A 60,948-nucleotide genomic window follows, 5' to 3' on the forward strand; every position below is an offset into this window, starting at 1 on the left:
TTTTTAGTTTAAAAAAATTTTTTAAACTCAAAAAAAATGTATGCAGATACTTCTGCCCTCATGGAGGGGAGAATAACGTGAGTATGGGCTGCACACGGTGACTTTGTTCCAAGGGGTGCAGTACAGGAAGGGTAACGTTACAGCGGAGAAAGCTGACAATCACTGCCCCAGCCAGGAGATCAAAGTCAACATCAGTAGTTATTTGTCATGTTAATAATCTACACTCGTGATAGAATGTAAAGCAAATGGCACTTTACCTGTGATCTGTCTCCTAAAAACCCATAATCCTAATCTAATCATGAGAAAAACATCAGACAAATCCCAAGACAGGAGCATCTGTGATATAGCTGACCAGCACTCCTAAAACCTGAAGATCGTCATAGCAAGGAAAGTCTGAGACACTGTGGCAGCCAAGAGGAGCCGTCATTACGTGATGACTAAATGTCACCTGGTGTCCTGGGTGGGATCCTGAAACAGAAACAGAACACTGGGGAAGAGCCATGGAAATAAATATATGTAAACAAAAGCAAATATGTGTAAATAAATGTAAATAGTATATAAGTAAGTGTAAATTGTATGTAAATAAATGTGATATGGGATCCCAGATGACATCCTGGAACAGAAAAAGGCCATTAGATAAAAACCGTGTGGCTGGGCAAGGTGGCTGACGCCTGTAATCCCAGCATTTTGGGAGGCTGAGGCAGGCGGATCACTTGAGGTCAGGAGTTCGAGACCAGCCTGGCCAACGTGGTGAAACCCTGTCTCTACTAAAAATACAAACATTAGCCAGACGTGGCGTTGGGCGCCTGTAGTCCCAGCTACTCGAGAGGCTGAGGCAGGAGAATTGCTTAAACCCAGGAGGCAGAGGTTGCAGTGAGCTAAGATCACAACACTGCACTCTAGTCTGGGTGGACCGAGCCAGACTCTGTCAAAAATAAATAAATAAATAAATAAATAAAACCTGTGGAAATCCATATAAAGCATACACTTCAGTTAATAACACTGTATCAATATTGATATCAACATTGGTTCACTAACTGAAACAAATAGGCAGTATTAATGTAAGATTTTAATAGTAGGAGAAAGTGTGGGGATACACAGAACTCTGTATGATCTTCCCAATTTTTCTATAAATCTGAAACTGTTCTTAAAAATAAAGCCTGTAGGCCAGGCCCAGTGGCTCACGCCTCTAATCCCAGCACTTTGGGAGGCTGAGGCAGGCGGATCACCTGAGGTCAGGAGTTCGAGACCAGTCTGGCCAACATGGTGAAACCCCGTCTCTACTTAAAATACAAAAAAAATTAGCCAGGCGTGCTGGCAGGTGTCTGTAATCCCAGCTACTCAGGAGGCTGGGGCAGGAGAATTGCTTGAAACTGGGAGGCAGAGGTTGCAGTGAGCCGAGATCGTACCACTGCACTCCAGCCTAGGCAACAGAGCGAGACCTGGTCTCAAAATAATAAATAAACAAAAATTTAAAAAATAAGAGCTGGAAGAAAGAAAGAAGAGGCTGGGAACAGTGGCTTAAGCCTGTAATCCCAGCACTTTGGGAGGCTGAGGCAGGAGGATCTCCTGAGGTCAAGAGTTTCAGACCAGCCTGGCCAGCATGGTGAAACCTCGTCTCTACTAAAAATACAAAAATTAGCCAGGCCTGGTGGCGCTCAACATAGTTCCAGCTACTCAGGAGGCTGAGGCACAAGAATCACTTGAACCTGGGGGGTGAAGGTTGCAGTGAGCCAAGATCATGCCACTGCATTCCAGCCTGGGCAACACAGCAAGACTCCATCTCAAAAAAAAAAGGAAGAAAGGAAGGAAGGAGGAAGGAATGAAGGAAGGAGAAAGAGAAGGAAGGAAAAAGGGAGTGAGGGAGGAGGGAGAAAGCAAGGGAGGGAGAGAGAAAGGAAAGAAGGAAGGAAGGGAAGGAGGGAGGGAGGAAATCAAAGGAAGAAAGGAGGAAAGCTGAGTCCCAGCCTCACCTCCTCCAGGGAGCCTTCCTGGCTTCTGCTTGGGCAGTGAAGGGGCGTTGAAGGAGCCAGCAGGCAGGACTCAGTACTCAACATGGCTTAAGTTCCAGAACCTCTGGTGGAGAATGTCCTGTTCATAGGAGATGCATGCTGAAGTTCTGGACAGTCAATTGTCATGATGTATTCATCTAGCTTTCAAATGGTTCAGGAAAAAGCGAAGTGCATGTATATAGGGAGAGAAGAGACAGACTGCAACCATAGCAATGTTAGCATTTGGTGAACCGGAGCAAAGAGCATCTGAAAGTTCACTGGACTATTCCTGCAACTTTTCCGTAGATTTTTTTTTTTTTTTTTTTTTGAGACGGAGTCTTGCTCTGTTGCCCAGGCTGGAGTGCAGTGGCGTGATCTCGGCTCACTACAACCTCTGCCTCCCAGGTTCAAGCGATTCTCCTGCCTCAGCCCCCCGAGTAGCTAGGATTACAGGCAACTGCCACCACACCTAGCTAATTTTTGTATTTTTAGTAGAGATGGGGTTTCACCATGTTGGCCAGGCTGGTCTTGAACAACTGGTCTCAAGTGATCCGCCCACCTCGGCCTCCCAAAGTGCTGGGATTATAGGCTGAAGCCACCACACTCAGCCTTCTGTAGCTTTTTAAGTTTTTCTTTTTTCTTTTTTTTTTTTTTTTTTTTGATATAGGGTCTCACTCTGTTGCCCAGGCTGGAGTGCAGTGGCGCCATCTTGCCTCACTGCAGCCTCAACCTCCCCACGCTCAGGTGGCCCTCCCACCTCAGCCTCCTAACTGAGACTACAGGCACATGCCACCACACCCAGCTAATTTCTGTATTATTTGTAGAGATGGGGTTTTGCCACGTTGGCCAGGCTGGTCTTGAACTCTTGGGCTCAAGCAATCCACCCACTTTGGCCTCCCAATGTGCTAGGATTACAGGTGTGAGCCACTGTGCCCAGCCAGCCTGGTTTTAAGTTTGCAAAATAAAAACTGGAGAGAAAAATTAAGAAGGGGAGAGTCAGGTGAGTGGGTAGGAAGAACTCACCTTCTAGGTGGAAAACCACGTGTGCAAAGGCCCGGAGGCATGGGAGAGCGGGGGTAGGACCTGGGGCCTGGGAGGTGTGGCTGAAAGAAGGTGAGGGAGGGCAACTGGAGGTGGAGGGGCCGGTGCTATGGTTTATGATTTCCATATTTGTCCACTTGAAATCTCATGTTGAAATTATTTTTTCCCGAGATGGAGTTTTGCTCTTGTTGCCCAGGCTGGAGTGCAATGGCGTGATCTCGGCTCACTGCAACATCCGTCTCCCGGGTTCAAGTGATTCCCCTGCCCCAGCCTCCTGAGTAGCTGGGATTACAGGCATGCGCCACCACACCCAGCTAATTTTTGTATTTTTAGTAGACACAGGGTTTCACCATGTTGGTCAGGCTGGTCTCGAACCCCTGACCTCAGGTGATCCACCCACCTCGGCCTCCCAAAGCGCTGGGATTACAGATTTGAGTCACCTCACCTGGCCCAGTGTTGAAAATTGAGCCCCAGTGTTGGAGTTGGATCTGGTGGGAGGTGTTTGGGTTCTGGGAGCAGATCCCTCATGAACGGCTTGGTGCCATTCTTGCAGAAGGGAGCGAGTTCTCACTCTTAGTTCCTGCAAGAACTGGTTGTTGAAGAAAGCCTGACACCTCCTTTCCCCCACTCCCTGCCAACTCTCTCTACCTTCTTCTGTCATCATGTGATCTGCAAACACCTTTGGAAACTTCCTGAGGTTCTCACCATAAACGGGTGCTGGCTGGGCAAGGTGGCTCACGCCTGTGAATCCAAAGCTTTGAGAGGCCAAGGCTGGGGAGGATTACTTGAGCCCAGAAATTCAAGACCAGCCAGAGCAACATAGTGAGATTCCATCTCAAAAAAAAAAGGACGTTTTTTAATTAGCCAGGTGTACTGGTGCACACCTATAGACCCAGTTACTTGGGAGGCTGAGTTGGGAGGATCACTTGAGCCAAGGAGTTGCAGGCAGCAGTGAGCTAGGATCTCACCACTGCACTCCCACCAGGCAGCAGAGTGAAACCTTGTCTCTCATAAAGAGGCAGATTTCGAGACCAGCCTGGCCAACATAGAGAAACCCCGTCTCTACTAAAAATACAAAAATTAGCTGGGCATGGTGGTGAATACCTGTACTCCCATCACTCAGAAGGCTGAGGCAGGAGAATTGCTTGAACCCAAGAGGTGGAGGTTGCAGTGAGCCCAGATTGCACCACTGCACTCCAGCTGGAGGAACAGAATGAGACTCTGTGTCAGAAAAAAAAAAAAAAAAAAAAAAGCAGCAGATGATGGCACCACGTGTCCTGTACAGCCTGCAGAACCATGAGCCAAATACACCTCTTTCCTTATAAATTTATCCAGCCTTGAGGGGAAGGGGGAGGGATAGCATTGGGAGAAATACTTGATGTAAATGATGAGTTAATGGGTGTAGCATACTAACATGTCACATGTCTACATATCTAACAAACCTGCATGTTGTGCAAATGTACCCTAGAACGTAAAGTATTAAAAAAAAAAAAAAAAAAAACTTATCCAGCCTCAAGTATTCCTTTATAGCAGCACAAAAGGGACTAAGTCATCCAGAGAAGCCAGAATCTTCAGGGTGAGATGCTGAGAAGAGCTTCGGTGCAGGTGTGCCAGCCCAGGGACGGTGTGGGGACGGCAAGGGGACAGAGGCAGTGGATGATCAGCTCAAGGCAGGATGGACCTGCTTCCTTGAACCTGGCTTCCTCATCCAGCCCATCCTTGCCCAGGCCCCAGAGCTACCCAAGGGCTAGGTCATACCAGCGAACACACACACAAGGCTCTCCCTGTCCCCATGTCCCCAGCTCCGTGACCACCAAAGCCACATTTCCCTGCTCTCTCTCCAGCATCTGACCCAGCACCCTATACGTCTGGCTTCCCTGCTTTTGGGGATGTGACATTCCCTGTCCCATCTAACATCACTGTGGATGAGTATGGTACAAAATGACCTTCCCAATTATTTCCCTTCTCTGTGTTCTGGATGGACTGGGGAGAGATCAGACCTTTTTATCTTGGAGGACAAGGCCGGTAACATTTATTTATTTATTTATTTATTTATTTTTATTTTTGAGACGGAGTTTCGCTCTTGATACCCGGGCTGGAGTACAATGGCGCGATCTCGGCTCACTGCAACCTCCGCCTCCCAGGTTCAAGCGATTCTCCTTCCTCAGCCTCTCGAGTAGCTGGGACTACAGGAGCATGCCATCACGCCCAGCCAATTTTGTATTTTTAGTAGAGACGGGGTTTCTCTGTGTTGGTTAGGCTGGTCTCAAACTCCTGACCTCAGGTGATCCGCCCACCTCGGCCTCCCAAAGTGCTGGGATTACAGACGTGAGCTGCTACACCCAGCTCTTTTCTATTTTTTATTTTTTAGAGACAGGGTCTTACTCTGACACCCAGGCTGGAGTACAGTGGTGCGATCATAGTTCACTGCAGCCCTAATCTCCTGGGGCTCAAGTGACCATCCAGCCTTAGCTTCCTGAGTAGCTGGAACCACAGGTGCATGCCACCATGCCCAGCAAAATTTTTTTTTTTTTTTTTTTTTTTTTTTTGGTAGAGGCAGGGTCTTGCTATGTTTCCCAGGCTGGTCTCAAACTCCTGGCATCAAGTGATCCTTCCACCTTGGCCTCCCAAACTGCTGGGATTACAGACATAAGGCACTACACCCAGCTCTTGTTTGTAGTTTCTCTTTATAGTGCTGAAAATGTTCTAAAATTGACCATGATGATGGTTGCACACCTCTGTGAGTATCCTAAAAGCCATTGAAATGTTCATTTTGAAAGGGGGAATTGTATGATATGTGACTTCTATGTCAATAAAGCTGCTTCAAAAATAATAATTAGCACTTCTTGAATGCCTGTCCAATGCCAGGCTGGCCCCACACACAGCCACTGTTAACCCTCAGGACACAGAAGCCTGGTGGATTAAAGTGACTCGCCCAGAGTCACAGGTAGTGGAGTTAGGATTTGAACCCAGCATCATTGGTAAACAGTTATAGCTCAATAAAGCTGCCTCAGCTATTCCGGAGGCTGAGGAGGGAGGATCGCTCCAGCCCAGAAGTTTCTGGGGTTTTTTGTTTTTGTTTTTGAGACAGAGTCTCACTCTGTCACCCAGGCTGGGGTGCAGTGGTGCGATCTCAGCTCACTGCAACCTCCGTCTCCCAGTTTCAAGCAATTCTCCTGCCTCAACCTCCCAAGTAGCTGGGATTACAGGCACATGCCACCACACTCAGCTAATTTTTGTATGTTTAGTAGAGACAAGGTTTCACCATGTTGGCCAGGCTGGTCTTGAACTCCTGACCTCAGGTGATCCACCTGCCTTAGCCTCCCAAAGTGCTGGGATTACAGGCATGAGCCACCGCACCTGGCCCTAGCCCAGAAGCTTGAAGCTGCAGTGAGCCATGACTGTGCCACTGCACTCCAGCCTGGGTGACAGAGTAAGCCCCTGTTTCTTAACAAAAAGAGAAATTCCAAACCCTTTATCCTCATTCCATATATTTCGTATATCCCTAAGTGATTAATCTTTCTCTCATGATGGATTTGCCTATTCTGGACATTTCAAAGTAGGCATGGAATCATAGGTCTATGAAATGTCCAGAATCATGGAATCAATAATCACATATTATAGATGCTTTGTGTCTGGTTTGTTTCACTTAGCATAATGTGTAACCAGGGTGTATAACCATAACAAGCATCAAGTCTACCCAAGTTTGTTTCCAAGACATTACTGAGCCCCAAACTCACTTATGCTAGGGAGGAACTCAGAAACCCATAGGGCAGTTCTCCAAGGGCTTCTGGTCAGGCCATGGACATTCAGGAGGCGGTCAGAGCTGCCTGAGATGACGCAGGGCTGTGATAAGGGTGTGGAGACACAGCAAGGTAGTGGAAATTCAGGGTTCCTAGGTCCAGCATGTCCAAAAAAAAAAAAAAAAAAACCCAGCCTGCTAAAACAAAAATATCAACATTCTCCATAGAATTGTATAAAGATCCAGATTCCTATATCCTAATATTTAAAATATCTTGGAGACACTCCAAAATTACTCAGCATACAAAGAGCCAGGAGAATTTCAACTCACAGGAGAAAAGACTATCAACAGTGGTCAATGCTGAGATGACAAAACATTGGAAATATCAGATCAAGACTTTAAAGCAATTATTATCAAAATGTTGCAAGAAAGGCCAACACTCTTGAAATCAATGGAAATATAGAAAGTCTTTGCAAAGAAGAGAACATGTAAAGAAGAGCCAAACAATTTTTTGTTTTCTTTTGAGACAGGGTCTCCCTCTGTCGCCCAGGCTGGAGTACAGTGGCATGATCATAGTTCACTACAGCCTCGACCTCCCAGGTTCAAGTGATCCTCTCACGTCAGCCTCCAGAGTATCTGAGACTACAGACATGAGCCACCACACTATCAATATTTTATCTTTTTGTAGAAAAGAGGTTTCGCTATGTTGCCCAGGCTGGTCTCAAACTCCTGGTCTCAAGAGATCCTCCCGCCTCGGCCTCCCAAAGTGCTGGGACTACAGGCATGAGCCACTGCACCCAGCCCCCAACAGAAATTTTACATGTCTGTAATTCTAGCACTTTGGGAGGCAAAGGCAGGAAGATCTCTTGAGTCCAGGAGTTCAAGACCTGCCTGGGTGACAAAGCAAGACCCCATATCTACAAAAAAATTAAAAATTAACCAGGCATGGTAGCTTGTGCCTGTGGTCCCAGCTACTCGGGAAGCTGAGATGGGAGGATTGTTTGAGCCCAGAAGGAGGCTGCAGTGAGCCATGATTGCACCACTGCATTCCAGCCTGGGTGACAGAACAAGACCCTGTATAAAAAATAAATAAATAAATAAAAATAAAAAAATTTAAATAAAGTTTAGAACTGAACAATATAATAACCACAATAATAAAACAAGGCCAGGCTGGGCACGGTGGCTCAAGTCTGCAATCCCAGCACTTTGGAGGCCAAGGCAGGTGGATCACCTGAGGTTAGGAGTTCAAGATTAGCCTAGCCAACATAGTGAAACCTCGTCTCTACTAAAAATACAAAAATTAGCCGGGCGTGGTGGTGGGTGCCTGTAATCCCAGCTACTCAGGAGGCTGAAGCAGGAGAATCACTTGAACCAGGGAGGCAGAGGTTGCAGTGAGCTGAGGTCGCACCACTGCACTCCAGCCTGGACGACAGAGTGAGATTCCCTCTAAAATAATAATAATAATAATACAAAACCTTGAACGAGCTCAAAAGCAGAACAAAGAAAATGAAGTCAGTGAACTTGACGTAGATGGGGAAAAAAGCAAAAAACCAAAAAGTCAGTCAAATGGTAGCTAATTGCTATTCTAAGCAATGCACTCAACCACAACTCCCTGTCCAGAAGGAGCAGGGACCTCCAGCAAGTAGGCAGCGTCCCCAGCCGTGGTTCTGGCAAACGCTGTGTGTTCCTGCTCTCCTCAAGGCTGGGCCAGCCCACGGCCGCGGTGACTCTCCCTAGAGTCGCCCTCGCCTGTTTGCTTGTGGGAACTGCAGCGTCCAGGGTGTCCCACACCCGTTGGGAATTTTGAAAATGGCACCTGTGCTAGTGGCAGGTGGAGGGGTAGAGAGGGAGAATTGTAACCGGCTGCCCCAAACACCCCCAAATTGGCTGTTTTAATGGTGAGCCAGAGGTAGGATTTGTAAATTCTTCTTCTTTTTTTTTTAATGAGACGGAGTCTTGCTCTGTCATCCAGGCTGGAGTGCAGTGGCAAGCTCTCAGTTCACTGCAGCCTCTGCCTCCTGGGTGCAAGTGATTCTCCTGCCTCAGCCCCCCAAGTAGCTGGGATTACAGGCACACGCCACCACGCCTGGCTAATTTTTGTATTTTTAGTAGAGATGGGGTTTCACCCTGTTGGCCAGGCTGGTCTCAAATTTCTGACCTCAGGTGATCCCCCTGCCTCAGCCTCCCAAAGTGCTGGGATTATAGGCGGGAGCCACCGTGCCTGTCCATTTGCAAATTCTTTTGACAAGTTGCTCATCATGATGAAAAGTAAAAGCTGCCCAGTGCTCTGTGTATGGCTAAGGCTGTGAGTCTGTCCTTCCCAGGGTCTGGCTAGGCAGTTGATGGCTGCCTGGTTCCTGGACTAGGCACAGTGACCCCTTGGGTGTTTGCAGAGGGCACAGCAAGTGTGGCCAAGGCTCTGGGAGAGGCTGAGGAGGTGACCACCCTGGGGCAGGACTGCCAGGTCCCTGGGAAGGTCAAAAGGCAAGAGGGTAACCCACCCTTGGGAGAGCAGCTATGGCCCCAGGAGTAGGGGAGGGTCCCCAGTGGAGGCAGGTGTCACTGCAGCCCTGGGCTAATGGGCTCTGGAAGGTGGTGGGGTGGGGGGTGGGGGGTGGGGGTGAGAAAGAAGGGGAGGAGGAAGAGAGGCGGGAGCTGTTCTGAGCCCCTGGGGTGATGTGATTGGTATTGCAGCCCCTTCCTCCTCCCCTCCTCATCACCCTCTCAGTCCCAGCCACCCCACCAGGGCCTAGGAGGATGGCAGAAACCCCAGCCACACGTTCATAATGGAATGGACAGCCAGCCAGGCTAAGACAAGCTGGCTAGCCCCCAGACATGCCCTGCCCCCACCCTGAGCCCCTTCCCCTCTCTTAGCCCCCTCCCCAAGCCCCCGCTCATTCCTCCCCACCCAGGACCTCCCACCCCAGGGAGTGAGAGCTCAGGGAAGTGACAGGACAGAAAGGGGCAGGGGACTTTAAGAGGGAGAGGCAGTGGAGGGAGGGGGTGCAGGGGGACTGGGACGGGAAGGGTCTCTAGGAGAAGAGGGGCTTCAGATAGGGGAGGGGGCTCTTGGAGGGGAATGGGGCTCAGGGAAGAAAGGGGAGCTTAGAGAGGGGAGTCTGGTAGTGGAGGGGGCCTGGGTCATAGTCCTGCAGGGGAAGGGGCTCCTGGTGGGCAGAGGGGCTTAAGATATAAACCAGATGTAGCCAGGCGCGGTGGCTAATGCCTGTAATCCCAGCACTTTGGGAGACCAAGGCGGGCAGATCACTTGAGGTCAGGAGTTCGAGACCAGCCTGACCAAAATGGTGAAAACCCGTCTCTGTTTAAAAATACAAAAATTAGCCAGGCATGGTGGTGCATGCCTGTAGTCCCAGCTACTCAGGAGGCTGAGGCAGGAGAATCACTTGAACCTGGGAGGCAGAGGTTGCAGTGAGCCAAGATTATGCCACTGCACTCCAGCCCAGGCGACAGAGCTCGACACTGTCTCAAAAAAAAAAAAAAAAAAAAAATATATATATATATATATATATATATATATATACACCAGATGAGACCAGGAACAGAACAGCCCCCAAGGGTGGGCTCTGGTTCCTGGCCTTAGCTGGAGCTGGGTCCTGGCTGGGCTGGTTTCCCTCTGGGCTGGGCCCCATCTGGGCAGTGCCCTTGGCACACTCCCAGGCAGCCCCCAGGCTTGGTTTCAGCAGATCCGGCTGAAAACAGAAGAAACCAAGCTTGGGCAGGGCCTTTTTATGGCTCCCAGTGAAACCGGGCCCTGGGGACAGGGAAGAAGCTTCTCCAGGGCAGTGGTGGAATGGTGGGGGTGACTCACTCCTCCCTGCCTGGCTCTGTGACATCTCAGAGCCTGGGAATTACCCAAAAGCAGCCAACCCGGACAGGCCGAGAGAAAACAGTTCCACCCCGCCCTGGCCACTCTCACCTCACCTTCCCACTGTCACTCACACAGAGGGACACGCCACACCCGGAAATGAGAACACCAGGAATGAGAAACACACACCCTCTCACACAAGAACGAATCCACCTCAAAAGCCAAACACACCCACCCCATCCCCGGACAGACAGAGGCCACACATGCGCGGCCCTCCGAGCCCCAAACCAAACTCCTCACCTCAAGAGTTCTGCTTCTCAGATGGCTAGTTTAAGAGGCTGCTTAGGGGGCCGGGTACGGTGGCTCACGCCTGTAATCCCAGCACTTTGGGAGGCCAAGGCGAGTGAATCACCTGAGGTCAGGAGTTCGAGACCAGCCTGGCCAACACAGCGAAACCCCGTCTCTACTAAAAATACAAAAATTAGCTGGGCGTGGTGGTGGGTGCCTGTAAGGCTAAGTCGGGAGAATAGCTTGAACCCGGGAGGTGGAGGTTGCAGCGAGCCGAGAAGGCACCACTGCACTCCAGCTGGGGCAACAGAGCAAGACTCCATCTCAAAAAAAAAGAGGCTGCTTAGGGGCTTCAGGGAGCTGGACAGAGAAGGGAAGGAGACTAGGGGCAACAGAGATAGGGAAATGGCAATTGGGGAGGGGCAAATGCCAGTGACCCCACTGCACAGGAAGAAAAACACAAATTGAGTTACGTGTTTTTTTGTTTTTTTGTTTTTTTTTTCTTTTTTAGAGACAGGGTCTCACTATGTTGGCCAGATTGGTCTTGAACTCCTGGCCTCAAGCGATCCTCCCACCTTGGCCTCCCAAAGTGCTAGAATTACAGGCGTGAGCCCCCACAGCTGGACTGTATTTTTCTTTTTTAAAAAACAGGCCGGGTGGCTCACAGCTGTAATCCCAGCATTTTGGGAGGCCGAGGCGGGTGGATCACAAGGTCAGGAGATCGAGACCATCCTGGCTAACACGGTGAAACCCCATCTCTACTAAAAATACAAAAACTGAGCCGGGCGTGGTGGCGGGCGCCTGTAGTTCCAGCTACTCAGGAGGCTGAGGCAGGAGAATGGCATGAACCCGGGAGGCGGAACTTGCAGTGAGCCGAGATTGCACCACTGCACTCCAGCCTGGGCGACAGAGCGAGACTCTGTCTCAAAAAAAAAAAAAAAAAAAACAGGCCGGGTGTGGTGGCTCACACCTGTAATCCCAGCACTTTGGGAGGCCGAGGCAAGTGGATCAACTGAGGTCAGGAGTTCGAGACCAGCCTGGTCAACATGGTGAAACCCCGTCTCTACTAAAAATACAATGATTAGCTGGGTGTGGTGACGGATGCCTGTAATCCCAGCCACTTAGAAGGCTGAGGCAGGAGAATCGCCTGAATCCAGAAGGCAGAGATTGCAGGGACCCGAGACCACATCATTACACTCCAGCCTGGGTGACAAGACCAAAACTCCTCCTCAAAAAAAAAAAATAGAGACAGGGGTCTCGCTATGTTGCCCAGGCTGGTCCTGAACTCCTGGCCTCAAGCAATCCTCCTGCCTCTGCCTCCCAAAGTGCTGAAATTACAGGTGTGAGCCACCGCACCCCACCTCAAATTGAGTTTTAACTCACCAGAGCCAGGCACTGTATGGTCACAGGGACCTAAGGTATGGGTGTTTTCCCACTTGCAGGAAGCTCTAAGAGGAAATTTCCTGTCCACAAGCACCAGCTGCACCCACCCCTCCCTCTTCTGCCTCCTGCCCCCAACACTGTCTCCCCACTTTAGGCTCTGTCTCCGAGAACACACATAAATATCGGCGTCTCAGCCTAGATGTCGGCATAACAAAAGTTAACTGGAAAATCACCCTTCCAGGAAGTCCCTGGAGTCCATGGCCATAGTTGTCAGAACAGCCCAGCACCTGGATACACAGCCGGAGCACCCAAGATTCAAACCTGTTTGGAGCTTCCTGTATATGCAATGACTTCTTTTCTTTGAGACAGTCTCGCTCTGTCTTACCCAGGCTGGAGTGCAGTGGCATGATCTCAGCTTCCTGCAGCCTCCACCTCCCAGATTCAAGCGATTCTCCTGCCTCAGCCTCCCAAATAGCTGGGACTACAGGCATGCGCCACCACACCTGGCTAATGTTTGTATTTTCAGTAGAGACGGGGCTTCACCATGTTGGCTAGGCTGGTCTCGAACTCCTGACCTCAGGTGATCCACCCGCCTCGGCCTCCCAAAGTGCTGGGATTACAGGCATGAGCCACTGCACCTGGCAGCAATGACTTCTTATTTTTCCCCTTCTGGCTGAGGCTTCCTGGGGCAGGGCCTGCCTCCTTCAGAAGGGTCTCCCAAAGGCATGGCCAATTCCCTCCAATCAGACCAAGGCCTCCATATAGAAGATAGCAGAGGTACTAGATATGATTATTTTGATGGAAAGCAACCAAAACTGACAATGTCTAACTTAAGCCAAGGAAAAAAGTGTGGGTGTTGGAGAAACTGGCTACAGAATGGATTTTATATAGTTATATATGAACACATATCTATATGAATGTATACATGTATGAAATAAACTAATGTTAAGAAAAAATATTCAATAATATTTGAGTTGTTTTGTTGTCGTGGGTTTTTTTGTTTGTTTGACGGAGTTTTGCTCTTGTTGCCCAGGCTGGAGTACAATGGCACAATCTCGGCTCACTGCAACCTCCGCCTCCCAGGTTCAAGCAATTCTCCTGCCTCAGCCTCCTGAGTAGCTGGGATTACAGGCACACTCCGCCATGCCCGGCTAATTTTTTTGTATTTTTACAAAAAAATTTTGTAAAATTTTTTTACAAAATTTTGTAGAAGCAGGATTTCACCATGTTGGTCAGGCTGGTCTCAAACTCCTGACCTCATGGTTCGCCTGCCTCTGCCTCCCAAAGTGCTGGGATTACAGGCATGAGCCACCACACCCGGCCTCAATGATACTTGTTAAAGCACAGTAAGGAAGACCTTATTTAGGACTATTGTTTTTGGTTGTGTTTTTTGGTTTATTTTTTGTGTTTGTCTGTTTGTTTTTTGAGACAAGGTCTTGCTCTGTGGCCCAGGTTGGAGTGCAATGGCATGATCTTGGATCACTGCAACCTCCACCTCCTGGGTTCAAGCAATTCTTATGCCTCAGCCTCCCAAGTAGCTGGGATTACAGGCATGTACCACCATGCCTGGCTGATTTTTGTATTTTTAGTAGGGACAGGGTTTCACCATGTTGGCTGGGCTGGTCTCAAACTCCTAACCTCAGATGATCCACCCGCCTTGGCCTCCCAAAGTGCTGGGATTACAGGCGTGAGCCACCATGCTTGGCCTATTTAGGACTATTGCAATCACTATTAGGAACACTTAATGGGGTACTGCAATGGGGTCTTGCACTGGGGAAGAGAAATTGGGCTCAACTCAACACAGCATGGGCAAGTGGGAATTTATACTTAAGAAGTAGATTGGGTGGGGGTCAGCAGATGGAAAATTACTAAGAGGAAGCATCAGGGGTTAGGAGGATTCTGGCTAAATTGACTTAACAAGGTTCTTGTTGAAGACAAGCCAGGGTGATCCAATATCACTCGGGGCATGGTGGAGGCCAAGGAACCTGATCAGATACTGACGATGATCAGATGTCAAGGACGAGGATTTTCACTAAACGGACTTAGCAGGGTTTTTGCTTAAACTAGATTTTACAGGGAAGTGTGCAGATGGGCCTAGCAGAAGATTCAGAAATCTTAGTAAAGTTTGGCCAAGCAAAGAATCTTTGTCAGTCTCCCTTCTTGTTCAAAGGAAAGAGAAATTCTTCTTTCCTTTGAACAATGTAAGTCCGGTTTTTGGTTCAGTCATCAAGTAAAATAAATTATCTTGATAAAATACAAAATCTTTATTTTCTAGGCCAATTACTTAAAAATTACTTCACATTCTCAGACAAATAGTTCAAGAAAAATTTGCCATTTTTACAAAGAAGACCAAATTCTACTTTTGCATCAATGTACTACCAGAACTAATTTTTTTTTTTTTTTTTTTTTTTTTTTTTGGTGAGACAGAGATTTACTCTTGTTGCCCAGGCTGGAGTGCAATGGCACGATCTCAGCTCATTGCATCCTCCACATCCTCCGCCTCCCAGGTTCAAGTGATTCTCCTGCCTCAGCCTCCCAAGTAGCTGGGATTACAGGCATGTGCCACCACGCCCGGCTAATTTTGTATATTTTTAGTAGAGACGGGGTTTCACCGTGTTGCCCAGGCTGATCTCAAACTCCTGACCTCAGGTGATCTGCCCGCCTCTGCCTCCCAAAGTGCTGGGATTACAGGCGTGAGCCACTGCACCCGGCCTACCAGAACTAATTTTTAATCAAATTTCATAAATAAGTCTAACCAATCTTAGCTGGTTCATTAAGGACCAGCGAAATCATCTGTTGGGACTTGTTAGTGGAGATCTCCTAGACAGTGTAAGTGTAAGCAAGCAGGTTTTTAATAAGGGAAGTTCAGTTTCTATGAAAATAAAAGAAAAACAAGGTTAATAGTGGGAACAAACTGTAAACTCAGTTTCTAAATCCAAAGGGCAGCCGGTCCAGAAGATTTCTAGATGCTGGGCCTGAACCATCTTCAGCAAGCAGTAGAAAATGACAGATTTCCCTGGTTTGCTGTTTGGCTATCATGAAGGCTGGCCATACATAAACTGTTGTGGCAGCTTCTCTGAAGTTTATGTCAAGTTGTCAGCTTCAGCTTGCAGGACTTCAGGAAAAGAGCAGTTTTAATTTCAGTGATTCCAAAACAGAAAGGTGGGAGAAAATTGGAAATATTAGTCTGAAGAGTTGTAGCCAGATGATGGAGAAAATAAACAGAATTCAAGAGCTAGTTCAGATTGTAGGTAGATAAGAAAAAAAAACAAACTCATGAGTAGCTTCTGAATTCTGGAGGAATTAGGTAGGGAGAAAAAGTAAATGTTTCCATTTTTGTCTAATAAAGTTTGCCAAGTTGCTGTAAGCTATAGATAGTTTAAAAGGGGGGGGGGGGGAACACACCTTTTAAATTATTTATTTATTTATTTATTTTATTTTTATTTTTTTTGAGACACAGTTTCATTCTTGTTGCCCAGGCTGGAGTGCAATGGTGTGATCTCAGCTGACTGCAACCTCTGTCTCCCGGGTTCAAGCAATTCTCATGCCTCAGCCTCCCGAGTAGCTGGGATTACAGGCGCACACCACCACATCCAGATAATTTTGTATTTTTACTAGAGATGAGGTTTCACCATGTTGGCCAGGCTCGTTTCAAACTCCTGACTTCAGGTGATCCACCCGCCTCGGCCTCCCAAAGTGCTGGGATTATGGGCATGAGCCAATTCACCCAGGCAAAAAAAAAAAACTTTTTTAAACGTGGAAAATAGGCCGGACACAGTGGCTCACGCCTGTAATCCCAGCACTTTGGGAAGCCAAGGCAGGCGGATCACAAGGTCAAAAGATCAAGACCATCCTGGCCAACATGGTGAAACCCCGTCTCTACTAAAAATACAAAAATTAGCTGTACGCAGTGGAGCTTGTCTAGTCCCAGCTACTTGGGAGGCTGAGAGAGGAGAATCGTTTGAACCCAGGAGGCAGAGTTTGCAGTGAGCTGAGACTGCACCACTGCACTCCAGCCTGGCAACAGAACAAGACTGTGTCTCAAAAAAAAAAGAAAATCTGGAAAATAAAACATTCAAAAAAACCAGCAATGTTTCAAATAAAAACACATGGGTGGTGAGGGAGAAGTGTTAGAAAGAAAAATAAAGAAAATAAAAATAATTTTCTTTTTTTGAGACGGAGTCTTGCTCTTGTCGTCCAGACTGGAGTGCAATGGGGCGATCTTGGCTCACTGCAACCTCTGCCTCCCGGGTTCAAGTGATTCTCCTGCCTCAGCTTCCCAGTAGCTGGGATTACAGGTGCCCACCACCACGCCTGGCTAATTTTTTTTTGTATTTTTAGTAGGGACGGGATTTCACCATGTTGGCCAGGCTGGTCTCAAACTTCTGACCTCTGGTGATCCGCCCGCCTCAGCCTCCCAAAATGCTGGGATTACAGATGTGAGCCGAGCCACTGGCACCCAGCAAAAATAACTTTTTTTAACTTGAAAATTATCTTCATCGGTTTATATTCATGTAGTTAATACATGAATCCATATGATACTACAATCCATGTCGTTCATATTTGTTCTGCTTGATCTTGAGATCACAGTTTCATGAGCCCATCATTTTCACTGGCGTTCTGGTAAGTCTAACGAAGTCCAATGGTATTATCTTAAAGATATCAGAAACCTGTATTCCAGGGTAATTGACACAGTCTTTTTATTAATTTCCTTGACAAAGAAGCAACTTTGAACTGCAGCTAAGTGTTGCAAATGCTTTTACAGAATAATTTAAGTAAAATAACTGTCTATGGATGATAAAGATGTAAAATGGCATGGTTAAAGATCTGATGAGAGTTCATTATAATAGTGATACAATTAAGAAAATTTGATTTCTGTGGCACACAACCTTTTAACATAATAATCAAAATGATGACTGATGACATACTACATTTCTAGGAATTTTCTATAGTTTCTGGAGCATATATTAATAACATGTCTATACAAATTTAACTTAAACAAGGTTAAACATTATTTCTCATTTCACAATGCTTCCTATATAATTTAACATATGAAATAAGCGTAATTATTTTAATATCTTTCTTTTACTAGGTGAGAGACATACCTTTTGAGATATCCTGGGGCCCAACTGGAAAATACCAAAATTAACTTAAAGTTAAAAAGACTTAATTTAGAATATGATTTTGGGAAGTTTATAAAAAATGTCAAAAGGGTTAAAGCACTTAATTAAACATAATCTCAGTTATCTAATCAAAGTGATGATAATTTTTTTTTTTTTTTGAGACAGAGTTTCGTTCCTGCTGCCCAGGCTAGAGTACAGTGGTGCAATCTCAGCTCACTGTAACCTCCGCCTCCTGGGTTCAAGTAATTCTGCTGCCTCAGCCTCCCAAGTAGCTGGGATTACAGGCACGCACCATCACGCCAGGCTAATTTTTGTATTTTTAGTAGAAACAGGGTTTCACCATATTGGTGACAATAAAATATTTTAAAGGCAAATATAGCAGATTACATAGTTGTGAAGAAAAACTTAGGTTTTTTGACATTGAGAAGACTTAGTTTTCTTAAGTAACCAAAGACGTGATAAAAGACAACATCAAGCACAAGAAATTTCCTTGATAAGACATAAAATTTTTATTTTCTAGGCCAATTACCTAAAGGAACAAAAAAACCCTTCACATTCTCAGACCAATAGTTCAAGGAAACTTTGTAATTTTTAGAAAGACGACCAAATTCTACTCTCGCATCAATGTACTACTAGAACTAATTTTTAATAAAACTTCACAAATAAATCTAGCCAATCTTAGCCAGCTTTGACCACACATGACAAGATTTCTTTTCCACAGCTGAGTCTAAATTTTTAATGAATATCAATTACTCAGTTTTACTTAACACAACTTTAAGGTTGCAAGTTGTCACAAAAAGAGGAGACATCTTTTAAAGCATAATTATTTTTTAAAAGTTCATTTACAAACTTTTATTCTACTACATTCACCTAATTTATTTATTCTCAGCAATTATGTTTTAATTGCTCATAAAAAATTTCATGAAACATTAAACAAAGGTAGGCACTATTTTAAAGTATTTTTCCTGTTAATAAATCAGCTAAGTATCAAAAACATCACAAAAGCAATGAACTAAAAAGTTAAACAAGGTTCTTTTTTTTTTTTTTTACTTTTATGTCTGACATGCACAAAGCAATTAAGCAATTCATTTTTCTTGTACATTCTGTTCTTAGGTTAGATTTATAGCTTTATGGCCTTAAACGTCTAGCAAATACAACACAAACGTATCTTACCAGCATACTCAGGAAAAACTGTATGTCTGTATTTAATGATAACAGTTCTGAAGACATTCCTATTTTTGTTTTACCAACAATTTTAAAGCTAGCTTTTATTTACTAAAGACTATCCTAGATCATGTGAACTTAAAAAAAATTGTTCAGTTTTTTATTTTTCGGATAATTTTATGAATACTTAATTTGTTTGAGTGTGCATTTATCCCTAAGACAATTTGCTATTTTAGTTTTGTATTAGCATTGAAGTTAGAAAAATATCATGTATACATAACAAACAAACATGCATACATACATACATATACACATGCATAAACATACAGACAGATGTAAACAGATCTTACAGCTTTTCATCTTAAAAATTTGAATCATGAGGCAGAAAACCAGGATAATACAAATTCACTGGTTTATCTCCACTTTATATTTTATCCAATTATGTTTCTGATGAAAATGGGACAAATTAAGGTTACCAACCCAGTAAGGACTAAAAATTTTTACCAATATCTGTGAAGGCAGCTTTTAAGATTTTTTTCATTTGTCCAGTTTTCTTTTTCTTTGTTTTGCTTTTTTTATTTTTCATTTTTGCGACAAGGTCTCACTCTCTTACTGAGGCTGGAGTGCAGTGGTGCAATCGCAGCTCACTGCAGCCTCGACCTCCCAGACTCAAGTAATCTTCCAACCTCAGCCTCCCAAGTAGCTGGAACCACAGGTGTGTGCCTTCAAACCTGGCTATATTTTAAGTTTGTTATAGACAGGGGGTCTCGCTATGTTGCCCAGACTCATCTAAAACTCTTCAGCTCAAGGAACTCTCCTGCTTCAGCCTCCCAAAGTGCTGGGATTACAGGCATGAGCTACCACACCCAGTCTCAGTTTTCAAACAGTTCTCTTTTTGTTGTTGTTGTTACTCTCTTTTCAGCTTCAGGTGCTTGCTTGCGGAATGAGGTGCTGAGTTCCTTGAGAGCCCCCAGTCAAGGGTAGAGGATCTAAGGTACAAGAGACTGAGGGGCTGGAGTGGAGAGGAAAAGGGCCTGGCAGTGGGGTACACAGTTGGCAGAGGATAGAGTCAGCAGGGGTTCGAGAAGAGAGCTTTCAGGTGACAGAAAAGTTTCCCGTGGGAGAAGCAGGATCCAATAGAGAGAACAGAGAGAATAGGGAGGCCTCACCAAGAGCCAGGAAGAAGGACTTCCAGCCCAGAAAGTACCTTTCAAAAGAAGCCTGGGACTCTAACCCAGCTTCAGCAAATACACCCATTATTTAAGAATCAAAGTCTGTGCCAGTGGAGGCTCATGCCTGTAATTCCAGCACTTTGGGAGGCCGAGGCGGGTGGATCACAAGGTCAGGAGTTCAAGACCAGCCTGGCCAACATGGTGAAACCCCCGTCTCTACTAAAAATACAAAAGTTAGCTGGGCAGGGCGGCGCATGCCTGTAGTCCCAGCTACTCGGGAGGCTGAGGCAGGAGAATCACTTGAACCCGGGAGGCGGAGGTTGCAGTGAGCCGAGATCGCACCACCGCACTCCAGCCTGGGTGACAGAGCAAGACTCCATTTCAAAAAAAAAAATAAAAAAAGTCTGTGCCAGGCATAGTGGCTCATGCCTATAATCCTAGCACTTTGGGAGGCCAAGGTGGGAGGATCACCTGAGCCTAGGAGTTCAAGACCAGCCTGGACAACACAGTGAGACCCCCGTCTCTACAAAAAATAAAAAATTAGCCAGGCACGGTGGTGTGCCTGTAGTCCCAGCTACTCAGGAGGCTGAGGTGGGAGGATTGCTTGAGCCCTGGAGTTTGAGGCTGCAGTGAGCTATGATTGCACCACCGCACTCCAGCCTGGGTGATAGAGTGAGACTCTGTCTCAAACCAAGAAAAAACAACAACAACAAAAGAATCAAAGTCTGTCCTCGCCTGCTTCAACGGATATTTGGAGCAATGGTTCGGGAGTCTGACTTCCTGATGAGTCAGTCAGGAAGGAAGACAAAGACTTCAAAGGCACTCACTTACTGTCCTAGGGAGAAGCTAGGTCCAGGGATGAATCTGGTCCTATCTGAGCTGCAGCACCATAACTGTTAAAATGTTATTCAATAACACATGTTAAAGCATGTCAAGGACTTTCTTCAGGACTATTGCAATCGGTATAGGAACTACTGCACCAGGGTCTTGCAGTGGGGAAGAGAGATTGGGCTCAACTCCGAATACAGCATGGGCAAGTGGGAATTTATAGCCCAGGAGCAGACTGGGAGTAGGTGGATGGAAAATTACTAAGAGAAAATATCAGGCATGAAGGGAATTCTAGCTAAACCAACCTAGCAGGATTGTTGCTGAAGACAGGCCAGGGTAGTCAGACATCACGTGGGGTATCATGGAGGGTGAGGAATTGATCAGATACTAAGGATGATCAGATATTGAGGATGGAGCGTTCTTGCTGAACTGACCCAGCAGAGCTCTTGCCAAAACCGAGTTTTACAAGAAAGTACATGGCTGGGCTTAGGAGAAGAATCAGAAACCTGACTAAAGTTTGGACAAGCAAAGAATCTTTTGTCATTAAACATCTAAATGTGAAGAAAATAACTGTAAAACACTTAGAAGAAACTATAGGAGAATACCTCCATTTCTTGGATCTAGAGAAGTATTTCTTAAGTAAGACACAAAAGATACATGAAAAAGAAAAAATTGATGGAGATGGACATATTAAAAACTTGCATGATGCTGGGCGCGGTGGCTCACTCCTGTAATCCCAGCATTTTGGGAGGCCAAGGTGGGCGGATCACGAGGTCAGGAGTTGGAGACCAGCCTGGCCAACACGGTGAAACCCCGTCTCTACTAAAAATACAAAAAATTAGCCAGGTGTGGTGGCACGCACCTGTAGTCCCAGCTACTCGGGAGGCTTAGGCAGGAGAGCTGCTTGAACCCGGCAGGTGGAGGTTGCAGTGAGCCAAGATCATGCCACTGCACTCCAGCCTGGGTGACAGAGCGAGACTCCATTAAAAACAACAACAACAACAACAAAAACTTGCATGACAATACATATAATTTTTAAAGTTTTAAAATAAGCTAAATGCAACCCATATAGCCAACAGATGTCTAATAATCAGAGTATATAAAGAACTCAGCTGGGCATGGTGGCTCACGCCTGTAATCCTAGCACTTTGGGAGGCCAAGGAAGGTGGATCACCTGAGGTCGGGAGTTCGAGACCAGCCTGGTCAACATTAAAAAAATACAGAAATTAGCTGGGCATGGTCGTGGATGCCTGTGAGGCTGAGGCAGGAGAATCACTTGAACCTGGGAGGTGGAGGTTGCAGTAAGCCTAGAAAGCGCCATTGCACTCTAGCCTGGCAACAAGAGCAAAACTCCACCTCAAAAAAAAAAAAAAATTGCAAAACCATACATACAATTTTTAAAGTTTTAAAATAAGCTAAAATGCCAACAAATGTGTAGTAATCAGAATATATAAAAAACTCAGCCGGGCGCGGTGGCTCACACCTGTAATCCCAGCACTTTGGGTTTTGGGATTTTTTTTGGTTATAGAAATGTTCTAGGTCTTGATTTGGGTGGTGGTTACATGCGTATTCACAAATGTAAAAATTTTATCAAGCTGTACCTTTAAGATTTGTGTATTTTACGGGTGTGGTGGTGCATGCCTGTAGTCCCAGCTACCTGGGAGGCTGAGGCAGGAGAATCATTTGAACCTGGGAGGCGGAGGTTGCAGTGAGCTGTGATTGCACCACTGCACTCCAGCCTAGGTGACAGAATGAGACTCCGTCTCGGGAAAAATAAAATAAAATAAAATAAAATAAAATTGTGGATTTTAAGGACCTTACCAAATATATTTTATGTCTCAAAAAGGAAAATTCATGGCAAAAAAAAAAAATCATAGAACAAAATGGCCAAAGATAAGCTATCATCTGGGAGAAAATATGTGTAACCCTTATAATCAACAAATGATTAGTACTCAGAATGTACAAAGAAATTCTACAAATTGCTCAACATCACTCATCATCAGAGAAATGCAAATCAAAACCAAAGTAAGATACTGTCTCACACCAGTCAGGGAGCTATTACTAAAAAGTCAAAAAATAACAGATTTTGGCAAGGTTGGGGAGAAAAGGAAACACTCATACAGTGTTGGTGGTAGTGTAAATTAGTCCAGCTACTGTGAAAAGCAATGTGGACATTTCTCAAAGAACTGAAAATACAGCTACCATTCCACCTAGCAAGCCCATTACTGGGTATATACCCAAAGGTATATAAATGTTTTACCAAAAAGACACATGTGGCCGGGCACTGTGACTCACGCCTGTAATCCCAACAATTTGGGAGGCCGAGGTGGGCAGATCACTTGAGGTCAGGAGTTCGAGACCAGCCTGGCCAACACAGTGAAACCCCGTCTCTACTAAAAATACAAAAAATCAGCTGGGCGTGGTAACATGCGCCTGTAATCCCAGCTACTTGGGAAGCTGAGGCAGGAGAATCACTTGAACCCAAAAGGCAGAGGCTGCAGTGAGCCGAGATCTCGCCATTATACTCCAGCCTGGGCAACAGAGCAAGAGTACATCTCAAAAAAGCAAAAGAAGACACTTGCATTTGCATGTTTATTACAGCACTAGTCACAGAAGCAAAGACATGGAATCAATCTAGGTGCCCATCAATGGTGGACTGGATAAAGAAAATGTGGTTCATATACACCATGGAATACTACACAGCCATGAAAAAGAATGAAACCATGTCCTTTGCAGCAACATGGATGCAGCTGGAGGCCATCATCCTAAGTGAATTAACACAGAAACAGAAAAACAAATATTAGGTAAGGGGTACAACAGGGACTTCAGCAGAAAGTTAAGATTGTTAATCTGAGAATACCAGATTCTCAGAATGCCACATGTTCTCACTTACAAGAGGGAGTTAAACATTGAGTACATGTGGACATAAATACAAGGATGACAGACACTGGGGACTACTGGGATTGGGGTTGGAGAGACAGAGCAAGGGTTGAAAAATCACTACTTTCACTGTTTGAATGATGGGTTCAAAGCCCAAACCTCAGCATCACACAATATATCCGTGTAACAAACCTGCATATGTACTCCCTGAATCCAAAATGAAAAAAAAAGAAAGAAATTATACAAATCAATGAGAAAAGGACAAACAACCCAATAGGAAACCACCCAAACTTGACGGGAGCAGTGGCTCATGCCTGTAATCTCAGCACTTTAGGAAGGGTGGGAAGATCCCCTGAGGCCAGGAGTTCAAGACCAGCCTGGCCAACACGGCGAAACCCCATCTCTGCTAAAAATACAAAAAATTAGCTGGATGTGGTGACATGCACCTGTAATCCCAGCTACTCGGGAGGCTGAGGCAAGAGAATCGCTTGAACCCAGGAGGTGGAGGTTGCAGTGAGCCGAGATCCTGCCATTGCACTCCAGCCTGGGTGACAGAGTGAGATTCCATCTCATAAACAAATAAATAAATAGCCCACAGAAGAAAACATTGAAATGAATAAACATAGAAACAATACTCAATGCCACTAGTAATCAGAGAAATGTAAGTTAAAATGAGATGTCACTGGACACCCGCAGAATGATACGCAAAAAAACAACCTCTCTGACATGCCGAGGGAGTGTCGATGGGTACAGCCATTTTAGAGAACCATTTGGCAATATCTGGGAAGGTGGGAGGTGTGTTTACCTGATGACCAGCAATTTTACTTCTAGGAGAACACATGCGCACCTGGAGGTATTCGCAAGGACGTGCATCACACCTTATTTGTCGCAGCAAAACCACTGGAAACTGTCTAGATGCTTATCAAGAGGCAAATCAGCTGGGCACAGTGGCTCATGCCTGTAATCCCAGCACTTCGGGAAACAAGCGGGTGGATCGCCTGAGGTCAGGAATTTGAGACCAGCCTGGCCAACATGGTGAAACCCTGTCTCTACTAAAAAAAAAAAAAAAAAGATAACACAAAAATTAGCCTGGTGTGGTGGTCCATGCCTGTAGACCCAGGTATTCAGGAGGCTGAGGCAGAAGAATCGCTTGAACCCGGGAGGCAGAGGTTGCAATGAGCTGAGATCACACTGCTGCACTCCAGCCTGGGTGACAGAGCAAGACTCCATCTCACAACAACAACAACAAAAAAGAACTGGCACTGTTTTGCTGCCAGTGGGCTCTGGCATCAGCCACAGTGAGAGGAAGCCCTGCATGGCCTCCCCCGCTGCTACTATGGCCACTGTAGTCACAGCCCATAGAGCAGGCACTGGGCTGGCTAGGGAAGAAGGCAGCTGCTTGACACCCACAGGGCTGTTCAAGGAGATTCTCTTTTCCACTGGAGCTCAGGGTGCACCCAGGCAAGGGAGCGTGGCCTTTGTCAGTGATAAGGCCGGAGCCAGAAATGGTTGAGTAACCTCTGATAGGGCTCTATCTTAAATCAACTTCTCTCTCCTTGGGCCTTGAAAGCTGCTTTGTTTAACTTTGTGCTGTTAGGATGAAGCATATGATAAGGCCCACACGTTTAAATAAACTTATAAGTCAACAGTGTCTATTACCCTGAGAAGGAGGCTTAAGAGAGAGATGAGAACATATGACCCCACAGAGCCTGGGGATGGAGGTCTCTTAGCCCCCTCTCACCTGCAGTACCCCTGTCCCCACCCCCACTCCAATCCAAACTGAGGTTCCCTTGGATTTCTTTCTTTTTTGAAAAAAAAAATAGTTTTTGTAGAGATGGGGTCTTGCTATGTTGCCCATGCTGGTCTCAAACTCCTGGTCTCAAACGATCCTCCTGCCTTGGCCTCCCAAAGTGCTGGGATTACAGGCGTGAGCCACCATACCCAGCCAGGATTCCTTTCTTTTCCTTTTCTCATCTTATTTGCTAATGAGGGACCCAGAGCCAAAACACCAAACTGCAAAGGCCCAGCAAATGATCTCAAACCCAGATGGTTACAGGAACTGAACGGGTAACTGAAATGTGTACAATGAGCCAGGTAAAAGGCAATGGGTGTGACACTGTGACATGGTAAACAACATAGATTTGGTCTCTGCCCCCAGTTCTTGAGCCAGAGCTCCTAATACCCTCATTGATAGGGGTGCTGGGAGAATCTTTAGTTCTAATATTTGGTCTCTGCCCCCGCGGTTCCTGACACAGAAGCTCCTAAATCCCTGGGAATTTTCTGAGTGGTAGGATCATCTTTTGTTCTGATGAGGTGACTCTTGGTGGATTCCTGGATAGCCTCGGGATGTGGGCTGGTTGCCATGGGAACCAACGCTGTGATTGGAGAGTTGGACCACTCAGCCCCACCCCTCAGCTTCTGGGGAGAGGAGAGAGGCTGAAGGCTGAGCTGATTGCCATTGGCCAGTGTTGCAATCAATCATGCCTATGTAACGAAGCCTCCGTAGCCCCCACCCCATTCCCACAAAGGACAGGGTTCTGGGAGTTTCTCGGTTGCAAAACCTGTGGAACTGCTTGGAGGATGGCATACCAGAAAGAGCTGGGAACCTCCTCACCCTGCCCACACTTCGCCATATGCACCTCTTCCATCTGGCTGTTCATCTTTCTTCTCTATCCTTTGTAATACTCTTTTTTTTTTTTTTTTTTTTTTTTTAATGGAGTCTCGCTGTGTTGCTCTGGCTGGAAAGCAGTAGGAGTGGCACGATCGTGGCTCACTGCAGCCTAAATCGCCTGGGCTCAAGCGATCCTCTTACCTCAGCCTCTCCAGTAGCTGAGACTACAGGTGTGTGCCACCATGCACTGGAATGGTGTGTTTTCTGTTTGTAGAAAACAAATAGTTTTTAATTTGTAGAGAGGAGGTCTGGCTATGTTGTTCAGGCTGGTCTCAAACTCCTTGGCTCAAGCGATCATCCCAACTCAATCTTCCCAACTCAATCTTCCAAAGTACTGGGATTACAGGCATGAGCCACTGTGCCCAGTCTGTAATATCTCTTTTATAATAAATGGGTAAATGTAAGTAAAGTGTTTCCCTGAGTTCTGTGAGTCACTCTAACAAATTACTTGAAACCAAGGCGGGGGTCATGGGAACCCCAGATTTATGGGGATCAGAAATGCAGGTCACAACCTGGGATGTGCAAGTGTCACAGAAGTGGGCGTGGTCTTGTTACAGGAAAGGGGCCCCAATCCAGAACCCAAGAGAGGGTTCTCGGATCTCACACAAGAAAGAATTCAGGGCAAGTCCGCAGTGCAAAGTGAAAGCAAGTTTATTAAGAAAGTAAAGGAATAGGCCGGGCGCGATGGCTCACGCCTGTAATCCCAGCACTTTGGGAGGCCGAGGCGGGCGGATCGCGAGGTCAGGAAATCCAGACCATCCTGGCTAACACAGTGAAACCCCGTCTCTACTAAAAATACAAAAAAATAGCCGGGCGTGGTGGCGGGCACCTGTAGTCTTAGCTACTCGGGAGGCTGAGGCAGGAGAATGGCGTGAACCTGGGAGGAGGAGCTTGCAGTGAGCCGAGATCGCGCCACTACACTCCAGCCTGGGCGACTGAGCAAGACTCTGCCTCAAAAAAAAAAAAAAAGAAAAAAGGAAGTAAAGGAATAAAAGAATGGCTACTCCATAGACAGAGCAGCCCCAAGGGCTGCTGGTTGCCCATTTTTGTGGTTATTTCTTGATGATATGCTAAACAAGGGGTGGATTATTCATGCCTCCCCTTTATAGACCATATAGGGGAACTTCCTGACGTTGCCATGGCATTTGTAAACTGTCATGGCACTGATGGGAGCGTGGCAGTGAAGACGACCAGAGGTCACTCTTGTCACCGTCTTGGTTTTGGTGAGGTTTAGCCAGCTCCTTCACTGCAACCTGTTTTATCAGCAAGATCTTTATGACCTGTATCTTGTGCTGACCTCCCATCTCCTCTGGTGACATAGAATTCCTGTCTGGGAACGCTGCATGGTAGGTCTCAGCCTCATTTTACCCTGCTCCTGTTTAAGATGGAGCTCTGGTTCACACGCCTCCAACATTTTCCCCCCTCCCTTTTATAAGAGAACCCTTAATTCTAAGGGTTGCAGAGGGACGAAGATCCATCCTCTATAACTTCTTCCGGCTGAATAGGGGCGATATTTCTGCCTACCTATGAGGGTCTCTTGTATTCAGAGTAGAGAGGAGCTCAGTCAGAAAGCACCAGTATGGTAAGGTCCATTCATAACTCTTGAGTTTTGACAAAAGGTTATATCTGGAAGATTAAATAGTGTTTAATTTGAAGCTGGGTGTGGTGGCTCATGCCTGTAATCCCAGCACTTTGGGAGTCTGAGGCTGGTGGATCACCTGAGGTCAGGAGTTCGAGACCAGCCTGACCAACATGGTGAAACCCCATGTCTACTAAAATTACAAAAATTAGCCAGACGTAGTGGCAAGCGCCTGTAATCCGAGCTACTCGAGAGGCTGAGGCAGGAGAATTGCTAGAACCCGGGAGACAGAGGTTACAGTGAGCTGAGATCGTGCCATTGCACTGCAGCCTGGGGGACAAGAGCGAGACTCTGACTCGAAAAAAAAAAAAGTGTTTAATTTAAGAAAACATTCAGTAAGCTTGTCCTGTATTCCTACACAAAGAGTATAACAGCAATACATTCCACAAGAGTAAAGCAAAACAAGTAAAGTTATTCCAAGTAAAGGAAATTAGAAGGCTTTTCATGAAGTGGGCAACTGTTGGAACTAAGCTGATATGGGGTTGTGAGCTAATTCTAATTTGCCCAAAATTAGAATACTGATCCAGATGTTTATATTACCCACCCCTCTTTTCTTTTTCTGAGCAACACTGAGATCACTGGTTGGTTCACAGGAATAGGCAGGGTTAGCCTAAATTGCAGAAACAAACTTAAAAACAACTAATGAGACTCGAATTTAATAACAAGTGTACCATAGTTCTTGAAGCATAATATTTCTCTCTCCAGTTTTCCATTTTTACTAAAGACAAATCATGGTAAGACTGATTTGCTTTATTATACTTGGCCTGATTATTTGTATAAAGTGCAGCAAGAATAATTATTTTTCACATAGGGTCTTTTAAAATTGGCTTTGATGGAACTCTGTTCCATAGAAGAAATTTTAGATAAGACTTTTTTAAAGCCCAGCACAGCCATGGGTTTGTACTCTCAAATACGTAAGAGTGGGGTACTTTTCTTTCTTCTTGAGGTCCCAAGACAACTTGCAGCTTCTGGACCTATTAGAAAGTGACATTCTTTACTTACCACAGGTCAGTAGCCCTGTACAGGGACTGTTATAGGCAAGGTATGAGGCCGGTTCCCCATGGGGCTTTTATTGGCTTTATAAGTCAAGTTTAATTTCTTAAAGGGGCTGGGCATGGTGGCTCACGCCTGTAATCCCAGCACTTTGGGAGGCCAAGGCAGGCGGATCACTAGGTCAGGAGATGGAGACCATCCTGGCTAACACTGTGAAACCCCATCTCTACTAAAAATACAAAAAATTAGCCGGGTGTGGTGGCAGGCACCTGTAGTCCCAGCTACTTGGGAGGCTGAGGCAGGAGAATGGCATGAACCCGGGAGGCGGAGCTTGCAGTGAGCCAAGATCATGCCACTGCACTCCAGCCTGGGTGACAGAGCAAGACTCCATCTCAAAATAATAATAATAATAATAATAATAATTCCTTAAAGGAAAACACACCATTCCAGTCAAAGCCTTGGTTTAATAACCAATTGTTTCAACTGTGTCCTGTTACAAAAGAAAACAGATTCTTATTGCACTTATGCAATAACTATATTGCCATAAGTTGAGAATACTCACAACTAGTTTTTAAATTTTGGAGAAATTAGGTAGAGAGATACAAATACATTCCAAATTTTGTTTATAGCAGTATACTTTACTCAATTGTTACAAGCTGTAAGTAGCTTAAAAGAAAACTTTCCTTGACTCTGAAAAACAAAACAAAAGATCAGCAACATTTTAAGCAAAGTTAAAAAGATTACTTCAGTTTTCTATTGGTTCAGTTAATTCAGTTAACTTCTGTTTGATATGTATGAACATTCCAGCTCTTCATGAGCGTTTTGAAAGTTGGTTCCTCTATTTTAATGTTACAATTTCCAAAGTTATTAGAAACCTGCATTTAAGAACACCTGCTACAGTTCTATAGTTCATTATAAACCACCTTCTAAAGAGGATTAAAATAAGACAACAATTGTCTGTGGATGATAAAAAGTCTTAGGACAGCCACTATTAAAGCCACAAATGATAAGGAAATTTGGTTACTTCTGTGGCACACAAAATTTTACATAACAATTATAATTATTAATAACATACACTGTAATATTAGAATTATAGGAGTTTCCCATAACTTTGGAACATACACCAATAACACATTTATGCAAATATAGTCCAAATAAAGCAAAACACTATTTTATATTTGACAATGTTTCCTGTATGATTTTTGTACCAAATTAGCCAAATTTCACCTTTATATTAATGTACTATTAATGTTAAACCCAATTTTTAATAAAACCTTATGGACATATTTACCCAATTTTAATGTTTGGGTTTGTTGTTGTTGTTTTGAGACAGAGTCTTGCTCTGTCACCCAGGCTGGAGTGCGGTGGTGTGATCTCAGCTCACTGCAACCTCTGTCCCCCAGGTTGAAGAGCTTCCCCTGCCTCAGCTTCCCAAGTAGCTGGGACTACAGGCGCCCGCCAGCATGCCTGGCTAATTTTTTGTATTTTTAGTAGAGATGGGGTTTCACCATGTTGGCCAGGCTGATCTCCATCCCCCAACCTCAGTGATCTGCCCACCTCGGCTTCCCAAAGTGCTGGGATTACAGGCATAAGCCCCCTCACCTGGCCCAATTTTAATGTTTAACTATAAGGTAAGATTCTTATGAACCTTTTATAACCCTTTACATTTTTTTGTGAAAGAGCAGATGAGTGCTCTAAGAAAACCCTGCTGTGCTTCTATTCCAATGTTTAGTTTCTGGAAAAACTGAATAATACCCTTTTAACTTTAGCCAATATGTTACACACAAAATCTGTTACAATTAATTTTTATAAATCTTCCAAAACTTGTTTAAACCTTTAGATTTTTTCTTACTTAAAACAATCCTTTAACACTTTAGGCAGAAAAAAAATGCACATTCCCATGCCTTCTTATGATCTTATTTTTTTTTACCAAAAACACATTTTACTTTTCTTACACACCTTGCATGTAAAACTGTTTCTTCAGTAGTCTTTTTGTTTTCTGTTTTATTTTGTTTTGAGACAGAGTCTGGCTCTGTTGCCCAGGCTGGAGTGCAATGGCACAATCTCGGCTCACTGCAACATCTGCCTCCCAGGTTCAAGGGGATTCTCCTGCCTCAGCCTCCTGAGTAGCTGGGATTACAGGCATGCATCACCACACCCAGCTAATTTTTGTATGTTTAGTAGAGACAGGGTTTTGTCATGTGGCCAGGCTGGTCTTGAACTCCTGACCTCAGGTGATCTGCCCGCCCTGGCCTCCCAAAGTGCTGGGATTACAGGCGTGAGCCGCCACACCCAGCCTCGTCAGTAGTCTTAATTACATGTTACAATGTTAACTCTTATCAACTTTTATTTTTGGTGAAAACCTTGGCAAGTAAGGGATTTTAATTATGTACTGGGTGTGGAGGCTGCCTGGGACACACCAGGCAGAAGTGCAGATAAGGGCTGACTCTCCAGCATAGCTAGGGGGTGTGGCTAACTCCACATGTCCCCAGGCCTTACCTAGAATCTAATGGCTTTAAGGTAGGTAAATTAAACAATTTTCAAAAGTTAAAGAAACAGTTTGAGGCCAGGTGTGGCGGCTCACGCCTGTAATCCCAGCACTTTTGAGAGGCCGAGGCAGGCGGATCATCTGAGAAGTCTGAGATCAGCCTGGCCAACATGGCGAAATCCCTTATCTTCAAAAAGTAAAAAAAGTAAATAAATAAATTAGCCAAGCACAGTGGCATGTGCCTGTAATCCCAGCTACTCAGGAAGCTGAGGTGGGAGGATTGCTTGAGCCCGGGCCGTCCAGGTTGCACTGAGCTGAGATCAAGCCACCGCACTCCAGCCTGGGTGACAGAGTGAGATCGTGTCTGAAAAAATAAAATAAAATAAATAGAAAATAAAGGAGATTCTGACATATGCTACAACATGGATTAATTTTGAGGACATTATGCTAAGCAAAATGAGCTAGTCAGAAAAAAAGACACTGTATGATTTCACTTATTGAGTTATTTAGAGTAGTCAAAATCCTAGAGGCAGAGGCCAGGCATGGTGACTCATGCCTGTTATCCCAGTATTTTGGGAGGATCGCTTCAGCCCAGGAGTTCCAGACCAGCCTGAGCAACATAGCAAGACCCCATCTCTATTAAAAAATTTTTTAAAGATTAAAACAAGAGTAAAACAAAAAAAATTATTTTAATCGTGGAGATAGAGAGTGGAATGGTGTTAACAGACTAATGCCCTCAAATAAAATTAAAAAAAAAAAGTGGAATGGTAGCTGCCAGGGACTAAGGGGCAGAGATAACGGGGCTTCATTGTTTAGTAGAAATAGAGTTTCAGTTTTACAAGATGAAAAAAGTTATAGAAATGGATGTTGGGGATGATTGTACAACATTACGAATATATTAATTCCACTGAATTGTACATCTAAAATTAGTTAAGATGGTAAATTTTATGTTATGTTTTTGTTGTTGTTATTGTTAAGACAGAGTTTCGCTCATGTCACCCAGGCTGAAGTGCAATGACGCCATCTCGGCTCGGCTCACTGCAACCTCCACCTCCTGAGTGAGAGCGATTCTCCTGCCTCAGCCTCCCAAGTAGCTGGAATTACAGGCATGCACCACCATGCCTGGCTGATTTTTGTGTTTTTGTAGAGACGGAGTTTCACCATGTTGGCTAGGCTCTGTAGAAACCTGAAACCTGTACTCCTGAGCTCAGGTTATCCACCAGCCTCGGCCTCCCAAAGTGTTGGGATTACAGGAGTAAGCCACCATGTTCGGCCTCATCAATAGTAATTTAATTGTACATTTAAAAATAACTAAAAGTGCCAGGCGCGGTGGCTCACATTTGCAATCCCAGCATTTTGGGAGGGCAGGGCTGGTGGATCACTTGAGGTCAGGAGTTCGAGACCAGCCTGGCCAACATGGTGAAGCCCTGTCTCTACTAAAAACACAAAAATTAGCCAGGCGTAATGGTGGTGCCTGTAATCTCAGCTACTCAGGAGGCTGAGGCAGGAGAATCGCTTGAATCGGGAGGTGGAGGTTGCAGTGAGCCAACATCGCACCACTGCACTCCAGCCTGGGCAACAGAGCAAGACTCCATCTCAAAAAAAAAAAAAAAAAAAAAAGGCCAGGCATGGTGGCTCATGCCTGTAATCCCAGCACTTTGGGAGGCCGAGGCGGGCAGATCACGAGGTCAGGAGATCAAGACCATCCTGGCTAACACGGTGAAACCCCGTCTCTACTGAAAATGCAAAAAGTTAGCCAGGCGTGATGGTGGGCGCCCGTAGTCTCAGCTACTTGGGAGGCTGAGACAGGATAATGGCGTGAACCCAGGAGGCGGAGGTTGCAGTGAGCCGAGATCGCACCACTGCACTCCAGCCTGGGTGACAGAGCAAGACTCTGTCTCAAAAAATAAATAAATAAATAAAAATAAAGGCTATAATTGGATTGTTTGTTACACAAAGGATAAACGCTTGAGGTGGATCCCTCTTTTATTTTGATGTGATTATTACACATTGAAGCCTGTACCAAAATATCTCACATACCTCATAAATATATACACTTACTATATACCCACAAAATTAAAAATAAAACAAAATTGTTAGTGTAAATGGTCTCAGTATGTCAATTAAAAGAGATTGAGGCCAAGTGCAGTGGCTCATGCCTGTAATCCCAGGACTTTGGGAGGCCAAGGCAGGCAGATCACCTGATGTCAGGAGTTTGAGACCAGCATGGCCAACGTGGTAAACCCTGTCTCTACTAAAAATACAAAAGTTAATTGGGCAGCTACTCAGGAGGCTGAGGCAGGAGAATCACTTGAACCCGGGAGACAGAGGTTGCAGTGAGCCAGGATCATACCACTGCACTCCAGCCTGGGTGACAGAGTGAGACCCTGTCTCAAAAATATATAAATAAATAAATAAATAAATAAATAAATGAGTTTGAAAGAGTGAATTAAAAACAGATCCCAACTATATTCTGTCCGCAAGAAATTCACTTCAAATGTAACAATATAGGTAGGTTAACTGGAAAAAGAAATAGTTTGCAAACATTAATCCAAGGAAAGTGGGAGTAGCTATATTAGTATAAGATAAAGTAGGCTTTAGAGCAAAGAAAATTATCAGAGACAGAGAGGGACATAATATAATGATTACAAAGCCAATCTACCAAGAAAACATAGCAATCTTTGTGTGTTTACATCAAACAACAGAGCTGAAAATACGTGAAGCAAAAATTGACATAACTGAAAAGACACATAGAAAAAACCACAATTAGAGCTGGAGACTTCAACACTTTTTTTTTCTTTCTCTCTTGTTTTGTTTTGTTTTTGTTTTTGAGATGGAGTTTTGCTCTTGTTGCCCAGGCTGGAGTGCAATGGCCTGATCTTGGCTCACTGCAACCTCCGCCTCCCAGGTTCCAGCGATTCTCCTGCCTCAGCCTCCAGAGTAGCTGGGATTATAGGCATGTGCCACCACGCCCAGCTAATTTTGTAGTTTTAGTAGAGACAGGGTTGCGCCATGTTGGCCAGGCTGGTCTCAAACTCCCCATCTCAGGTGATCTGTCTGCCTTGGCCTCCCAAAGTGCTAGGATTACAGGTGTCAGCCACCGTGCCCGACCTCAACACTTTTTTCAACAGTTGATAGAACAACTAGACAGAATAGAGCAAAGGTATAGAACTCAATACTGTCAACCAATAGGATCTAATCGACCTTTATAGAACATTCCACCCAACAACAGCAGAATACACATCCTTTTCAAGAGCCCATGGAACATATACCAAGATAGAGCACATCTTGGGCCAAAAAACACATTTCAACAAATGTAAAATAATTGAAATCACATAGAGTGTATTCTGTCACACACTGAAACCTAACTAGAAATCAGTAACGGAAAAAGAGGGCCGGGCGTGGTGGCTCACGCCTGTAATCCCAGCACTTTGGGAGGCCGAGGTGGGCGGATCACGAGGTCAGGAGATCAAGACCATCCTGGCTAACACAGTGAAACCCTGTTTCTACTAAACAAAATACAAAAAATTAGCTGGGCGTGGTGGCGGGCACCTGTAGTCCCAGCTACTCGGGAGGCTGAGGCAGGAGAATGGGGTGAACCCGGGAGGCAGAGCTTGCAGTGAGCCGAGATCACGCCACTGCACTCCAGCCTGGGCGACAGAGCGAGACTCCATCCCAAAAAAAAAAAAAAAAAAGAAAAATAACAGGAAGATCTGCAAACTCTTGTGAACCAAATAACATACTTCTAAATAATCCATAGCTCAAGAGGAAATCATAGGTTTCCTCTTGTGTATTTTCAAAAAATACACTTAAGTAAATGAAAATTAAAATACAACATATCCAAATGGTGGCACACACATAAAGCAATGCTGATAAGGAAATTTATAGCATTAGATGCATACATCAGAAAAGAGGGAAAGTCCCAAATCAATAATCTAATCTGTCACATCAAGAACCTAGAAAAAAAGCCAGGTGTGGTGATGCATGCCTGTAGTCCCAGTCACTTGGGAGGCTGAGGCAGAAGTTCAAGGCAAAAGTTGCCTGAGCGTTTGGCCGGACTCAGTGGCTCATGCCTAAAATCCATTGCCAACATGATGAAACCCCCGTCTCTACTAAAAATACAAAAAATTAGCTGGGCATGGTGGCATACGCCTGTAATCCCACCTACTCAGGAGGTTGAGGCAGGAGAATCACTTGATCCCAGGAGGTGGAGGTTGCAGTGAGCCAAGATCACACCACTGCACTCCAGCCTGGGTAACAAGATCAAAACTCTGTCTCAAAAAAAAAAAAAAAGAAGAAGAAGAAGTTGCCCGAGCCCAGAAGTCCAAGGCTGTAATAAGCTATGATCACATCTTTGTACTCTAGCTTGGGTGACAGAGCAAGACAAGACTCCATCTTTATAAAAAATCTAAATAAAGAATAGAAGAACCTAGAAAACAAGAGTCAAATAAATACAAAGCAAGTAGAAGGAAGGAAATATAAAGATAAGAGCAAAAACTAGTGAAATTGAAAACAGAAATTTTTTTGCATAGAAAAATATCAATGAAAAAAAGTAACTCTGAAAAAAATCAGTAAAATTGACAAACTTCTAGCAAGACCAACAGAAAAAAGAAGACACAATTTATCAATAGAAATGAAACATGGGGCTGGGCGTGGTGGCTCACATCTGTAATCCCAGCACTTTGGGAGGCTGAGGCGGGCAGATCATCTGAGGTCAAGAGTTCAGGACAAGCCTAACTAACATGGTGAAACCCTGTCTCTACTAAAAATACGAAAATTAGCCGGGCATAGTGGCAGGCGCCTGTAATCCCAGCTACTCGGGAGGCTGAGGCAGGAGAATCGCTTGAACCTGGAGGCGGAGGTTGCAGTGAGCCGAGATCACGCCATTGCACTCCAGCCTGGGCAACAGAGCGAGACTCCGTCTCAAAAAAACAAAAAATGAAACACAGGCTATTACGACAGATCCTACAGACATGTAAAGGATAATAAGAGAACACTATAAACAACTCTATGAATAAGGGAACGCATAAATTCAACAACTTAGTTAAAATAGCCCAGTTCCCCCAAAAAACACAAACTACAACAACCCATCCATTATGAAATAGATAATTTGAATGGCCTTATATCTATTGAGGAAATTAAATTTGCAATTTTAAAACTCTCAGAAAAGAACCAACAGGCCTAATTTTCTTTGGAAAATGCTACCAAACGTTTAAAGAAGAACTAATACCATTTCACATAGTTAGGATGCTTGTCCCCACTCAAATCTCGTGTTGAGATGTAATCCCCAGTGTTGGAGGTGGGGCCTGAAGGGAGGTGTATGGATCATGGAGATGGATTCCTCATCAATGGCTTGGGCCATCCTTTTGGTAATGAATGAGTTCTTGCTCTGGGTTCACATCAGATCTGGTCATTTAAAAGTGTGTGGCAGCTGGGCACAGTGGCTCATACCCGTAATCTCAGCACTTTGGGAGGCTGAGGTGGGTGGATCACTTGAGATCAGGAGTTTGAGACCAGCTTGGGCAACATGGTGAAACCCTGTCTCTACTAATAACACAAAAATTAGCTGGGTGTGGTGGTGCACACATGTAATCCCAGCTACTTAGGAGGTGAGGCAGGAGAATCTCTTGAACCCAGGAGGTAGAGGTTGTAGTGAGCCAAGATCATGCCATTGCACTCCAGCCTGGGCGACAAGACCAAAACTCAAAAAAAAAAAAAAAGTGTGTGACATAGGCCTGCACTCTCTCTCTTTTTCCTGCTTTTGCCATGTGACGTGATTGGTCCCTCTTTGCCTTCGCTATGATTGGAAGCTTCCTGAGGCCTCCCCAGAAGTCAAGCAGATGTCAGCACCATGCTTCCTGTAAAGCCTGCTGAACCATGAACCAAATAAACCTCTTTTCTTATAAATTACCCAGTCTCAAGTATATCTTTACAGCAATGCAAGAATGGCCTAATACACCATTTCTATGCAGTCTCTTCCAGAACACAGAAGAAAGGAGAACATTTCCCAGTTCATTTTATTTAGTATTACCCTGATATCAAAATTAGACAAAGACAGTACAAAAAAAAAAAAAAACTTCAGACTAATACTCTCTCTCATGAATATAGGCTCAGAAATCCTTAACAAAATGTTTTCAAATAGAATTCAGCAATACACAAAAGGAAGTACGCACCATGACCAAGTGAGTTTGCTCCAGGCATACAAGGCTGGCTCAATATCCAAAAGTCAATGCGATTAACAAGCTAAAGAAGAAAAATCACATCATTTCAATTGACATAGAAAAGCATTTGACAAATTTCAACCTCATTCGTTATTTTTTGTTTAATCTCTCCAAAAAGTAAGAGTAGAGGCCAAGCATGGTGGCTCATGCCTATAATCCCAGGACTTTGGGAGGCTGAGGCAGGCAGATCATTTGAGGCCAGGAGTTCAAGACCAGCCTGGCCTCCCAAAGTGCTGGGATTACAGGTGTGAGCCACTGCACTTTGCCTCAATCTCTTTTAATTGGCGTATTGTGACCATTTACACTAACAATTTTGTTTTATTTTTAATTTTTAATTAAATATTTAATTTTTAATTTTTAATTTTTGTGGGTACATAGTGTATATATTTATGAGGTATGTGGGATATTTTGGTACAGGCTTTGATGTGTAATAACCACATCAAAGTAAAGGAGGGATCCACCTCAAGCATTTATCCTTTGTGTTACAAACAATCCAATAAGACGGAGTCTTGCTCTGTCGCCCAGGGTGGAGCGCAGTGGTGCAATCTCAGCTCACTGCAACCTCTGCCTCCCGGGTTCACACCATTCTCCTGCCTCAGCCTCCCGAGTAGCTGAGACTACAGGTGCCCACCACCACGCCTGGCTAATTTTTTGCATTTTTAGTAGAGATGGAGTTTCACCGTGTTAGCCAGGATGGTCTCGATCTCCTGCCATCTCGGCTCACTGCAACCTCCACCTCCCGAGTGGGGTTGAGTTAGGGGGGAAGTAGATATGGCTATAAAAGAGGAACAGGAGGGATCCTTACGGAGAAGGAAAATTCTATATCTTACTATTGTCAATATCCTGACAATACAATTACCTGGCTGGTAATATCATACTACAATTTTCCAAGATGTTATTATCATTGGGGAAAACCAGGTAAAGGTTACAGGATCTGTTTCTTTTTTTTTTAACAATTGCTGGTAAATTTACAAATCTCTCAAAATTAAGAATTTAATTAAAACACAAAAGAGAATAGGTGTGTTTTATCTCAGTTCAGAACTTTTTTTTATTTTTAAGAAAACAGAGAGTGGGTGCAGTGATTCATGCCTGTAATCCCAACACTTTGGGAGGCCAAAGTGGGCAGGAGTTCAAGACCAGCCTGCCCAACATGACAAAACCCTATCTCTACTAAAAATACAAAAATTAGGCAGGCGTGGTGGTACATGCCTGTAGTCCCAGCTACTCGGGAGGCTGAGGTAGGAGAATCTCTTGAACCCGGGAGGCAGAGGTTGCAGTGAGCCGAGATCGCGCCACTACACTCCAGCCTGGGCGACAGAGACTCTGTCTAAAAAAAAAAAGAGAGAGAGAGAGAAAAGGAAGGAAGGAAGGAGGGAGGGAGGGAGGGAGGGAGGGAAAAAAAGAGAGAATAGTTGTGGAATGCCAGTAGTAAGTGAAGTATGCATACCCCACCTAGAGGCATTCTATTTCAGATTTGAGAAAAACTTTGTACTGGCAGATAAAAAACTTTACTGCAGATAAAATTCTGCCCCTGGGCTGCAGTTTGCAACCTCTGGCCAAGACCTGGGAACATAGTTCAGAGCAAATGAAACTGACAAGAAGGTTTAAAACATATATTTAGTTTTGTTTTTGTTTTGTTTGTTTTGTTTTTTGGGTCTCGCTCTGTCGCCCATCCTGGAGTGCAATGGCGAGATCTCAGTTCACTACAACCTCTGCCTCCCAGGTTCTAATGATCCTCCTGCCTCAGCCTCCCTAGTAGCTGGAACTACAGGTGTGGACCACCACGCCCAGCTAATTTTTGTAGTTATAGTAGAGACGGAGTTTCACCATGTTGGCCAGACTGGGCTCGAACTCCTGACCTCAGGTAATCTGCTCTCTTTGGCCTCTCAAAGTGCTGGAATTACAGGCGTGAGTCACCGAGCCCGGCCTAAAACATATTTGGTGACGTGCATTATTGTTACTGTTCATGTCTCATCCCCACACACCCAGACACACCACACACAAATACTGCACACCCACCGATACACACACAGGCACACAATCAGCCACAAATGTCATGCTCAGTTACCTGGATTTGATCACATGCTGCACACACACCTACAGTCATGCACACTCACACGCACACACAAATACACATACAGCACCACCACACTGACACCCACACTCTACGGCCAGATAAGGGGTGATGTTTCTTCAGGATCTCAGTATGCATGCACGGACTTCCAGTGCCCCTTTCTCCATGGGCTTTGCACAGTGAGTCCCCCAGCCAGAGCAATGGAGGACCCAAAGCCCCACAGACAGTAGGCTCCTCTCCTCCACGGTTCTGCACACAATTTCATCTCTCTTTTTTTTTCTTTTTTTTTTTTTCAGACGGAGTTTCTCTCTTGTTGCCCAGGCTGGAGTGCAATGGCTCGATGTTGGCTCACTGCAGCCTCCACCTCCCGGGTTCAAGCAATTCTCCTGCCTTAGCCTCCAGAGTAGCTGGGATTACAGGCGCCCACCACACCCGGCTAAGTTTTTGTATTTTTAGTAGAGACGGGGTTTTGTCATGTTGGTCAGGCTGGTCTCAAACTCCTGAACTCAGATGATCCGCCCACCTCGGCCTCCCAAAGTGCTGGGATTACAGGCGTGAGCCGCCACACCCGGCCAATCCTCATCTCTTCTGATGCTAGAGATTGCAGGATCCTGATCCTCGTAGATATTGCCGACTGGGGAGAGGAGACGGACAGGCTGGTACAGGAGGAAGAGAATGCAGTAGTTGCAGTAAGGGAGAGGCATGGTGCGCTGGGGACTTTCTTGGGGGATGGATACCAGGTGGGAGACAGAGAACAGGCTAATCTCCCAGCTGTGGGTGCAGCTCTCTCAATTCCTCTTTTTCTAGCCCTTTGCTTCCTGGAATCTCTCTTACACACACACACCCTTCTGTGCAAACACACCTCGTCACCTCCCCAGCTCCTGCTCAGTCTCCTACAGGAAGCCCTCCTGGACCAGAGCAGGTGCAGAGCTCCCCTTCCCCGTGGACACTCAGCATTTACTGCAGGGCTCCACACCTGGAGCAGCTAATCCCACTGCCGGGTCATGCTGTTGCTTCTGGACAGGAGGTTCAGGAGTGGAGGAGGGGCGTCCATTATGCCTGGAGACTCCAAGCCTCACTCCCACTCCACCCCTTCATACCATTTCCCATTAAAAAGCAGCCGGGCACTGTGGCCATGCCTGTAATCCCAGCACTTTGGGAGGCTGAGGCAGGCAGAATCATCTGAGGTCAGGAGTTCAAGACCAGCCTGGCCAACATGGTGAAACCCTGTCTCTACTAAAAATACAAACAAATTAGCTGGGTGTGGTGGTGGCCGCCTGTAATCCCAGCTACTCAGGAGGCTGAGGCAGGAGAATAGCTTGAACCAGGGAGGCGGAGGTTGCAGTGGGCGGAGATCGCACCATTGCACTCCAGCCTGGGCAACAAGAGCAAAACTCCGTCTCAAAAAAAAAAAAAAAAAAAAGCACCAGCAGGCTGGGCATGGTGGCTCACACCTATACTCCCAGCGCTTTGGGAGGCTAAGGCAGGAGGATCTTTTGAGTCCAGGAGTTCAAGACCAGCCTGGGCAACATAGCAAAATCTCCATCTCCACAAAACATAAAAATAATTATGTGGGCGTGGTGGCACTCACCTGTAGTCCTAGCTATTCAAGAGGCTGAGGTGGGAGGATTGCTTGAGCCCAGGAGGTTGAACCTGCAGTGATGAGCTATGATCATGCCACTGCATTCCAGCCTGGGCAACAGAGCAAGACTGTGTCTCGGAAAAAAAATGAAGAAGAAGAAGAAAAGATGCCTGCATTGCACTCTCTAGGCACCCACACACTCAGGTGACACACTCAGACATACACTGCAGGTCCAAACACCACACTGGTTTTTATTTTAACAGATTTATTGAAACACCATTTCCATACCATACAACTCACCAATTCAAATGGTAATCCATTTGAAAAGTGGACCCTCCAGGTGGTGTGGCTGGGCTTAGACTGGGGGCTGAGGCCCAGAGTGGCCCCCACTGCACTGCCAGTTGTGCCTGGATCGGGCGCTGCAAGCTCTACTCCTGCTGGCTTTGAGGCTGGTGAAAGTCACGTCGCCTCTCTTAGCCTCAGTTTCCTCCTCTATAAAATGAGGGAAATGCTGCCTGCATGACACACTTCCAGGGTTATGGTGAGAATAGAGGCGATGGTTAAGTGTGCTATAAAGCAGAAAACAAGCTGGCCAGGCATGCGCGGTGGCTGATGCCTGTAATTCCAGCACTTTGGGAGGCCGAGGTGGGTGGATCACTTGAGGTCAGGAGTTCGAGACCAGCCTGACCAATATAGTGAAAAATACAAAAATTAGCTGGGCATGGTGGCGTGCTCCTGTAGTCCCAGCTACTCAGGAGGCTGAGACAGGAGAATTGCTTGAACCCAGGAAGCAGAAGTTGCAGTGAGCAGAGATCATGCCACTGCACTCCAGCCTGGGGGACAGAGCGAGACTCCATCTCAAAAAAAAAAAAAATTGTACAAGTCAATGATTTTTAGTATATTCACAGAGTTATACAACCATCATTACCACAATCAATTGTAGAACATTTTCACCACCTGCAGAAAGAAACCCTGTACCTATTTTCTCCCAACATCCTCACCCCAGCCCCTGACAACCACTGCTATAATCTTTGTCTTGGTAGATTTCCCTATTCAGAATTTTTTTTTTTTTTTTTTGACAGAGTCTGTCTCCTTTGCCAGGCTGGAGTGCAGTGGCGCGATAGCTCACTGCAACCTCCACTTCCTGGGTTCAAGTGATTCTCCTGCCTCAGCCTCCCAAGTAGCTGGGACTACAGGCACATGCCACCAAGCCCGGCTAATTTTTGTATTTTTAGTAGAGACGGGGTTTCACCATGTTGGCCAGGATGATTTCAATTTATTGACCTTGTGATTCGCCCACCTCAGCCTCCCAAAGTGCTGGGATTACAGGTATGAGCCACCACACACAGCCCTGAATATGTTTTAATAAATGGAATCAGGGCCAGGCACGGTAGCTCACGCCTGTAATCCCAGCAGTTTGGGAGGCTGAGGTGGGCGGATTACCTGAGGTCAGGAGTTCGAGACCAGCCTGGCCAATATGGTGAACCCCATCTCTACTAAAACTATGGAAATTAGCCGGGCGTGGTGGCACATGCCTGTAATCCCAGCTAATCGGGAGGCTGAAGCAGGAGAATCACTTGAGTCCAGGAGGTGGAGGTTGCAGTGAGCTGAGATGGTGCCACTGCACTCCAGGCTGGCCAACAGAGTGATACTCTGTCTCAAAAAATAAATAAATAAATAAATAAATGAAATCATACAATAGATGGTCCTGCCTCTTTCACTTACTGCAATGTTTTCAAGGTTCATTCATGTTGCAACATGTATCAGTACTTTGTTCCTTTTTAATGGCTGCATAATATTCCTTTGTATGGCTAGACCACATTTTATTTACCCATTCATCAGTTGATGAACATTTAGGATGTTTCCACTTTTTGGCTATTATGCTTAATGTTGCTACAAACATTCAGGTACAAGTTTTTTTTTTTGTCTGACCTGCTCATACGCTTTTGTGACTCTTGGGTATTCCTGGAGGAAAATTGCTGAGTCATACAGTAACATGAGCCAGCAATGTAATCTTCTGAAGGACCACCAGATTGTTTTCCACAGCAGATGCCCCACTTACATTGCCACCAGCAATGTATCGGGGTGTCAATTTCTCCACATCCTCATCAACATTTGTTATTTGATTACTGCCTCCCTAGTGGGTGCAAAGTGGTATCTCTTTGTGGCTTTGATTTGCATTTATCTAATGACCAATGATGTTGAGCATCTTTTCATGTATTTATTGGACTTTTTTTTTTTTTTTTTTTTTTGAGACACAGTCTCGCTCCCTTGCCCAGATTGGAGTGCAGTAACACAGTCATAGCTCACTGAAGCCTCAAACTCCTGGGCTCAAGCAATTCTCCCATCTCAGCCTCCCAAGTAGCTGGGACTACAGGTGTGCACCACCATCCCTGGCTAATTTCTTTTTTTTTTTAAGTAGAGACAAGGTCTCGCTATGTTGCCCAAGCTGGTCTTAAACTCCTGGCCTCAAGCGATCCTCCTGCCTTGGCCTCACAAAGTGCCGAGATCACAGCCATGAGATACCGCCCCCTAGTCACATTTATTGGCCATTTTTATAACTTCTTTCTCTATTCTAAATGTCCGCTCAGTTTCTTTGGCCATTTTTTAATTGGTTTATTTGTCTTTTTATTATTGAATTGTAGGAATCATGGTAGGTATTGAGCAAAAAGCTGATTGGAGCTGTGTTTGCCCAGAGGCAAAGTCTTATTTGCAAAGTCCCTGAAGTTTGGCCTCTGGGCATGAAGCTCTGTCCTGCTGGCTTCATCTCAGTGCAGCCCTGCCCAGCAGGTCCACCTCCCCCAGGCTCAGGGACAAGCCCCAAACCCAACCAACTCAGGATAACTCTTGTCTCACAAATGGGGAAACTGAGGCTCAAGGTGGTGAAAGGACTAGCTCAAGTGCTCGTGACCCAGGAGAGCAAAGCCAGGCTCAAGTTCAGATCTACCCTTTCTCTGTGCAATTTCTCTGCACGTATACACGCCCTGCCTGGCTGTTTTCTGCTTTATAGCACACTTAACATCGCCTCTATTCTCACCATAACCCTGGAAGTGAGTCAGGCAGACAGCATTTCCCTCATTTTATAGAGGAGGAAACTGAGGCTAAGAGAGGCGACGTGACTTTCACCAGCCTCAAAGCCAGCAGGAGTACAGCTTGCAGTGCCCGATCCAGGCACAACTGGCAGTGCAGTGGGGGCCACTCTGGGCCTCAGCCCCCAGTCTAAGCCCAGCCACACCACCTGGAGGGTCTACTTTTCTTCTGGCCCAGAGCCACCCCCACTCACCAGGAAACTGTAGCAGCCAGTAGTCTACTGGAGGACTTGGGCTATATGAACTTCCTCTAGAACAGCTCCACCCAGCACCAGCTGGGCCCTCTGGACTGGCACTCCCAGATCTGCCCAGGCCCTGCCCAATAGGCACAGCCCAAGACCTTTGCTCCTGAAAGAAGTAGGACCCTGGTTTCCATGAGCCCCTGATTCTGTTTCTTACTCTTCTTCTTTTTTTTTTATTTTTTTGAGATGGAGTTTCGCCCTGTCGCCCAGGCTGGAGTGCAGTGGTACGATCTCAGCTCACTGCAACCACTGCCTCCTGGGTTCAAGTGATTCTCATGCCACAGCCTCTCGAGTAGCTGGCACTACAGGTGCATGCCACCACACCCGGCTAATTTTTGTATTTTTAGTAGAGATGGGGTTTCACCATGCTGGCCAGGCTGGTCTCGAACTCCTGACCTCAGGTGATCCACCTGCCTCAGCCTCCCAAAGTGCTGGGATTACAGGTGTGAGCCACCGCACCCAGCCATGTTTCTTGCTCTTCTATCACTCCAAGGCTTAGGCATTTACAGAAGAGGGCACAGGCTGCATGTCTGTGATTTGAGATATGGAGGCAACCCCGAAAAACCCCAAGGACCAGCTCAACGGGGTCTCTCTTCTCTCTGGAAGAGCCCTTGACTCCTATAAGATGACCAAGCCCCCTTGACTCAGCACAGCAGTATCCCTTTATCAGTCATTTATGCCAGTAGGAAAGCCTGGATAGGCAAGGTTGAAGGAACATGAGAAAGTCTTCCCTTCATTCAAGTCACTAAATCGACTCTCTGTTGAGTACCCAACAGCATTCTAGGCAATAGGAATGCAGCAGTGAATAAAAACAGCAAAATTCTTGCCTGTTCTGGGACATTACAGATGTCCCAATGGAGTTGACATACTGGAACAGAAAGAAAGAAACAATTTAAAAATTGGCTGGGCGCCATGGCTCACACCTGTAATCCCAGCACTTTGGGAGGCCAAGGCGGGCAGATCATGAGGTCAGGAGTTTGAGACCACCTGGCCAATATGGTGAAACCCCATCTCTACTAAAAATACAAAAATTAGCTGGGCATGGTGGCACGCACCCGTAGTCCCAGCTACTTGGGAGGCTGAGGCAGGAGAATTGCTTGAACCAGGGAGGTGGAGGTTGCAGTGAGCCGAGATTGCACCACTGCACTCCAGCCTGGTCAACAGAGCAAGATTCCGTTTAAAAAAAAAAAAAAATAGGCTGGGTGCTGCGGCTCACACCTGTAATCCTAGCACTTCGGGATGCCAAGGTAGGGGGATTGCTTGAGACCAGGAGTTCAAGACCAGCCTGGGCAACACAGTGAGACCCCATCTCTACAAAAAAAAATGAAACAATTAGGTGGGCTTGGTGGTATATGCCTGTAGTCCCAGCTACTTGGGAGGCTAAAGCTGGAGGATTGCTTAAGCCCAAGAATTCAAGGCTGCAGTGAGCTATGATAGTACCACTGCACTCCAGCCTGGGTGACAGAGCAAGACACTGTCTCTAAAATAAATAAATAAATGAATAAGTTATTGAACGTTCCCAGCACAAAGAAATAAAAGTTTGAGATGATGAATACGCCAATTACCCTGATCTGATTACTATACATTCTATGTTTTAAAACATCACTGTGTTTGTCACGCGTAGTTACAATCATTGCCAATCAAAAAATTTTTTAAGTACAATGAAACATAAATAAGAAAAATATAGAATATTGTCCGATGGTGTTAAATGCTAAGCAGAATATAAAGTATTAAAGGGAGGCAGACCATTGTGGAGTAAGAAACTGCAATTTTATTTTATTTATTTAATTTTGAGACAGAGTCTCGCTTTGTCGGCCAGGCTGGAGTGCAGGGGTGTGATCTCAGCTCACTGCAACCTCCACCTCCTGGGTTCAAGCAATTCTCTTGCCTCAGCCTCCCGAGTAGCTGGGATTACAGGCGTGTACCACCACGCCTGGCTAATTTTTGTATTTTTAGTAGAGACGGGATTTCGCCACATCGGCCAGGCTGGTCTGGAACTCCTGACCTCAAGTGATCCACCCACCTCAGCCTCCCAAAGTGCTGGGATTACAGGCATGAGCCAGCCAGAAGCTGCAGTTTTAAATAGGGTGGTCCGGGAAAGACTCACTGAGAGCAAAAAGCTGAAGGCAGTTAGGAGTAAGCCATGTGGATGTCTGCAGGCATGTTCCACGTACAGGGGATAGCAAGTGCAGGGACCCTGAGGCAGAGGCATGTGGTATGCAAGGGCTGCTCTGAGGGGAAGAGAGAGGATGGGGTCAGGAACAGCCCAGGCTGAACCTCCAAGGCCAAATCTGAAGGGCTCTGAGCTTGGTGAAGAAGTGGAAACGATTGTCCAGGTGTGACAGCTAGGGCTTTGTGGGTAGCATTTCTGACTTCCCAACTTTTTTTTTTTTTTTTTTTTTTTTTTTTAAGACAAGGTCTGCTCTGATGCCCAGGCTGGAGTGCAGTGGTGTGATCATAGCTCACTGCAGCCTCGAACTCCTGGGCTCAAGTAATTTCCTGCCTGAGCCTCCAGAGTAGTTGGGACTACAGGAACACGCCACCACACCTGGCAAGTTTTTTAATTTTTTATAGAGACGGGGTCTCACTATGTTGCCCAGGCTGGTGTCGAACTCCTGGTCTCAAGCAATCCTCCCTTCTCAGCCTCCCAAAGTGCGGGGATTACAGGAGTCAGCCACCACGGTGCTCGGTCCTGCCCGATTTCCCACTTTTGCGGAGATCGAACCTCTTTCACCACCATTTCATTAAGGTGGACCTCAGCCCTGACTCAGGCTCAAAGGGAGGGAGGACAGGGCTCGGAGAGGGGAGGGGAGGGGACTCAATGGGAGGAGGGGGGACTTCTGGGAGGGGAGAGCAGCTTAGCTAAAGGCATGCAGGCTCACGGCCAACGATGGGAACTGGAGGGAGAGCTGGAGAGGAATTTGAGCTTAGTTAGGCTTAAGGGCATCTTTTGGGTACCTTTGCAGGCAGTCCCTGGCTTCTGGGCCCAGCAACTCCTGGGCTGGACAACCCCACCGCCCGGACTCAGGCTAAGCCTGTGCGACGTGTGTGCGGGAGGTGCCGAGCAGCAGGTGCGCGGCTCCTGCAAACAGCGGCGGCCACGCCCACCCTGGTTCTCCCCACCCCGCCGTTCCGGGGTAATTGGCAGCGCCCCCATCCCCACGCGGCACGTGCCAAAAGCGCCCAAAGTGGTGAGGAGAGAGAAGCCGTGTCAAATTCTTTGGGATTTGCACCCCAAGCCCCTGACGCATCCCGTCCTCGGTTTTGCCCCGGAGAATTCATTCCCGAGCAGAGAGGGACAAGGACCGAGGGGCGGGGGCTGGGGCAGGTCCCGCCCTTCCTTGGCAACCCCCCTACCCCGGCGTTGTGGGCCGCGCAGGGCCAAGTCCTTCCTCCCAGGACGCTCGGTGAAGGTGGGAGGCAGGGGCCACGTCACTGTCCTCAGGCCCTGGAGAGCGCGGCTCCGCCCCTCCCGCCCCCACCGGAGCGCTGGGCACTTAGCTAAGACGCACAGGCCCCAGCCCAGGGCCAGCCCAGTCGCCGCCGCCCGCCCACAAAGCCACAGGCAGGTGCAGGCGCAGCCGCGGCGAGAGCTTGTGGAGCGGAGCCGTTAGCGCGCGCCGTCGGTGAGTCAGCCGGTCCGTCCGTCCGTCCGTCGGGGCGCCGCAGCTCCCGCCAGGCCCAGCGGCCCCGGCCCCTCGTCTCCCCGCACCCAGAGCCACCCGGTGGAGCGGGCCTTGCCGCGGCAGCCATGTCCATGGGCCTGGAGATCACGGGCACCGCGCTGGCCGTGCTGGGCTGGCTGGGCACCATCGTGTGCTGCGCGCTGCCCATGTGGCGCGTGTCGGCCTTCATCGGCAGCAACATCATCACGTCGCAGAACATCTGGGAGGGCCTGTGGATGAACTGCGTCGTGCAGAGCACCGGCCAGATGCAGTGCAAGGTGTACGACTCGCTGCTGGCACTGCCGCAGGACCTGCAGGCGGCCCGCGCTCTCATCGTGGTGGCCATCCTGCTGGCCGCCTTCGGGCTGCTAGTGGCGCTGGTGGGCGCCCAGTGCACCAACTGCGTGCAGGACGACACGGCCAAGGCCAAGATCACCATCGTGGCGGGCGTGCTTTTCCTTCTCGCCGCCCTGCTCACCCTCGTGCCGGTGTCCTGGTCGGCCAACACCATTATCCGGGACTTCTACAACCCCGTGGTGCCCGAGGCGCAGAAGCGCGAGATGGGCGCGGGCCTGTACGTGGGCTGGGCGGCCGCGGCGCTGCAGCTGCTGGGGGGCGCGCTGCTCTGCTGCTCGTGTCCCCCACGCGAGAAGAAGTACACAGCCACCAAGGTCGTCTACTCCGCGCCGCGCTCCACAGGCCCGGGAGCCAGCATGGGCACAGCCTACGACCGCAAGGACTACGTCTAAGGGACAGACGCAGGGAGACCCCACCATCACCACCACCACCACCGCGAGCTGGAGCGCGCACCAGGCCATCCAGCGTGCAGCCTTGCCTCGGAGGCCAGCCCACCCCCAGAAGCCAGGAAGCCCCCGCGCTGGACTGGGGCGGCCTCCCCAGCAGCCACCGCTTTGCGAGCCGGGGAGTCGACTTCGGGGCCCAGGGACCAAACTGCATGGACTGTGAAACCTCACCCTTCTGGAGCACGGGGCCTGGGTGCCTGCCAATACTTGACCGCCCCATCGAGCCCCATCGGGCCGCTGCCCCCATGCTCGCGCTGGGCAGGGACCGGCAGCCCTGGAAGGGGCACTTGATATTTTTCAATAAAAGCCTTTCGTTTTGCACTCGCTGGAGTCTCCTTGTTCCGAGCGCCTCCACCTCCCTGCAGAGCTCCCCCTCGGGGCGGCCTTGGCTGGATCTCGCTCTCCCGGATGGAGCTTAGAGGGAAGGTGGGGTTGTAAGCTGAGCTTGGTGATGGCGGGGTGGTCATTCGCCCACTCCCTGGAGATTCGGAAGACAGCCTATGAGGCCAAAGCCAAGGCCCAATCTAGGAAGCAGGCATGAGCACTTCCCGCACGCCGTGGCTGGGGATGGGAGGGGAAGGTGGCAGAGATGTGCCCCTGGGTCTGTGCTGGGAGCCCGGACCCCGCACAATACCCGACACATTTGGAATCTCCCGTGTGCCCTCTGAAAGAGCGCCTTCCGTACTGCAATTTCCTATTGGAAAAAAGAAAACAAAAAGACCTATTGTTTGGATAAAACACGCCACCAAAAGTAAAACCGGGCCAAATCTTCTCACCTGGGGGAGAGACGAGAAAAGGGGTCCCATCTCCTTCCTGGGATCCTCAAGGGAGGGAAAGAGGGAGGACTTAGAAGGGGCATCTCAGAGGGACTTGAGTTAGGATCTCGCTGGCTCAGTCCTAGAGGACGAGGTGGGAGGCTCGCTTGAGCCCAGAAGTTCGAGACCTACCTGGGCTACATAGCAAGACCCCATCTCTACCAAAAAAAAAAAAAAAAAATTAGCTGGGTATGATGGCATACACCTGTGGTCTCAGCTACTCGGGAGGCTGAAGCAGGAGGATGGCTTGAGCCCAGGAGGTCAAGGCTACCGTGAGCTATGATTGTGCCACTGCACTCCAGCTGGGGCAACAGAGTGAGACCCTGTCTCAAAAACACAACAACAAAACACACGCACACACACACGCACACACACACACCCCAGAGGAGTGGTTGAGGTGAACAGTGTGGAGAGGCACTGGTGCCTTGGAGAAAACACAGGAGATTCAGGCAGGAAAAGGGGCCTGAACCCAGGCACAGGGTGACTTGGTGGGGGCAAGAGATTCAAATGACTGGATGGAACAAAAAGGGAGACAGGAAATGTCAATGAAGCCCAGGACTCCAGCAAGCAAAGGCCAAGTCATGGAGAGTCTGTATGTGGAATTACGAACTTTGAACCTTACTCTGGGTGTAGGGAGTCATGAAAGGCGAAGTACCTGGTCAGATACTTTTAACCTCTCCAGCAGCCCCTGTGGAACTGGGATTCAAGGAGAAAGATAAAGGAGGGGAACCACCTAACAGGTTATGCCGCCATCTTGGAGTGAAATCATGGTGGCCAGAAATTAGACAGGGGCAGGGAGTGGGGGCAGAACCTGATGGGGGCTGTTAAAGTGGGCAGGACCCGGGAGCCATTTGGATGTGCAGGGTGAGAGAGGCGAGAATCTAGAAAAGAGGGCTGGAATCTGGGAGTTTCCACCTTAGGTCACTGATTGGATAGTGGTACCATTTACCAAAATAGGAGACAGGAAGATGATGGGTTCCATTTTGAATGTATAGAGTTTGGTGAGGCCAGGGCGTGGTGGCTCACGCCTGTAATCCCAGCACTTTGGGAGGCCAAGGCTGGAGGGTATCTTGAGGCTAGGAGTCCGAGACCAGCCTGGGTAGCATAGTGAGACCCCATCTCTACAAAAAATTTAAAAATTAGCTAGGTGTGGTGGTATATGCCTGTAATCCCAGCTACATGGGAGGCTGAGGTGGGAGGTTTACTTGAGCCCAGGAGATTGAGGCTGCAGCGAGTAGAGACTGCACCACCGCAATCCAGCCTGGGTGACAGAGGGAGATCTTGTCTCAAAAAATAAATAAATAAAAATAAAATAAATGTAGAGTTTGGCAAGTCTGGAGAACGTCCTGGCAGAGACGTCCAGGAAGTAGGATGACGTCTAGAGATCTCGTAAACCTGGAAGTCGTTAGCATAGGGATGGCAACCGAAACCAGGGTAGGGGAAGAAGTCAGTCTAGAAACTCACAGAACAAAAAGAGTTTCAAGGAGGTGGGTGTGGGCAACAGTGTCTGAGGCTGCAGGAGTGGTCAGGCAAGATGACACCTGAGAAATAGTTATAGAATTCACAGTAGCCAGGTGGTCATTGGTGACCTTAGCGAGAGGTGTGGAAATGGAAACACTAGATGGAAAAGGGAGTGGGAGGCGAGAGTTGAAACCAGGAGCTGTAGACAATGCGTGCAAGAGATTTGCATAGAAAGGGAATTGTGGCTGGGAGCAGTGGCTCACGTTTGTAACCCCAGCACTTTGGGAAGCCGAGGCGTGGCAGGGGTTGGGGAGAGGGGGATAGCTTGAACCCAGGAGTTCAAGACAAGCCTGGCCAACATGGTGAAACCCCAGCTCTACTAAAAATACAAAAATTAGCCGGGCATGGTGGTGGGCACTGTAGTCCCAGCACTTTGGGAGGATCACTTGAGGTCAGGAGTTCAAGACCAGCCTGGCAAACATGGTGAAACCCCATCTCTACCAAAAATATTAAAAATTAGCCGGGTGTGGTGGCGCACGCCTGTAATCCCAGCTACTCGGGAGGCTGAGCCAGGGAAATCACTTGAACCCGGGAGGCAGAGGTTGCAGCAAGCCGAGATCGCACCACTGCACTCTAGCCTGGGTGACAGAGAGAGACTATGTCTTTAAAAAAAAAAAAAAAAAGTAGGGGGTATTGTGGCTGGGGGCAGTGGTTCACGCTTGTAATCCCCACACTTTGGGAGGCCAGACAGGAGGATCACCTGATGTTAGGAGTTCAAGACCAGCCTGGCCAACATGATGAACTGGTTGCAGTGAGCTGAGATCTCACCGCTGCACTCCAGCCTCGGCAGCAGAGCGAGACTCTGTCTCAAAAAAAAGAAAAGAAAGGGACTTGTAGGTCAAGCCAGCAACTTGACATGTAACAAGGGTTGCACATGTATTTGGGCAATGGGGAGACTTGAAATTTTTTGTTTTTTTAGACAGAGTCTCACTCCGTCCCCCAGGCTGGAGTGCAGTGGTGTGATCTCGGCTCACTGCAACCTCCACCTCCTGGGTTCAAGCAATTCTCCTGCCTCAGCCTCCCAAGTAGCTGGGATTATAGGCACGTGCCACCACACCTGGCTCATTTTTTGTATTTGTAGTAGAGACGGGGTTTCACCACGTTGGCCAGGCTGGCATCAAACTCCTGATCTCAGGTGATCTGCCTGCCTTGGCCTCCCAAAGTGCTGGGATTATAGTACAGGTGTGAGCCACTGCGCATGGCCTTTTTTTTTTTTTTTGAGACAGAGTGCAGGCTGGAGTGCAATGGCGTGGTCTCGGCTCACTGCAACCTCTGCCTCCCAGGTTCAAGCAATTCTCCTGCCTCAGCCTCCCAAGTAGCTGGAATTACAGGCATATGCCACCACGCCTGACTAATTTTGTATTTTTAGTAGAGACAGGGTTTCTCCATGTTGGTCAGGCTGGTCTCGAACTCCCGACCTCAGGTGATCCGCCTGCCTCGGCCTCCCAAAGTGCTGGGATTACATGCATGAGCCACCACACCTGGCTAATTTTTTGTATTTTTTGTAGAGACGGGGTCTCACCATGTCACCCCAGGCCCCTTTCAAATCCCTGGGCTCAAGTGATCCTCCAGCTTCAGCCTCTGAAAGTACTGGGATAACAGGCATAAGCCACTGCGCACAGCCTAGATTTCATGGTAGAACGTTCCACTTAACTCCAGAAAAATTCCCCTCCAGATAAGAAACACCGATGTGTAGTCACCCCTAATGACCCAAGGAAGAGGAAGTGGGTTACTATTAATAGCAAGGAAGGCTGGGTGCGGTGGCTCATGCATGTAATCCCAACACTTTGAGATGGCAATGCAGGTGGATCACCTGAGGTCAGGAGTTCAAGACCAGCCTGGCCAACATGGTGAAAGCCCGTCTCTACTAAAAATACAAAAAATTGGCTGGGCACGGTGGCTCACGCTTGTAATTCCAGCACTTTGGGAGGCGGAGGCAGGCAGATCACGAGGTCAGGAGATCAAGACCATCCTGGCTAACACAGTGAAACCCCGTCTCTACTAAAAATACAAAAAGTTAGCCAGGTGTGGTGGCAGGTGCCTGTAGTCTCAGCTACTCGGGAGGTTGAGGCAGGAGAATGGCGTGAACCCGGGAGGCGGAGCTTGCAGTGAGCCGAGATCGCACCACTGTACTCCAGCCCGGGCGACAGAGCAAGACTCCATCTCAAAAAAAAAAAAAAAATTAGCCGGGTGTGGTGGCTGGCACCTATAATCTCAGCTACTCCAGAGGCTGAGGCAAGAGAATCGCTTGAACCCAGGAGGCAGAGGTTGCAGTGAGTCAAGATTGAACCACTGCACTCAAGCCTGGGCGACAAGAGAGAAACTCTGGCTCAAAAAAAAAAAGGCCAGGCATGTAGTGGCTCACGCCTATACTCCCAGCACTTTGGGAGGGCGAGGCGGGTGGATCACAAAGTCAGGAGATCAAGACCATCCTGGCTAACATGGTGAAACCACGTCTCTACTAAAAATACAAAAACAAAAAATTAGCCGAGCGTGGTGGCGGGCGCCTGTAGTCCCAGCTACTAGGGAGGCTGAGACAGGAGAATGGCGTGAACCCGGGAGGTGGAGCTTGCAGTGAGCCGAGATCGCGCCACTGCACTCCAGCCTGGGTGACAGAGTAAGACTCCATCTCAAAAAAAAAAAAAAAAATTTACCTTTGCTTTATAATAGTAAGTGTAGCTTTGCTTGGTCAGTCTCTGTAAGATTCTAGGAAAGGACTGGGTGTATGGATTACTCTCTCCCCAGCAGATTTACCTTTGGGAACTGCTCTTCTAGTCTCTGTGGAGGGAGGCAGGGAGAGTGAAACTGATTATGCAGGCACCAGGGATGATTGATGTAGATGGGTCCTGGAGAGAGTTTGAGAAAGGGGGTGCAGGCAGCCTGGGCAACATAGCAAGACCTCAACCCTACAAAAAAATTAAAAATTACCCGGGCGTGGTGGTGCATGCTTGTAGTCCCAGCTACTAGGGAGGCTGAAGCAAGAGGATTGCTTGAGCCAAGGAGTTTGAGGCTGCAGTGCGCAATGATGGTACCACTGCACTTCAGCCTGGGTGACACAGCAAGACAAAGAAAGGAAAGGGGAGGGGAGGGGAGAGGAGGGGACGGCCGGGTACGGTGGCTCACGCCTGTAATCCCAGCACTTTGGGAGGCCGAGGCGGGCAGATCACCTGAGGTCAGGAGTTCGAGACCAGCCTGGCCAACATGGTGAAACCCCGTCCTACTAAAAATACAAAAATTAGCCGGGCGTGGTGGCAGACTCCTGTAATCCCAGCTACTTGGGAGGCTGAGGCAGGAGAATTGCTTGAACCTGGGAGGCAGAGGTTGCAGTGAGCCGAGACCACGCCATTGCACTCCAGCCTGGCAACAAGAACAAAATTCCATCTCAAAAAGAAAAAGGAGAAAGACAGAAGGATGGGAGAGAGAGAGGAGAGAGAAGGGGAGAGAGAGGAGAGGGCGGGGCGGTCGAGAGAGAAGAGAGTGAAAGTGAGAGAGGAAGGAAGGAAAGGAAAAGAAAAAGAGAGAGAAAAAGAAAGATGGGGAGGGAGAGAAAGAGAAAGAAAGAAAGAAAGAAAGAAAGAAGAGAAAGAGAGGAAGGGAGAAAGGAAAGGAGAAAGGGAGGGAGGAAAAGAGAGAGAAAGAGGAAAGAAAGGAAGAAAGAGAGAGAGAAAGAAAGAAAGGGAAAGAAAGAAAGGGAGGAAAGAAAAAAGAAAAAGAAAGGAAGGAAGGAAAGAAAGAAAGAAAGAAAGAAGAGAAAGAGAGGAAGGGAGAAAGGAAAGGAGAAAGGGAGGGAGGAAAAGAGAGAGAAAGAGGAAAGAAAGGAAGAAAGAGAGAGAGAAAGAAAGAAAGGGAAAGAAAGAAAGGGAGGAAAGAAAAAAGAAAAAGAAAGGAAGGAAAGAAAGAAAGAAGAGAAAGAGAGGAAGGGAGAAAGGAAAGGAGAAAGGGAGGGAGGAAAAGAGAGAGAAAGAGGAAAGAAAGGAAGAAAGAGAGAGAGAAAGAAAGAAAGGGAGGAAAGAAAAAAGAAAAAGAAAGGAAGGAAGGAAAGAAAGAAAGAAAGAAAGAAAAGAAAAGAAAGAAAGAAGGAAAGAAAGGGAGGGAGGGAGGAAGAGGGAGAGATAGAGGGAGGGAGGGTAGAAGTGAGGGAAAGAGAGGGAAAGAAAGACAGAGAGGGAGGGAGGGAATGAAGATGAAAGGATGGGACTGGAAAAGGGGTGGGGCTCAGCAAGGGGAAGGGCTCCAAGAGGGAAGGGGGCTTAGAGATGGGATGGGGCTCAGTGAAGAGGCTGGGCTTAGTGAGAGGAAAGGATGGGAGAATGAGGTCACCTTAGACAATGAAGGGGCTTAGCGATAGGAGATGAAGCGGAGGGAACCGAGAGGAGGTTTCTCTGGGCCTGTCTGGGATGGGATTTGCAGGCACAGGCAGAGGACCAAGGGGTTGCATCTGCCTCCACCCCCAGCAGTCCCTGGCCAGGAGAGCCAGGGAGCTGCGGAGGCAGGGGCAGGGTTATTCATTTACCATCAGCTTCAAGAGAGCAGCCTGGATGCCATCCCTCCTGGCTACACTGTGAGGCCCGGGTCTCGCCTGCCTCCTTAGCCCACCCCAGCACCCCCAAGCCAGGGGGATGTGGCAGAGAAGGGAGGCAGATCCAATCCCCGATGGCAGGGCTCCCAGGCCTCAGAGTCTCCCCCGGTCTCTCCCAACACCTGGGCACCCCTGGGGCCTCCTGGGGGAGGGATGGGGGAAGGGAGGTGTCCTACTCCATCCTACAGCCTTCCCCATGTGCACACGCATCTGTGTCTGGCTTCAGGTCCATCCTAACTTCTTTTTTTAATCCTTTCTGGAGTCTAAGGCCTAAGCGGAGATGGTGGAGCTGGTAACACACAGACCACAGCTGAGCAGGGTCCCAGGTAAGGGGTTCCAGGAAATCTTCCAACAACCAGAGAAGAGAAAGGCATTTGGCATCAGGAAACACACCCCAGGGGGGAGTCAGGAAACCTGATCACTCTAGGTCCAGCCTGGCCACTGCTTTCCTGTGTGGCTCCAAGAAAATCCCTTCCCCTTCCAGGTCTGGTTTTTTTTTTGTTTGTTTGTTTTTTTGAGACAGAATCTCACTCTGTTGCTCAGGCTGGAGTGCTGTGGCGCAATCTCAGCTCACTGCAACCTCCGTCTCCCAGGTCCAAGCGATTCTCGTGCCTCAGCCTCCCAAGTAGCTGGAATTACAGGCATGCACCACCATACCTGGCTAATTTTTTGTATTTTTAGTATAGATGGAGTTTCACCACGTTGGCCAGGCTGGTCTCGAATTCCTGACCTCAAGTGATCCTCCCACCTCAGCCTCCCAAAGTGCTGGGATTACAGGTGTGAGCCACTGCACCCAACCTCCCATCATTTCTTTTTTGTTGTTGTTGCTGTTGTTTTTGAGACAGGGTCTCACTCCATTGCCCAGGCTGGAGCACAATGACATGATTATGGCTCACTACAGCCTCTACCTCCTGGGCTCTGGCATTCGTCCCACCTCAGCCTTCCAAATGGCTGGGACCACAGGCGGGTGCCACCACACCTGGCTAATTTTTTTTTTTTTTTTCAATAGAGATGAGGTCTCGCAATGTTGCCCAAGCTGGTCTTAAACTCCTGGCCTCAAGTGATCCTCCCGCCTCTGCCTCCCAAACTGCTGGGATTACAGGCATGAGCCACCACACCCAGCAGTTTCCCCATCATTTCAACAAAGAGGCTGAAACTGGCTGATCCATGAGAGCCCCTCTAACTTGTCTTTTCCGTCCCCATCTTTATCCTTATCCCCTGAAGAGGAAAATTGGCCAAAACCAAACTGACCAGGTAAACAGTGGAGTTTACTCCTTTGAACCTCAGTTTCCTCATCTACAAAATGGGTATGATAATAACACTGGGCTGTGTTGAGGCTTAACTGGGCCATCCTTTGGGTTCCCATGTAGCCTTGTCACGGCACCTACTATGCCACTGTATATTGTTGTTTTGTTTCTTTTTTGTTTTTTAGACAGAGTCTCGCTCTGTCGCCCAGGCTGGAGTACAGTGGCTCGATCTCGGCTCACTGCAACCTCCAGCTCCAGGGTTCAAGTGATTCTTCTGCCTCAGCCTCCTGAGTAGCTGGGACTACAGGTACATGCCACCACGCCTGGCTAATTTTTGTATTTTTAGTAGAGACGGGGTTTCACCATATTGGCCAGGCTGGTCTCAAACTCCTGACCTTGTGATCCGCCCACCTCAGCCTCCCAAAGTGCTGGGATTACAGGCATGAGCCACCGTGCTTGGCCCTTTCTTTTCTTTTCCTTTCTTTTTTTTGGGGGCGGGGGACAGAGTCTCACTCTGCAACCTCCACCTCCCAGGTTCAAGCGATTCTCCTGCCTTAGCCTCCCAAGTAGCTGGGATTACAGGTGTGAACCACCGTGCCCAGATAATAATTTGTGTTTTTAGTAGAGATGGGATTTCACTATGTTGGCCAGGCTGGTCTCAAACTCCTGGCCTCAAGTGATCTGCCCGCCTCAGCCTCCCAAAGTGCTGGGATTACAGGTGTGAGCCATCAAGCCTGGCCAATTGTTGTTTTGTTTCTTGTTAGACTTCTCTACCAGAAAGTCATCTCCCAAGGTCATGGACAGTGTCTTGAGCTGTTTCTCTGTCTGTAGCACCCAGAGAGGGCTGGCACAAGGAGGCTGGTCAGAAATATCTGTGGAATGAAGACATGCCTGTCTGCACAAAAAGCACATGGCATAGTGCTATGTATACAGTAGGAGTTCAATTAATGTGAGTTTGTATTGTTAAGATTTTGGGCCGGACGTGGTGGCTCACAGCCAGGTGCAGTGGCTTACAACTGTAACCTCAGCTACTTGGGAGACTGAGGCAGGAGAATTTCTTGAACCCAGAAAGCGGAGGTTGCAGTGAGCCGAGATCGCACCACTGCACTCCACCCTGGATGAGGTAGCGAGACTCCATCTCAGAAAAAAAAAAAAAAAGATTTTGGTGTATTCCGTCAGGTAGGGGCCTGGGAACATGAGAGTGTTGGGTGGATCGTGAGAAAGTCCCTGGGATTTTCTGTTTTGTTTTTGTTTTTGTTTTTATTTATTTTTTAGACGGAGTCTTGCTCTGTCGCCCAGGCTGGAGTGCAGTGACGCGATCTCGGCTCACTGCAAGCTCCGCCTCCCAGGTTCACACCATTCTCCTGCCTCAGCCTCCCGAGTAGCTGGTTCTACAGGCGTCCACCACCACGCCTGGCTAATTGTTTGTATTTTTTTTAGTAGAGATGGAGTTTCACCATGTTAGCCAGGATGGTCTCGATCTCCTGACCTCATGATCCACCCACCTTGGCCTCCCAAAGTGCTGGGATTACAGGCATGAGCCACTGCGCCCGGCCTTTTTTTTTCTTTTTTCGAGACAGAATCTCGCTCTGTCTCCCAGACTGGAGAGCAATGGCGCGATCTCCACTCACTGCAAACTCTGCCTCCTGGGTTCAAGCGATTCTCCTGCCTCAGCCCCCCAAGTAGCTGGGATTACAGGCGCCTGTCACTGCACCCAGCTAATTTTTGTATTTTTAGTAGGGACAGGGTTTCACCATGTTTGCCAGGATGGTCTTGAACTCCTGACCTCAGGTGATCTGCCCACCTCGGCCTCCCAAAGTGCTGGGATTACAGGCGTGAGCCACCGTGCCTGGCTGTCCCTGGGATTTTCAAACTCCACAGCCCTGGAGCGCGCTGCCAGGCCCTGGGGTGATGCCACATGAGAGAGATTGCCACGGGTGGGAGATGGCTAGGTCGTGAGAAAGTCCCTAGGTTTCTTCAAACTCCACATCCCCGAAGCCCCCCTGCCAGGCCCTGGGGTGGTGCCACATGAGAGAGACGGCTGAGAAAGTCCCTAGGTTTCTTCAAAACTCACAGCCCTGGAGCCCCCCTGCCAGGCCCTGGGGCTGTCTCACCCACCTCCCACAGAGGTGCCGCAGGCTGCCCGCTCTTGCCACACCTGTTCCAGCTCTTTCTCCTGCCAGACCAAAAGCCAACTGCTTTATCAAACAAACACAGCGTTTATTGTGGCTCTCTCAAGGTCTGTGGTTGGCCTGGAAGAACAGATAGTACCTTCCTTCCCCCTCCCATACCAGGATTGCCCAAAAGGTCACCCATGCTGAGACAAGAACGCTCCGCAGAGCTAGGAAACAGCGAGAGCATGGGTGTCGGGTGCCCACTGCGGGACCTTGACCAAGTCACTTGCTGCCTCTAGCTCATAACTATAAAAGAAGGGGTATTGGCCAGGGGCAGTGGCTCACGCTTGCAATCCTGGCACTTTGGGAGGCAGAGGTGGGAGGATCACTTGAGGCCAGGAGTTCAAGACCAGCCTGGGCAACAAAGCAACACCCTGTCTCTATAAAAAATGCAAAAATTAGCCAGGTGTCGTGGTGCACCCCTGTAGTCCCAGCTACTCAGGAGGCTGAGGTAGGAGGATTGTTTGAGCCCAGGAGGTCGAGGCTGCAGTAAGCCGTGATCAAGCCATTGAACTCCAGCTTGGGCGACAGAGCGAGACTCTGTATCCAAAATTAAAAAAAAAAAAAAAAAAAAAGAGGTGGTGCCGGGCGTGGTGGTTCACTCCTGTAATCCCAGCACTTTGGGAGGCCGAGGCGGGTGGATCACCTGAGGTCGGGAGTTCCAGACCAGCCTGACCAACATAGTGAAACCCTGTCTCTACTAAAAATACAAAAATTAGCTGGGCATGATGGCACGCGCCTATAATTCCAGTTACTTGGGAGGCTGAGGCAGGAGAATCGCTTGAACCCGGGAGGCAGAGACTGCAGTAAGCCAAGATAATGCCACTGCACTCCAGCCTGGGCGACAGAGCAAGACTCAGTCTCAAAAAAAATAAAATAAAATAACCAGTCCCTAAACCGTCAATCTTCTCTTTATGTCTGGATGCGTCGACCTCTATTCTCCACTCGCACCGCTGCGACTCCAGCCAGGACACCACCCGCTTTCTGTAACAGCCTGGAGAGGGTTTCTGGTCCCCAGGCTCCCTCCCTACACTGCCAACCCAGCTATGCCCCTTTCCAAGCCATTAGTCGCAGTGCAATCCTGAGTCTGACCATGTCATTCCCCTACTTAAAATCCTTCAGGCCCTCTACCCGCAGATGGCCCTCCAGATCCCACTCAAACTTCACGCCATGCCTTAGGAGCCCCTGTGAGCACAGGCCATGCTCGCCTCTCCGTTTCCACCTGTGCTCCCCAAACTGCCCTTCCACATCCCAGCCACCAAGTCCAACCCCACTCGACATCCTTTCTCTCCTCAAAAACCCTGCACTCTCCCTGCACTCTCTGGACCGTAGGCTTCAGCACAAGTTCTCTCTTCTTTGTCTCTAGAAAAAAAAGAGTCTTGCTCTGTTGCCCAGGCTGGAGTGCAGTGGCGCGATCTCAGCTCACTGCAACCTCCGCCTCCCGGGTTCAAGCGATTTTCCAGCCTCAGCTTCCTGAGTAGCTGGGATTACAGGCACATGCCACCACGCCCGGCTAATTTTTGTATTTTTTTTAGTAGAGACAGGGGTTTCACCATGTTGGCCAGGCTGATCTCGATCCTGACCTCAGATGATCCGCCCGTCTCAGCCTCCCAAAGTGCTGGGATTACAGGCGTAAGCCACCATGCCCGGCCCTCTCTTCTTTTTTTTTTGAGACAGAGTCTTGCTCTGTCACCTAGGCTGGAGTGC

The 60,948-nt window shown here is 47.5% G+C and overlaps 1 protein-coding gene across 1 annotated transcript; it reads left to right on the forward strand.

Moving 5' to 3' along the window:
• Nucleotides 1-27,279: 27,279 nt before the first annotated feature.
• CLDN3 (claudin 3) lies at nt 27,280-49,244 on the forward strand. The gene is made up of 2 exons (XM_002817859.5): nt 27,280-27,455; nt 47,404-49,244. The coding sequence occupies exon 2, from the start codon at nt 48,189-48,191 to the stop codon at nt 48,849-48,851; it is 663 nt and encodes a 220-aa protein (XP_002817905.1). The 5' UTR covers nt 27,280-27,455; nt 47,404-48,188; the 3' UTR covers nt 48,852-49,244.
• Nucleotides 49,245-60,948: the final 11,704 nt, after the last annotated feature.

Source organism: Pongo abelii, chromosome 6, assembly GCF_028885655.2.
Source record: "Pongo abelii isolate AG06213 chromosome 6, NHGRI_mPonAbe1-v2.0_pri, whole genome shotgun sequence".
Classification (NCBI taxonomy): Eukaryota; Metazoa; Chordata; class Mammalia; order Primates; family Hominidae; genus Pongo; species Pongo abelii.

Excerpts from the sequence above, each read along its gene's own strand:
- CLDN3 (XM_002817859.5), top strand. The coding sequence starts at position 48,189 with ATGTCCATGGGCCTGGAGATCACGGGCACCGCGCTGGCCGTGCTGGGC.